The 72089-nt window shown below is 36.8% G+C and overlaps 1 pseudogene; it reads right to left on the reverse strand.

Moving 5' to 3' along the window:
• Positions 1-12343: 12343 nt before the first annotated feature.
• On the reverse strand, positions 12344-36029 carry LOC101407360 (lethal(2) giant larvae protein homolog 1-like; annotated as a pseudogene).
• Positions 36030-72089: the final 36060 nt, after the last annotated feature.

The raw sequence follows: 72089 nt of genomic DNA on the forward strand, positions 1-72089 counted from the left end.
TAGTGGTATGAGTCATCAATGCAGTTTTAGCTTCTATGACAAATAGAGCTCGTTATAGATGACTGTATGTCCAGCTTCAGTTAGAAATTAGCAGTTACTCTTGTTCATCAGGATGTTTGGTCATCATTGTCCCATTTCTATCTTAGAAATGAAGTGGAGTTGGGTACAGTGCAAATCTTTTCAGCCGCATTCTTTTTCCATATTATTTTACCATCCTAGTGAGGGTGTGTATATATATGTATATGTATGTACACATATATTTCTTGTCTCTTTTCTTTAGTTTTTTCAGTCCACTCATTGGGCTTCTTTAAATATATGAAGATAGTATATGCTGATGAAACTTGCCACCTTGAAGCCAAATTTCTTTAGGTGAGACCAGGCCTGATCTTCAGAAATAAAATAATAGGATTGTTACTTTATAGTTTTTAGGTTATAAATGCTTTCATGTTAGATTTATGTAGAATCACGTGTGGTGAGTTACTGTAAAGTTTTAAGATAACCGGAACTCATATTCACATATTTTGCTTGGTTTTTAGTATCATTTTCAACTGGAACATGTATTTGGTCTTTTTGGTTTTGAGCTGACTACTCCTATTCGGAGATAGAACTTTTAAAGAACTATGATTTTATTTTGCTATTTTCAATTTTGTCCTTTTTATCCAAATGTATATTATGCACAGTTAATTTTATAGTGTAGCTATTTGTCAGTGCCGCATAAATACTTCTGTAAACTTGTATCTTTTTTGTGTGAAGATCTTGAAATCAAAATAATCAACAGTAAACACCACAACTACAGCTGCAGTTTTAAATATTTTATAATCCAATCAAATTGTTTGAGTAGTAATGCATTTAAATGTTGTTATGGAATCCCCTCCAGACTTTTTAAAATGGTTACTCTGTTCCTGGGTTTGCTATTTATGAAATTCATAAGGGATGACATTTTTTAATAATAGAGCATCTGACTTAGCAGTGTTTCTTTCCGTGTCTCAATACAATCCGTAATTTTCTGGCTTGACTTTCAGAGGGACACAACTACAAATTACACTTTTATTAATGAACATATATACATCTGTTGTTGCTGCTGTAATTAAAATGACCTTAAATGAGAAGTTTTACCTGAGTCATTTAGTATCTTTTCAGATATTTGGATGAAGAAGCAGTTTTACATAAGGAGATAAGGTACCAGGCCTGAAACCAAGTGTGAGAAATACGTTTATAAAAGACTCAAAGCAGAGATAACTTATAATTAAGTATAATATGACATTTTAGTCCAAGTCTAGGTCCTGATGTAGTTGAAATTATTTTTAAATCATATGGGTTAGAAAAGAGAATTGGGATCGAGTTCCATTATTACCATGACAAATAGAGCTAACATTAACTAAAGCCTTACTATGTGCTATGTCCTGAGCTAAAGCACTTTATACAATTCATGTCACAATTTTATGAGATTATTTCCATTTTTACAGATGAGGAATCTAAGCCAAATAGAGATTAAGTATCCCAAATAGTAAATGTTGGGATCTGGGCTGTGTGACCTCAGAGCCTCATGTTTAGTACATATATATTTAACTAGTACACATGTATTTAATTGTGTACATTTATTTAATGTAGCTAATGGACAGAGGATTTTCATTTTCAGAAGCAAATATTTTTGAACTTTTAAAACACTAATACTCATTAAAATGGATATTTTAATTTTAAAAACCTGGAATTTTTTGTTTTAATGTATTAAATTGATCTAAATATTTAATTAAGCAATTTTGTGTTTGACTTAAGAATGAGAAAAGTAAATTGACATTAACTATTTTTGTTGGCATTTCTACAGGCAAGCTAATAATGTTTTTGTGGTTACATTTTAACATGACTCATTCAACTAATGCTTTATTACATACCCACATATAAATATTATTGGGCACCATTAAAAAGCACTTTCATCTTTAAACTGAAATATGATATAGAAACAATATTTTAAGGGAAAATGTGTAAGAAGAGAAAATAATAAGGATTTGCATACCTGGGTCTTATTAAAGTCAAGATTACATAAAAATGTACTTTATACTTTTATAGTTTGGCATGAAAAAAATTCAGTTTGGTATCCTAAAATTCTATATCTCTCTGAAGTATCAGAAAATTTAAAAAGTATGTAGAACTTGTGACAACATCTTATCCTAATATTCTAATATCAGAATAAACATATACTGACAAATACACTAGGAAGCATAGTAAAGTTTCAGTGCATCTAGAGTTTTAGAAATATTTGTGTGCAATATAATATGATCAAAGGGGACAGCAAAATTTAAAGTCAGGGAGACATCTAGTTAGTCCACCAAACTGCTTTCCTTGTTCAACTTTATTTTCTTGTAATTTAGTGGGCATATACGTTTTCACTGAAAATGAGAACAAGAGATATAGCTATGTTGGCCTAGTTCCATCAAATAAAATAATTTGCTGATATAATCTTTGGACAGTGCAATACTTGGAAAACTACTTTTTAGTGCATATTATGTGGGTGGCAATGAGTTAAGCACCTTCATAGATAAATAATTTAACCTTCACATAATCTCTGCAAAATATCTATTTTCAACCAGTTGAGTTTTTAAAACTCATGAGGCTCCATGACTTACCTAAAGTCACATAACTAGAAATAAATGGTAGGGCCAAGATTGAATCACAGTTCTCCCCACCCAAATCCAGTGTGTTCTGGCCACTTTATGATGATCTTAGAATGTCCCCACACGTAAATGCATCTCCCCCAACCCCTGTTCTAAGCAATTTGTGTAATTTAATTATTTATTATGATTTTTTCAGTATATCAGAAGCTATTTGGCTTATATTACTGTAACAGAAACCACTGCTCTTTAGTAAAATTACTAATATCCAACTGAACCATAAGGAACACTTTATACAAAATTGCTTGTTGTACATCAAATGTGACCTTCTCAGCTCTTCTCTGAGTTCTTCTCTGGTTCTAGATTGGACTTTGCTCCTGAACTTATGGGCTGCTCTTCTCCCCAACAACTGCACTCCTCCTCATTCTGATTTTGGTCTTTCCTATTGAAAAAATCTTCCTCATGGAAATTGTCCTTGCCCTCCCTCTGATGTACTCTAACCCAAATTCCACGCAGTAATGGAGACTTTTTATGCAGGTGTGTTCCCTGGGACACTTCAGGCTCCACGTCAGTCATGTCCTTCACTCAAAGTATGAACCCAGATGTCTGACTTCTTTAGGTAAGTTATGTATTTTGTTCCCTTATAGACCTACACCAAAATTGCAGTGTTTACTTTAATGCAAAAGTTCAACCAACTCTTTTGCTAGCCTCATGCTTAATTCTTCTTTATACAACTAGCAAATTAGAACCTGACGGAACACTTGATTGAAACTATTTGATGTGCATGTAAGTCAGTTAACACTAGACATTAATAAATAATACCTAGTCTTCTCATCATTTCGTAATATAAATCCACGCCTTTTCATAGGGACTAGCAAAACTCTGTCTTAGTTTGTTCATATATTCAGCAAATATTTACCAAGGGCCTACTATGTGCTAGACATTCTTCTAGAAAAGTGGGTATATGTCTTGTAAATCACTGTTATGTGGAGTGAGCAGTATTAGGTCTTATATGTAATAGGTCAATTGACAAGGCTTGCTGCCTGGCTATGTCCTAAGAAGTACAATAGTAACATCCCCTTACCCTCCCTGCAATAATTAGATTCTGGTCTGATTTGGTTTTCAGGTTTTGGTCCAGTTTGCCTGTAATTAAATGTTCATAGAATCCAAGATCATATCCACAAATGTGTGTGATTATCAGTGCAAAATATCCATGTTCAATGATGCATATGAATTATGCTAATGCCTCCATCAAGTTTCTCTTGAATGTGTCACTTTCTCTCTTCCCAGTATTTACCTCTTTCAATGCGACAGGGCAATTTTAAAAGAAGAGAACAAAAGTGCAAGTCCACTTAGTAGTCACAAAGTAGATTCACTTTGTGGGGCCAAGCATCCCCTGACAATGAGTGTGCGTTGGTCAGAGCTGGTTTCTGCAGCCATCAGAATGCATCAGCACCATCTGTGATGTCTATATTGCCCAGCAATTCACATCCTTTGCACCTAGTACAAAATTTTAGCTAATCTAAGGAGGCCAGGGTAATCGATGTTTCCCAAAGTGCTAAACACACATGCCAAAAGATATTATGAAACAGTAAGGGGAGGAGGCTATATATTTAATACTTTGTGAAAGTATTACTCACAGGGGAACATTGAGTTGTGTAGGTTTCTTTACCAAAGAATTTCTCAAGGCTTTTAATATGCCAGTATTAATTGTGACTCTCTGGGAAAGGGATATAAAGTTATTGTTTCTCAAATGTATTTGACCATGGAACTCTTTTATTACTCTTTTTCTCTGAAGATCTCTAAGGAAAAGTGTTCAAGGAAACTTGGGAACTCTGCTTGCAGAACTCTGAAACAGAGGGCCACAAAAAAGTCTACTATATAGGATCAAGAGTATCTCTAAGGATCTTAATCCAAACTACTCTGCTAATATTACCATGACATAATATTAGCATGAAGTAATTGTTGTGAGTTAAGGATATGTCATTGTTTTCATATCTTGCTGATGAGGAGACAGACTTAGAAAATTCAACTAGATTTCTCAAGCTTTCTCTGTTGGGAAATGGTAAAAAACAAGATAAGTACAAAACAAACAAAAAGAACCCGGGCCTGTCTGACTCAATCTGACAGTCATTCATTCCCCCTTGCTGTTCATTTCTCATTGGCTCTCAGTGGGCATTCAGGGCAGAGAAACAGTGCTAGTCTGCACACTCCCTGTTCCTGGGCCATGGCAGACTTAAAACCAAATCTGAGTTTTAAGCTCAACATTGAATTAATCCTTGAGGTGTAAGAGGATGATATCCACTAGGGAATTTTCCAATGAGTTTAATTCACAGCCCCTCACCCCTGCCCATAGGGGAAGATTGGCTTTGGAACCTGCAGAGGGTTTAACTACCACCACCACCACCACAGCTGCCGGTATTTATTGAGTATGTGTTGGGTTCGGTAACAAACATTTAAAATCATATGTGCTTTACCTCATATAATCTTTCGTCCCAATCCTATAAGGTTGATAACGTTATAAAGAAACAGATTCAAAGAAGTTAAACAAATGATCAAAAGTCAAATAATTAGTAAATGGAGGAGCCAGGAATCAAATCCAGATCGGATTGACTGCAAAGCCCACAGGCTTTTCGCTAACTGTTTTGTCTCCAAAATCTACGGAGATAATCCCTGTACAAAGTTCTCCTGGGGGCATGAAGGGACTAGGGTATGAAAGAGCCATAAATTTCCTTTCTCTACAAATTTTCCTATTTCTGAAGCTGAGCATTGTGTTTGATTGTCCTAATCCAGGAGAGAAGAAAATAAGGGAGTCAGCATCCCAGCAAATCTGACAGAATGCACCTGGACTCTCTCCTACTCTAGAGCTGACCTTCCTCTGTGCTGAAAATCAGCATGCAGAAAGGGGTTTATCTGGAGCTATTACAGGTATTTAGGCAACCTGGTATTTAGGCAACCCTGTAGGAATAGCTAGGTATGTGTTTTGTAGTAAATAGACCAATGATGGAACCTCCAGGGGATTCTTTTCTTCTACCTTCATCCAAGGTTTTAAGCACTATGGGCTTATTTTACTTATCAGGCTAATTGTAAATCACTTGACACTATAATCTGGAATAAAACTTTTTATTATTTGTAAATTGACTCTGTGGATGAAACATTTTCCTTCTCATTTCTAGAATACCTGTTATTATGGCCTGTAGGATCAATAATTTTTACATTTCATGAAGCTTCTAAGAAGATCTGAACATAGATGATGGCAAGCAAAGAATAGAGCTTCAAATAAAACTGTTCAAGTCAATAATTTAACACTTTCAGAAAGTGTGTAGTATCAATTCTCACATAGATCTCTAAGATAGATTTCTTCATTAAAAATCTATTAAGAGTTAGAGGGAATTTATTAAACAAATTATTAATATTTCAGGGCACTGCTAAATAGAAAATTAAATAAAGATAAAATAGCACAGGAAAAATATATTTCATGATTAAAAATGAATTTCCACTTGACAGTGAGTTTTACCAAAGACTAATTATTTCTCAAATATTTCAGTTTGGAGTCTTAAACTGTTTTTTTTTTGCATCATGAACTAACTAGTATTTTTTTTTTTATCCAGTACTATTTTGAGTCATGTGTTTCTCTTTTGAAGAAAGAGAAACGCATACACTCATCTGGACTATTTCTATTGGTTATTTTCCTTTACAAATGCAAATCACCACAAATTATAGTAAAAGAGCGCACACTTTTCTTCTTCTTGGCCACCATGTATGAGCCCTGACGACCTACAGTTTACCCTCAGTATTTTGGTTTATAATAATAGGTGTGCATTCTATATTTGTAAATAATAAAATGTTTCCTAAAATGTGGAACAGATGACAGTCTTAAGGCTCATAAGACATTTCCTTTATACCAAATCAAATGAGTTTAGGCAACAAACTCCATCAAGTATGGTTTTATCAAAAACTACTTTGAAAAACTATTCTTTAATCTGGTCAAATATTTGATTCAATTAATTAAAAACCTGTTCAGTGCAGTTTGACAACACTTTGTTGAATTAGTAACAATATGGTAGTGTGAAGTCTTGGAAAAGGTGTGTTAAGAGCCAGTCATTTGAATTCAAACATTTTTTTTTTTTTTTGTGAGGACATCAGCCCTATGCTAACATCTGCCAATCCTCCTCCTTTTTCACTGAGGAAGATTGGCCCTGTGCTAACATCCGTGCTCATCTTCCTCCACTTCATATGGGATGCTGCCACAGCATGACCTGACAAGCGGTGCATTGGTGCGCGCCCGGGAACCAGCAAACCCCCGGCCGCCACAGCGCACACTTAACCGCTTACGCCACCGGGCCGGCCCCTACATTCAAACATTTTTGAAGCATTACTTATATATGCAGAAACAATGGAACTTTTGTTTTTAATGGTTTCATCAATCTATTCTTGCATGCATGTAGGCGTCCATCAAATATTTCTTGATCATATTTTGTATTAAAAAAACTCCAAGTTTCTCAGAGGGACATTAAGATAAAATTGTGACTATTCTCACATATTACTAATTCTCACTAAATTTACAGATTAGTCAAGAGAATAGGCAAAGTCGCAGCTGCTGATTTCTGAATTTTGTCAGACGTAATTATAGCACACCATAGAAAACAATGTGTGGCACAAGTTGTGTCAAATTTTGTGTCTCTTGAAGGATGAGAAAAATATGGATATGTTGAGATAGAGTCAGTGAGGACCATATTCTAGGATGGAGAAAATAGCATATTATCGCCATGAGAACAACGATAGAGGTAGGATCCTGGACGAAAGTTGTGGATTGAAGAGTGCGAATAGCTAGGTTGGGAGGGAGATTAGGATATTCGAAGTGGTCATAGTTGCTTCATTTAGAAATGAGTTGTTTATTTGAGCAGAGGGGAGATTATGACAAAAAGCTTTGGGTAACAATTAATCTGGTACAGAGCAGAGGTTGAGCTGGAGTTGAGAGATAGGAGACTATTATGACAGGCATTGGAGGTGTTCCAACATAGGCTGGTGACAACTTTGCAGGAATGTTAAAGGAGACTGAAGCATCAAACTTTTCAAGTCCCTTCCAGCCAAGACTTACAGAAGTAGGATAGAATACTGGGCTCTCACTCCCACTCTCTAATTTGAATGCTGGTTCCATCACTATTGATTATGACCTTGGACCAATTCTGCAAATCCTCCATGGTTTACTCATCTGTAAAATAGAAATAATTTTAGAATCTATTTCGGAATGTTAATGTGAGGTTTAAACAGGGTAGCACATATGAAGCCCTTAGCGCAGGGCTTCAAACATATATGACCTCAATAAATGTTTGACTGTACTGTTATCCAGTTTCTAGACATTAAGGTTCTGAACTATATTAATAGAAAGGGGAGAAACTGGGTTAGGTAAGGAAAACAGCGCTGAGATAGAATTCATGGAAATTGGAAACTCATTTGATCATTAAATGTAGATCAAACTGGGGCAGAGGACCAGGAGAAATTAACAAAAACTGAACATTTTAAGAAAGCATAGCTATGGGCCTGCCCCGTGGCTTAGCGGTTAAGTGCGCGTGCTCCGCTGCTGGCGGCCCAGGTTCGGATCCTGGGCGTGCACCGACGCACCACTTCTCCGGCCATGCTGAGGCTGCGTCCCACATACAGCAACTAGAAGGATGTGCAGCTATGACATACAACTATCTACTGGGGCTTTGGGGGGAAAAATAAATAAATAAAATTATAAAAAAAATAAATAAATAAGAAAGCATAACTATGAGGATGGGATTGCTTCTATTTAAAATTAGAAAGGGAGATTCCCAAAAAAAAAAAAAAAAAAAAGATTTCTTTGAATTTTCTTTTCTGAATTGATTAAGTTTTTAAAACTTAAATTTATGAATTAAAATATATATTTTTGTGAACAGAATTGTTTTTAAATTGTTTGCTTCTAATTTGAGAAAACAATCAGGCATTTGACTTTTTCCCATCTGAGCTAAAAATCTTAGGCAAAAGTGATCCTTTCAATGTGGCTGTGGACACTGAATGAGCCTTCAGTACCTAGTGCAACAGCATAGACTAGTGGTAGGAAGGAAGATTGTAACTAGGAGGACCAGACACTGTATCATATCCAGGGCCCGTTTCAGTTTTAGGCTACAATTAGAACAAAATTATCTATAGCTATAGGAACAGACTATTAAGAAACTATAGAAACAGACTAATTTAAGGGATTATTTTAATAACTTAACACTTGTTTACTAATGACTAGGATATTTGAAAAATGCTTTCTTTTTTTTTGACTGCTACAATAAGGAGCTTAATAGCGATGATCACATACCCAAATATTTTAAAAAGTATTTCTTTTTCTCCAACTGAAAACTTCATCTATTTTAAGGAAGTCGTTTGTTAAGACCTTTTTTGTTTTTAATTTGTACCATGGGGGCTAATGGTGTCATTTCCCTGCATTGAATTTCCTTACCCAGATAGGTACTATATATCAATCACTGAACATTCGTGTGTACTATAGACACTAGAGAGGGAAAAAAATTTACTGAGACCCAGATCCTGAATTTAGAAGTGTATCACCAAACATGTACACAACTTATACAATATGGACAAAAGAATGAAGTGCTATTTTGACAGTCTAAAGAGCCTCAGAAGCACAGAAGATGAAGAGATTAACTAAACTTCCTCTGGGGGAAAAACAATCTTTGCAGGATTCGGTACTCAGGATATTGCCCAGCACAGAGTGGACATTCAATAAACATTTGTTTAATAAATGAATGATCTACAAATAAATTAATTTCCCCAAACTTTGTGGTTTAAAACAACTGTTATTTTGTTATTTCTCATGGTTTCTGTGGGTTGGAATTTGAAGGGGTTCAGCTAGGTGGTTGTGGCTCAGGGTCTCTCCTGGGGTTGTAGTAAGTTGGTGGTTAGAGCTAGAAAAACCGGAGTCCCAAGCAGTTGGGGCTGCCTAGACATCTCTTTCTCCTCTTGTAGTCTCATGGCATCATGTGGTTTCTCTTTTTGGGTGCATTTAGTCTTCCTCACATTGTGGTGGCCTCTGTGCAGCTGGCCTTTGTACAAGCTTTCAAGAACAAGTATTTCAGTTTACAAAGCAGAAGCTTCATGGCCTTTAATGACCAAGCCACCGAAGTCAATAGCTTCACATCTGCTATACCCTATTAGCTAAAACAGCCATCACAAAGCCAGCCCATTTTTAAGGGAGGGCACATAGACCTCCTCTCTTGATAGGAGTTGTGTCAACGTCACATTGAAGAACACATGGGAGGGAGGGATTGCTGTGCTTCCCTGTGGTAAATAAAATCACCACAGTAAATTCAATGCTAGTTTTTAAGACATGTAATGTAATGTTCTTATACAACATTCCTTTTTGCCTTTTTTTTAAGACTATGTCATGAAATCTGAAAAAGTAATTTAGAAGTGGATTTGGAATCAGAAGTCAGTAGAGATTATTTATGAACCCCTTAATTTCTACTCATTTTTGTATACTATTTCTCCTTAATTTATATCTTTCAACGTGTCAAGTCCCCATTTAGGCTGTGTCTATAAGACTGTGTGCTAAACCTCTGCAAATAAAACAACCTGTCTAATTAAGTCACCACCATGATAAAAAAATAATCTATCAAATCAACTGTTTGGCATCATGTAACAACCAGGAAATAACAAACAAATTGAAACAAAGAAAAACAAACACACACACACACACGAAAGCAATCCCCAAAAGCAAACCAAGACAAAAACTTACCACATGTACAATTTACTTTTCACTTGTCAACAAGTTGCTTTGATATGGCATAGAAGACAAAGTTTTATTTGACAATACATCTCAGATTGGCTTTTAGCAAAGTGTTGCATGAGGGTTACAACTAAATAAGTTTTGTTTTACTTTACATGCAAAGAATCTCTTGATTCCAAGAGCTTTGTGAGATACATAACATATTTCAGGCCAATATACTACCACTTCGTGCACCAGAGCAGCATAATTCACCTCTCCCACTTTGTATGTACCTATACAGAGAAAGTAGAAACATTGAAAGCCAGTAGTGTAGCTGCAATCCCCTATGACAGAAAGCACGATGGGAATTGTCTTCTGACCATGTGACCATGAAAGCCAAAATGTGAAATAATAGATGTTTCAGTAACATCCTCTGATTTCTGGAACTTACACCTCACAAAGGGAAATGTCAAGCACTATATGTATATTATTTTATATTTTTAAATGAGAAAGGTAAAAGAGCATGTTTTCAAAGTGTTCTCCATGATACCCTTTGGATTATAAAAATCTGACTACTAAAAAAACCTAATTTTAATATTTTCTTTTTTAAAATTAAGTACTACACTTAAAACAAAAGTTTTTATACGTTATGATTTGATTAGAATTTTAGGATGGGGAAGCAGTCTGAAAAGAAAATATTTTGCTCCACGTTTACTTTTATTATCATAGATATGGGGAAAGAAGCTTATTAAAGTAAATATTCTGAAAATAGCATCTGAATGCAGACACAAATTTTTATTTAAGTCATTATTAAAATATTTAAACATGTACTAGTGTTTAAGGTATAATATTGCTAGTGGAGTCTGAAGGTTGTTGCTGAGAAACTGGGTGCTGATTTTATTTTTAAGAGTTTTTTTTGTTATTATAAATATCTCATAGCATCACAAGAAATAATAGCTCAGCATCTATCTCTTTGGCTGCAAATACCTTTTCAGTTCATTCATCTCCTTCATGTGTTTTGAGCTGCTAGATTCAGACCTGGGGAAAAATATTTTTCTCTTTTTCTGCAGTATTTCTTGCTTTGTTTTAGTTACCTCAATAACTCTTTCCCTTTGTTCTACTTTGGAAGGCATAGCCATTAAAGAAGTTCACAACTTATATTTTCTGTCTGAGGCCAGAAAAGTTTCTCAGCATTTTCTCAAAGGCACATGGGTAACCTTATCACTTATGAAATTCAGGCATAAATTCCATAATGTTTTAACTAAAAATAAGTATCTGATTCCTTTTCCATGGCTTCAACAACATTCTGGGTAACAATGCTGGGTAGAGAGATTAATGTAAAATTGAATTTTAATTATAATATTTGTTCTGGCTCATTCTATTGGTACTCTTTCTTTTTCTATAAGAGGTATTATACACTTTCATTTTCAATATTAAAATTCAGTATTTCTAATATTAAAACCATGAATTTTAACAAAATGACAGAAAAAAAAACCCCAAGGTAGTCTTACATTCTACAGGGAAACCTGTCTGGAAAACCACCTGACTGGGCCCTAGACAGCTCCTAGTCACATATACATTGGCACAGGTATGCACAGGGTGGGGTGGGGTGGGGGCGGCCCAGGAGTAAGTACCAAAATAGTTTTAGAAATGGCTGTCCAGCCAGCACAGGCCTTAGAAAAATACTCCTTGCAAAGGGAGAGGGGAAGGACAGTGTGTAGAGTGGGAGGGGGCATGGGCTGCTAGCCCCAGCTATCCTCTCCCAGTGGCACCTGGCCTCCAGGGTTATAGTCAACCGCCTGTAGGAGAGGCCAGTCTGAATCTGCCCCAGAGGCTCTGGGCTGGGGCCCTGGCCCACATCCTGGGGCCAGGGTCAGCAGGTCCTGCTGGAGTCCACAGGTTAGCAGGTGTGGGTCATTGTGAAAGGCCAGGCAGGAGCAAGGGGCCCTGGACCCCAGCTTGAGGAGGGCAGGAGGTGGTGGGGTGGTTCTGGCCTTCCTCATTTTATCAGGATGGTGCAGGCTCGAGCCTCGTGTTCTGCCAGGTTCCTCAGATTCTTCTCAGATTCCTCGGAATAGCCCAGGAAATGCTTCACATTCGCCACTGTGACGTACCCCGTAGTGTCCAGTGTGGTGTTGCCACTGCTGGCTGAGTTGATAGACATGGGCTAGAGCACCACCTCAGGCTGCTCTGGGGTGTCAGCACCCTTGCTGCGGACAGGATCAGGGCTTCTACTGTGGCTTCATGGGGCCAGGACGATGCCCAGGGTCCACTAGCCTGGCTCAGCTTGGGCGACTCGAGCCTATAGCTGGCATGGGTGGCATTGCAGGGCCAGCTAACGTCCAGAGAGCCGAGTGGCTCTGTGATGTTCCGGGCACTTAGGGAGAAGTGTTCAAACTCTTATGGGGAAATCAGGTAAAAACCCTGGCTGTGGCGTGTTAAAGACACAGGCGGCGATGTAGCTGATGTTTGCCTTCCGGATATGTGAGAAGTGCACCTGGGGTCGCAGGCCAGACACCAAGAAGATGTGGATGTCGCCCGGGTAGGTGAGGCAGGGCAGACAGGTCTTGGCATAGTTCTCACAGGCCTCACTGGCAAATGTGACCAGTGCCACCTTGCACACGCAACGGCCCTCGTGGGCCTTCAGCTTGAACTTAGTTTTGGCGCTCACCTTGGGTAGTGTGAACACCTTGAACCGCTCCTCAGCAGCGATGAGCGCGGCATGGCCATCCTGCAAGTCGGCCGCCTGTGCCAGGTCCTGCTAGGCCTTGTAGAGCTCAGGCAGCGGGCGGATGCGCGCGTCCAACACGGGGATGGCCACCACCGGCGCGCGGTGCGTCAGCTGCACGTCCTTGCCCAGCCTGGCCTCCCCGCCCCTGCAGCTCTGGCTGCTTCTCGCCGTCCGCGCCTGTAGAGTGTAGGCAAATATGGAGCCCAAGTTGGTGCTGCATGGCGGGCCCGTGGTGGGCTGCATCTCCAAGGAACGTGTTGGCGAAGTAGAGGCAGCGCGCGACGCTCGAGAGGGAATCGTCAGCCAAGCGGGCGTCATCTCCACAGCGTGGGGGCAGGCCTGCTCCGCCAGTTGCATGTTGGCCTCGTGCCACTTGCTGTTGGCCTTAGGAGCCCACTTCTTGCCTGAGGCTGGGCGCTTCTAGATGCGCGGGAAAGACTGGTGCAGCGACTTCATCTGGGAGAGCGGTCACTCCATGGCCCCGGAGTCGCGGGTGTGAAGGGTGCACCTGGCAAACACAGGGCTCTTGCGCTGGTAGTGGAAGAGGCCAAAGCCGCGACTGGTGGCTCCGTTCGGCGTGGAGCGTGACGGCGCTGATGGCAGGCTCTGAACCAGCACATGCGGCAGGAAGCCGGAGTGGGAGGGCAGTGGCCCGGTGCGTGGGCTCAGCTGCTCGTGGCCCTTCCACGTGAAGCCCTCGCCGTCCTGGAGGAGGTCCACACTGGCCATGCTGGCCGCCTGTTCAGACCGCACTTCTCTTAGCTCCTGCACTGCACCTAGCCTGCAGTGCCGGCCACCACCGTCTGGGTTGTGTATTTGAAGAGCGCCACCTTCTGCACACCGAGCCAGGAATCATTGCTGTAGGGGTTGAAGCAACCCGCCATGTCGAAAGGAGGCCAGTTGTCTGCTTTCCAAGAAAGCTTCCATTGAATTACAAATATTACACTATAATTTCTAAGTTAGTACAATAATCCATAAACATTAGCATTGCTCCCAAACCATGCTGAGTATGCAAAATAAGTCTCGAGTCACAAAATATTTCCTCCAAAGCCAAGCCCATCCTTCGCGCGAACAATTTTCAAAAATGAATCAGACAGACTTACGAGCAACACTGTTGCTAACTTTTAGAACTTCTCCTGCCGGTTTGAGACTATTCTTCAGCATTAAGTTTAGGTCTTAGAGTGAACCGAACACAAAGCTTAAAGATAAACAAATGCAATTTAACATAAGTGATTGTATTTTCAGTTAATATATTGGAAGAGTATACCGAAGGGAATTTCACATTACTTAATTTTCTGAGCTCGAATTTTTGCTTTCTCATGTCTACAAGTGCATACACATACAAACACAGACCCACATACACCCACCGGTACACACATGCCTTGCCTTCACTAAAAAATGGGCTGACATTCTGGATTTAGTGATTTTCAGTGGCATAGCCTAACTGAAACTTTATCACTCAGAAATTTTAAAAGGATATCTTTTAGGATCTCTATTCATTTCTTTCACATTTCCTTCTGCATAGGTTCCCTTTTGATGGTTAGGATCCACATTAAGAAACATATTGACTATCAGGTAGATGTCAACATCAGTTTTAGTTTTAGTTTTTAGCAGCAAAACAGCCCAGATTTTCTTTGTAATTTATTTTTGGTATCAGTATCATTGCATTTTCTCCATGCTCCCCTTTTGAAGTGCATTTAAATCTTCCTTAAAATATAGTGAGCACTCTTCTAGAGAAGGCTTAACTTTCCTTTAGTTCCTTTGATTTGAAATGCATAGCTTTAGCAATACATCTCAACATGTTATTTGTTTTCATCACTGAAGCTCTATGTTATGAAGAGATCTCAGAAGTTTGCTTTTTAGGGTAACTTCCTAGATTATCAGGTTTCTATTTAAAATTCATTGCCTTCTGACTGGCATAACTTACATACAATTTAAATTTTCTTCATTTTGTTATATTAGGGAATGGCATGAGATGCACCTAGGTTCCAAAACTTCTATATACTTAATGCATTAAGAAAAAAAGTGCAACGTCAAACTAGAGGCTCAGTGTGAAATAGAGGACAGGGCAGTGAAAGAATCAATGTGTGGTGTTCGCGGTGATAGTTGGGGCATGGATAGGCAATGTTGCCAAAGGACATCTCATATCTAAAAGCAAGCCCACTGATAATTTTAGAGAGAATGTTATATGGATGCTGCTCTAAATCCTTCTCTATTCTTGCCCAATTAAATTCATCTCAAGTCCAGTAGGAGAGTAGACATTGATTTTCTTGGGGAGCCAATCCATCATTGTTCAGAGAGTGCCAGAACAGCTGCCAGGTAATGGTGGAATTTGGATTCTACTACTGCAAAGATGACATCACTTGGTTACTTCCTTCCCAGTAATCCAATATATAGCGTGTCTTACAAATCTCTCATAAATAGAGATAGTTTTAAGGAAAACAAGAAAAAAAAATTGTAGGAGTAAATGTGTTATCCTAATTGACACGTGTTTTGACCACTAAACCACTTTTAAATTCTTAAAATAATATATTTATATGTGTGAGTGTTGTACACCAGTCCTCAATGCTGTGCTGCCTGCTAATTTAGTTCACTCTACAATTTTGGAAATGATTTCTTTCGTTTCAAGATCCAAGTCATTACTGTGAAGAATTAACAGAGTTCTACCCTTCTGGTAACTTCTTTCCAACTTGAAGTAATCCCCTTTACTGGCACTGTTGTGGTCATGCCTGACCCTTCACTCAATTTTCAGGCTCGTCTGCCAGCTCTCTGCCTATTGTGGGTTTGCATTTGCACAAACTCACATTCCTGGTTGAAATATTTCCTGACAATGTAAGTGTAATATTAAATGTGCATGCAGTTCCTCACCATGTTTGTCCTTTGTGCCAATTATGTATCTTGATTTAGTCTTTTGTGTCTATTTTTTCCTAACTTACGCAGACTCTTTTCTCCAGCAAAACTGAATATGTGCAGCAACAGCTAGTGTCCTGCCCTGGATGTTCTCTCTCCTGTCTATCAAGGTATAAGCTTAGTGCTAGACTTTTCCTTTTTCATCCTGCTTAGAAATTCTATGTCATCCATTGTATGTGTTATTGCTAGAAAATGCCCAGTAAATATTTGCTAAATTGAAATATGTATTTCTTTCATTAAAATATAAGCTCCTTGGGGACAGGGACTGTGACTTAGTGGAACTTGCAATGTACATATGGTATTAGATATTTTAAAAACCTTTTTTGATTCACAGATTGGTTTGATAAACTATTTTGCTCCAGTTTTTCTCTTTTAGAAAAGTTGGATTTCTGATTTGTCCCAACTCTTGCAAGTCATTTATTGCAGATAGTGGTTCCTCCAAGGGACTCAGCCATTTCCTTGCTATGTCACTATCTAATTTCTGGTCCCCATAGGTTTTGCTGTATGTATCTTAGGGGAAAAAAAACGTTTGTCCAGTCTGCTTCTTTGTAGGAATAACTGAAAGGGCAATAATGCGGCATTAGTTAGTTTTTAAAAAATGGAAGGAAGGGGAGGCTTTTAATTGTATGGGAAATTTAATTAGATTTAGACTAATTAAATTCATTTTTTATATTAACATGTTCACAAATATTATTGCATCTCGTTAGATTTCATTCTTCTAGCCTTACTGAACAATATTCAGTAGTAGTTTCAGATTACAATAAGTTCATTATGAAGATAAGGTGGAATTAGTGTAGGAAGCTCAGCTGGTTGAAGGGGTCTGTACTTTAATTACTGCAGAGGGTGTGCATATTAATTACAACACAAGTGATATTTACTGTACCTCAGGAACATATGACAGGGTAAAGATACTGACAGCACCAGCTAATAAACTCAGTATGATAATGAGGAGAAAAGACCATAAAAATAGAAGGAAATAAAATTATTCATAAAGTATATTGATCCCAAAGTAAAGACATTAAGCTCTGATGAAGGGCAACAAAAGGGAAGCTCCTCACTTTATCAAACAAATAACCAAAGTAGAGAAATGTTAGCAGGGAGACAGATTGTCATTATATTGGTCACATGATCACACTCCAGAGAGTACACAGGAGCCATAAAATGGGAGATTTTTAATAAATCAGCAGAAAGCCATACTGTCACCTGCAGGAACCGAGGTCGCGGTGGCTAAGGAGGGCGCCTTAGAGTGGAGAAGTTGGATTTACTGTTATGTAAACGTGCATACAAAATTTGGTTCAAGAGCCACTATCCCCTCTGGAAAAGGGAGGGGAAACCTAAGAATACTGTGAGAATTGTTCTCAGTAGCAACCCAGAGGCAATCACCCACTTTTCCCTGTGGTTTGAAATCACCAGCTATGATTTTGAGATGGTGAAGAACAAGTAGGTGTTAGTTGGGTATTTTTTCCCAGGAAATGCTCAATTATGCCATGAGCTTGTCTCAATCTATACAACTTGAAGGAAAGTTCAAATTTTGGCCTCGAGTAATTAAATTTGAGGTTTTGTTTGTTTTATTTCGTTTTTACATGAGACTTCCAAAGGAACGATCATTTTTTAAACAATTATTTAATCAACTACTAACATTTACAAATAAGCTCATTTTAGGAAATAAAAATGGCTACAATGCTAAGTCTTAATTTACAACAAATAATTACTATAATCAAGTTTTTGCTAAGTATTTGTTATTTTGGAGTTTATTAGCCAAAATCTGCCACAAATTGTGCTTATAGTTGACTTATCATGGATAGAAAGTATATTAGTTACTATTTACTTTAACGTGGAATGATGATGTTGATCAAACTCTTAGAATTGCTTTAAGTTAATTTTATGAGGAATACATTTTTGTGGGTGTATTATTAATAGTGATTTTAATGTATATTGGGAACATGAGATATATATTTGTATATATGAACTTGAATCTATATATAATAGAATATACAGTTCTGGTTAAAAACACTTCAAAAGAATAATAGTGAACCTAGAGAAAATGGAGAGAAGGGCATACCTAGGACAGTGCATAATCTGGGCCTGTATCTTGGTAACACTAGGAGTTGTTTGGAGACAGAAAACAAAAGTGGAGATCCTTCATTTTGGTTAAAATCTTTAAAATCATGAATTAAAAGGATCAGATATCAAATTACAGAATGAAATTATGGAAAATCTCACTTTGCAATTTGGGCAACACAAAGAAAAAGAATAACCAATTCACTCAAATCTGAAGCGTTTTAATTTATGCGTCGTGGAGCAGAAGTGAAGATAGCCCTGGACACCATCATGAAGTAGAGGGTGTCATCCCCGTTTCCTCTTTCTCCCTCTGCCCTTTTCAGGGCCGTCCTCTCTCTATCCCTACTATTCCAGTGTTTTCATGCTAGCATTTCTTTCCTTTGGTGGTGGGGTTGAGAGGTTATTTCACTCACATTAAGGTGAAATATATCCAGGAATATTTTTATTTTAAGAGAGCAATGCTTCATGTAAGCTCATGTTACATCTTGACTATTAATGAAGTAGTGACGTATGAGCAGAAGGATCCACCTGAAATTACTCAAATATATCAAGTAGTTATGAACATGACCGCGTGAAAGTCCAGGAGTAATCAGAACCATGGGAAAAGAGGTGGTAATTCCAGTTTCATAATTGTAATTGTTGCAACTGGGTTATTTTCACCAATATAAGTGTGATATTACGATGTGAAGACATCAAGGCTATAGGACTGTATAGTACCTCGAACATGGTGGGTAGGTGTTTGATAAATATTTATTGAATGAAAGAATAAATAAATGATCGAACGATTGAATGAATCCACCTCACGTGGTGTTTCATCAGTCCTCGAAAATCACTGGTGGTGTTTCCGTCGTACCTAGTGAACTGGGTACTGTCTATAACACCAGTATTTGGCTTTTTGTGCTAGCAGTCCCTAATGACAGTATCTTTGTCATCACCTGAGATGTAAATGCTGGCCAGAGTGGATCACCACTGTCCAGTGGCCAGGTCCTTGCACTGTGTTTGGATATAGGTGATAATTGGAGATTGATGCACTTGTGTTGAAATCTGGAACATGAAGTTGTCTGCAGTTCACTCCTTGGGAGGATAAATATAAATAACTTTAGCAGACTTTAAATCATCAAGATGTTGAAGTATGTTTTTTGTCAAAAATATCCTGACACTTGGAAACAAAAGAATGGTTTAGGTACATATCAATTATGTGTACAAGCTCCTTGGGAAATGATGGGAAATTCCAAGCCTATGACCTCTATCAACTAGGATTTAGGCTGGGCTATTTACTAATACTGAAGAATCAGAACAAAATAGAGGGAAAATTTATTTAAAATTTAGCCAAGTATAATTCTGATTTTCTATTAGTGTTTTATGGGTTTCTGATATGTTTACTTCTCTTTGGCAAGGTTTTAAATTTTTCTTCTTAGTTTTATTTTTCTTGGTCCCTCTCACAAGGTTCCTGCAGCCCTCATGCCATCTCATTTGCCCTTAGCTTCTTCCCTTTCCTCATATATGTTGCTTCAATGATCTATAGTTCATTATTCACCATTATTTTTCATCCTCCTCCCATCTAATTTGGTTCTGATACTTATTTCTGCAAATGATTCTTTCTTTTTTCCTTGTTACCACTTTAATGGCTAGTTTTAACTTGACATTCTGGAACTGATCTTCTCTTTTGCAGCAGAGGAAGAGTTGAATGGGTTGAGAAACTAGTTTGGGGATATCTATCAATGTCAATTTAAGAAAGAAGGGCAGTCCTTAGCATTCTTTATTTATTTCTTCTTTGAATAATGAGGAGATAAAGAATATTTGATGCAGATATTAAAAAGACATGGATTCTGATGTTTAGTATGTTGTAGAAAGCAGAGAATTTAGGAATTAAAATATCAGTGAGATAACATGGGTTGCATTGCTAAAGATTGGGGTAACTAGCCTACATCATCGCATTAAGGAAATCATTATTTTTATATTTGGAATAGGCATATAGGCAATCTTGCCACATTATATTGGTTGAAATTAAATATATGAGTTTAGGGGCCAGCCCAGTGGTGCAAGTGGTTAAGTGCGTGTGCTCCGCTGCAGCGGCCCAGGGTTTGCCTGTTCGGATCTCGGGTGCACACCAAATCACTGCTTGTCAAGCCATGCTGTGGCGGCATCCCATATCAAGTAGAGGAAGATGGGCATGGATGTTAGCTCAGGGCCAGTCTTCCTCAGAAAAAAGAGGAGGATTGGCATTGGATGTTAGCTCAGGGCTGATATTCCTCACACACACACACACACACAAATCTAAAAAAAAAAAAATCTAAATATGTAAGTTTAAACAAAATAACTGACCTTTAAAAATATGATATTACATTTGACCCAATATGCTTTTTCATCTCTACAGTTACTGCAGGGAGCCACAAAATTCTTGTGTTTCAACTACACAGAAAATCTTATTGATCTACATTGCAGTGAAGCAAAACTTAACAGAACATCCCCAAAGCATTGGAACCTTAATGTAGAGTTTAATTCCTTTAAGCATCTCAAGCTCCCAGTAATTTCATAGGCTAAGTTTTAGAAGGTTAAGTTTCGGTTATAAATAAATTTATATTTGTGTACGTTGATAATTAGAAAAAAGTATCATGAAGATCTGAGGAAGTAAGATTAAATAGATAATTAAAAATTGCAACATTCTAATCAATAAAAGAGATGGATATGATTGTTCTTACCATTCTATTTCTTGGACCTTGTAAATCTTCATAAATCCCTTTCCTTTTTTTTTTTTCTTTAAATCATGTTGTATACTCATTACCACAACATGAGAGTCATAGTTAAGGTTTCCTGTATGTCTTAGGTTATACTCCAAAGAGTGTGTTAAAATAATAATTCATTGAGAAACCTCAAAAGTGCCTCATAGAATAGTATTAATAGAAATAAAGGTACAGAAAAGGCAACCTGTGATGGAAAATACACAAATCTCTTAGAAGTTGTCAAATTGATCAGCATCACCAGGAAATATTGAGAGGAGCGAAGGTGCTATGCTTGTTATTTAGCAATAACAAATTTACCAAAACAATAATGTTTGATTTCATTTGGGAAAGATTATTTTTTCAGTTACCTTTTCTGAAACAATCTCCAGCCTCTGTTCCCTCATTCCTGTTACAATTAGTCATTACCTACTGTTGCTTGTGATTTGTTGGCAGTCTCTAACTGCAATCTGTTGCTCTGTGACAGATCGATTCTTTTAGTCCACAGACTTATTCCTGAATTCAGCCAAAATGAAAAAAAAAAGAAAAAAAATATATATGTAAAAGACTAAGTCATATTGCTCTGGCTAACGTAGCAGATCATTCTTTTCAAAGGGTGCGCTTAAGGGAGACCATTAATGAACACTGTATCTATATAAGGGGAGTGAACAACATTAAGTGAACCCCACCACGCAGAACGCGTTTAAAATCCACGTGTGTAGACTGTGGAATTTGAAGTATGTTCATTTACTATCGTCACTCTTAAATGAGACAATTTCAGAGCAATATTTTAGTTACCGAGGAGTTGCTTTTGAGCCTACTGAAGGGAATTTCTAGAAATCCGGTTGTTTATACCCACATACATATAGATGTGTACACACACCACTGAGTTTAAATAATCCCAGTAAGATTCATATTGCTCGGGTTTTTCAGCAAAAGAAATTATAGTTTTTCTGCAATCAATTTAACAGTCAGAGCTTTGGTGTAGCAAAATATATGCTTCGTATCCCTTCAAAATTTACGCAGTTTGTACATATAGATATGTGCTGTATATATTTTGAAGTGATACGTATGTTGAAATTTTTCCTCACTTAAAACCATGCTGCATAATTGATTGGAAGAGTTACTCTCGTCACAGTCTATTTTTGCAGCAAAGCAGAGGCTATTTGAAATGCCTGTCGGTTTTTTTTTTTTTTAAATGCTTTACTGTATTGCAAGAAAGGAAAACCTAGTCATTATATAGCAAGATACTATTTATTGTTGGTTTGTTCTGAACAATGCTGAATTAAGTAACACTACCGCATGGGAAGATAAATATGTAAAAAAAGCATTTTCTCCATTAGCTTTTGGTGTCACTGTTGTCTGACTTGGTGAGACCCTCTTTGGTGAAACACACACACACAGACACACACACACTCCTATACCCATTGACATTTAAAAATACGTAGTCTCGGGGCCAGCCCAGTGGCGCAAGCGGTTAAGTGCGCGCTCTCTGCTGCCGCGGCCTGGGGTTCGCCAGTTGGGATCCTGGGCGTGCACCAACGCACCACTTGTTAAGCAATGCTGTGGCGGCGTCCCATGTAAAGTGGAGGAAGATGGGCACGGATGTTAGCCCAGGGCCAGTCTTCCTCAGCAAAAAATAGAGGAGGATTGGTAGATGTTAGCACAGGGCTGATCTTCCTCACACACAAAAAATAAATAAATAAAAAATAAAAATACACAGTCTCTTGAGTTTGCTACCTTATAAACCCAAGGAGCAGCTTGCTTCTCAACATTTCTGTATAATAAGGTCTCCTCAATCAGAAGGCCAGGGCCACAAGAGCAGCCAAATTTAGAAAATTGAGGAAAATACTGTTGAACCAAAAGGCAGATGTTTTACTGTATGTTATACATTGGTGGAACACCCTCAATCTGTTAGCATGCATTTTCTCAAAGTATAAACTAGCCACTGTCTTGGTTCCTGTTTCCATTTCAAGTTTTTAAAGGAGCCCGCTTGTTTGGATCCTGGAAAACCACCAGCTTTCCTCTCTAAAAATAAGACAAGGTAGTCATTCATGAGAAATTACTCTAACCACTGAGAAATACTTAAAAAATTTTTTTCAAGCTCAATTTGGAAGGAGGCTGTAGGTATTATGGTCATCATGCAACTTTACAAATAAATCCATGACAGCTGAAGCAGAATTTAAACAGTGTATTGATATATCCAAGTCATAGGGGCTGGTAAATAGCATAGGCAAGATTAGGTTGCAAAATGCCTGCGTTTTTAGTCTAATTACTCTTTTCACCAAATCATTTTGTGAAGAAAAAGAAAAGTCCTTAAACAGAAATGTGGAAATTGAGGACTGAAATTGATGTTACTCCAAGTAACCAAGGGATATAGAAAGGAGCAGCTCTGTTATACTTTGTCTTGCATTATTACTGCCTTTGGAATCATTTAGCATAACTTTTCCCCAAAATTATAAAAAAATTTAATTGTAGAAAAATCCTTATAATTTTATAATTTTTGCATACTGAAAACTAGAAAAATTACTTGTGAATACACTAATTCATTGAAATATTACTTAAGGTTAAAGTTTACTTTTAACATATCATTGTACATAGATTCTAAAGATTTTTATCGAATTATTTGGATTTTACTAGGTCTAAATAAAGAGCAGAAAACACACAGAAACTAATTCAAACACACTCCTTTGTTCTAGTAAATTACTACATATGCCTCTAGTTCTTTAGTATCTGAGGTTCTATAAAACGAGATTTTTTTTTTGCCCTCCCAGTGTGTTTTATCCACCATTTAAAAACACATTTGAAATATATTGCAATTGCGTGAGAAGTGACATAAATACATTTGGTGATTAATATTTATTTGATCAACTGTGAGTGCAACAATATGACTCCTAATTTGAAACCACACAAGCTTCCTTTTCAGCAATCCTGCCTTTCATTTGCTATATCACAGGCTGATCTTGGAAAGAGAATCCGTTAGATGTACTTTTCCCTACTCTTTTTCCAACTTGAACTGCTGAAACAGAGTGGGCGTTTAGCCCTCTTTCCAGGTGTGCCATATTGAAACTTGTAAAATGTGTGAGAGGATGGAGAAACTATTAAACTCTAGGCCTCTGGGTGATTCCTGAGAGGCTGGCCTATTGAAACATGTTCCAGGGCGTGTGGATTTGAAGGCCTAAAACATACACATTATCTGCAATATATAAACTTGCTCACACACACGTTCTGTAAAAATGGCAGAGTAGATGTCAAGAAGACATCTCCCAATGCTAAATCAAGATCCCGTTCTTTTTCACATTATTATTCCTATTGTTTTATTTCTATCTCCTGTGCTCATGGTGTCTTTTGTGGTACTTCAGCTGTGATGAGATGGGCGGGTGTGCAGCTTCCTCCAGAATTGATGCCAACTGGTTTGGAAGACTGGCAAACCCTCAACTCTCCTTCTATCCACCACGTTAGAGATTGACTTTATTATCTGCTGTAGCTCCATGCCATGCCCGGTCTCCAATGGCCCAGAATGCAGGCACGTAACACAGCCGTGTTCACCACTGCACTTATTTTGATTTAGTCATAACTTCAAGAATTGACTTTAACAAGAACTACAAAAAAAGTGAGGGTCATCCACTTCTAATGCTGGAAACCCTGTGATAATCTGTTCCATGCATTCAAATGAAAATATGACTTCTTGGCAGAGAATAGCATTATAATGTAAAATCCCATATGCTGTTATACAGTATGTTGCAATCTGTTTTACGGCTGCCTCTATTCTAACGAGTGAATACTGCCAATAAAGCAATTGAAGATAACACTAATTGCTTATTTCTGTGATCCATAATTTTTATGGCTGCCTTATAGCTCTTTAGTCAAATAGATGCTTTTTGGCCTTTAAGATCTAGAACTCATGTACTGTAGCAATTGAAACTGGAAATGCACATGCTGGCCTGAGAGGCTTTTCTGTACTTGATGAATAGGGTGCAGCATAAAAATAATGGAAAGAAGTGAAAGAAGTCTTAAGTTGGCTCTAACAGGTAAACACTAGATTTTATCAATATTTAGGTAACTTTAAATAAATATATAAATATATGGTTGTGTAATGAAACTAAATTAGGCTGTTAGGTCTTCTTTGGCTTCATGCATTTGGGGCCTGTTAACACAAAGGTAGCCCTGGAAGACATGGTGATGCGTGAGCACGGCTAGTTGGAGATGAGGCTCTGCATTTGACCCTGGGTTTTGCCACATATTGACAATATGACTCTGATCTTGGGCCAGTGATTCAACTTTTCTGAGTTTAGGTTCCTCTCAGAAATACTGTGACGACTAAATGGATGTGAACACACTTTGATAACTGTAAAGTGCGATACCCATGTTAGTGATTGTCTGTGCTTGATCCCTGTTTGGGGCCATCATGACATGCTTTCCTCATGACATGCTTTCTCATGAGTAATCTTATGGAAACCTCAGATTATACAGCATTTGTCCAAGGATTTATCCAGTACTTTGCTACTCAAAGTGTAGTCTGTGGACCAGCAGCACCGGCATCACCTGCAGGCTTGGTAGAAATGCCGAATCTCTGGCCCCACCCCAGACCTGCTGGTCAGACTCTTCCTTTTATCAAAATCTCTAGGTGATTAGTCTGCACACTAAATATTGAGAAGTTGTCTAACTTACTTCATAGATAAGAAAGTTGAGATTCAACACGGTGAAGTGATTTATAAGAGGTCACATGGTATGTTCAGAGCTAAGCCAGGATGAGATCCCAGTTCTTCTGACCCTAAGTCTAATCCATGCTGTCTCCACCTTAAAATATGGAAGGTATAATTTTATCATGTGACAGATTTCAGATGAACTACATAGGCTCAAAAGTGGGCAATGTATTTATAGCTTAAAATAGTGTAAGTCAGAAAAGCTATCTGTTTCTGCTTTATTTGGTCAGATAGTGAAAATAAAAATCAAAGCAAACAATCAATAGCTTGTATTACTGAGCTTAAATTATATATAATAAGTGTCGAGAATACTCATAGATTTCTATTCATGAAGTTCGGTAGATATGGTCTCAAATTGAAGAATTTAAGATATATGCCCTTAAATTCCGACAAAGTGAATGTGCAAAGATCACAGGGACTTAGTATTCCGTTTTTCTATTTGTATCCAGCCTTCTACCCATTATGATCTTTTTGGTAGGAAAAAGAGAGGATGCTTATGTATAAATAAGTATTTATTTCTCCTATTCTGACAGAAATATACAATGTGCTATGCCCAAATAGAGGTGCAAAAGGATTTTACAAACAATAGTTTAAAAATCCTCACAATTCCCTGATGAGATATATATACTATGTAAGCAGCTCTGAGAAATAACACTAATTAGTGGAATCATTATATATATAGTATATACTATTACTATGTTATCGGACACACGGGCAATATCTCTTACATTTATTAAGAGATGAGCACTGTGAATCACATATAAATCATTATCTCATTTAATCTTCACCAAAACTCTATGAGGTACTATTATTATCTTCTTTGTATAAACGAAATGATGAACCTCAGGTTAAGAGAAGTCAAGAAAAGAACTTGTCCAAGGACACACAGCCAGCAAGATCAAACAGACTGAGAAACTCAGGTATGAAGAGTTTAAATGTACCTTCCAAATTAATGTTGGAAGTATGTGACTTGGGAGTAAGACTTTTGAATGCTAATTCCTTAAATTCTGACTTAATTAGGTCTGTTCTCTGGATGTGAACCTCGACTATAATTTCGTGCAGTGAGGTGGGGGTGACGCTGACGCTTTCTCCCTTGGGCACCAAGCACTCCGACGGGTGAAAGAGCTGATGCCCCGGTTCTAAGGGATCTGGGTCTAGAATTGTCTGTAGCCAGGGAAGAAAGGAGCCTTAAACTTCCCTGCTCTTCTCCCCTCCACAGTCAGACACTGCTTTCCCAAAGATGCTGAGTCCTGGTTCTTGGGTCAATGGCTCTTATTCTCTAGTGCTGAGACCGACAACAAATAAGGATTGTAATAAAAATGCCAACATACTTGCAAATATTCTTAATGAAATCAGCTGCACAGGCTTTCACAGAGAAATGAATATTGAAGAAAGAAGGAGACAGCTACTCAAAATGGTTCTAGATACAGCTGTGGGAGCTTTATGACCGAAGGTGCAGAGCTGAAAAGAAATGCTTGAGAGAAAAAGAAGAACGGATACTAGTAATTGCAGAGACAGTCTAAGTAAAATAGTGATTAATAAGCAAATGGCCAAATGATTGATCTGGAAAAAGAAAGAAAACACACACACACAAGCAAACTTATGGTGTTCACCCCCATTTTATATGACACATTCGGCTCCATGCTAATAGTCCATGTGTGGAATCTCTAAAGCTGTACCTTGCCAAATGTTAGCTGTTACTATATGTCGAAACCTCATTATGAAAGGAATATGATCAGAAAATAAAGAATATTGCAACCAGCTGTAACCTATAGCATTCAAGCAACTATCTCGCTATAAGAGACACAAACACTGATTACTTAATTTCAAGACTTTGTAACACTTCATAGGAAAAAAGACAGCAGTTTTCCTTGGACTTGTTATTTTCCTTTATATTAGATGACTAGATTCTACATTATGTTGGAGTTCCAGGTTTGACTACCTGATTTTTAAAAATACTGGAGAAAAGATCGGTTTAAATATCTCCAGCCTCCCAACATATCATTTGGATATTTTGCAGTATTTACAATACTTACCCTATGTTATTAATGAGATTTTTCAAAGGAAGAGTAGCAGACCATCTCTTGGATACAAAAAGAAAAAGGACCCTATTACAGAATTCTGATTTCTTACAAGAAACCTCATGCAATGTGCAACCTATCAAGATGATAGAAACAGAATGATCCCCCCTTTCTTCTCTAAATCCTTGTTAATTTTTGAAACCTTTTTGCTTTACTTTAGAAATAGGACTGTAACATCGCCTTCTTGTTGGGCTCTGATCAGCTTGATTTCTCAGCTACACCCAGCGGCTTTTATTTCACCTCCTGTGAAATTGGCTAGTTTCCTAAAGTTATTCTTCTATTATAATTTAACACATTAAGAAGAGAGTAGGAAAAAAAGAGAGCTCTAATGTGGTATTATTACTCCATAAAAATCCATTGTCAGAATGGAAAATACAGGAAAGGCTCTACACACAGATGGCTAAAAAGTTAAAGCCGAGTAAATGATCAAAGAGAGAGAGGAAAACAGAATCGTATTACAGTCTATATTCCTTGGTATTATTTTGTATGCCTATCATTGAATTTGAAATTCAAATAAGGCTTTTAGATATATATATACGTAATTGAAAACAATTTTTTGATAAACAAGCAGAGCAGATATCCAAACAAGAAGACGCTGCTCTGTCCTCTCTTTCCATTTAGTTACAGACGCCCTTGTCTTACTTTATGTTATAGGAATGGAATTATACGGATTAATATGAACAAACTTAACCCTTTTTAACTTACCATCACGTAACGTTTTCAGCTTACACACCACGAGGCTTCTGGGCAGGGTGGGCTGGTGGGAAATTGAAGGGGTGCAGTGGGAAGGAGGATGTAAGGGGAGAGGAATAATAGAAACCTTTTTAATATATTGTTGTGAAATGAAAAGTAATTCAGAAATGCAATTTAGTGATGACCTCTCCTCTGGGTAGTTATGAAAAACAGCCTTGTTTTCTTTTATAAAGAAATGCTGGCATGCTTGACTTTAGTGAATCAAGAGAATTGTTTGGCAAATAACAGTGATGGTGTGTGTCCTTGTCAGAACACCTGCTGTATTCTCCCAGCAAACACTGGGGCCACGGCGTCTCTCCTCTAATGACACCTCATCAATCCGCTCCTATCAATATCCCAGCCATGGAGGTGACTTCGAGTGCTCAGAAGCCTTAGAAAATGTCAACGTTTTGGGAGAAAAGGTCAGTCACAGCTTCCCCCTCACCTCCCCTGCCAAGCCACCGTGGGCCTGGCGTTCATTATCCTAATTAAATCCAGCAGCTGAACATCTTCTTATCTGTAGGGGAGGAGAGCAGGGGCATGATGCAATAGGATTGATTTGCATATCCAAAGTTAATTAGTGCGGAGGAGCAGGTGTACAGTAATAATAATTATCACACATGACAATCACCTGTGACCACTTCCCCGTGCCCCTTCCGGGATTCAGCACAGCGATTGCTGGCTGGTTTTTTCCTTGCTTGATACCCATCCTGAGCTGTTTATGTCCTTGTGCCTCTCTTCACAAACCTGCTGTGAGTAGCTCGTCTGTTCCTTAACAGGCGCTGTATTTTTCTCTAAAGGTATATTTTCCCCTGTTTCATTTGGAGGGAGAGACTATTGTAAGGCAGCTATTTTCAATTTTGTTTGCTGAAGTTGTCACATCCTGGTGGAGCCTGGGTATTTATTTTTAGATTACATGTAAGTGGATAGGGGAAAAAAAAGCGCTCAGGATCATAATTTGAAAATCCCTCTTTGCAACATTTGAACATTTTATCTTGAGCATATGCTGGCAAATCAGTCTGATCCAAAATAAACATATTAGGCAACAGATACATGAAACCAAGTGACAGTTTGATGTTTGCCACGAGACTGTCCATGCCATTTTGAAAAGGGCAGTGGGGGCTGAATCCACAGCCCTGAGACCTCCCAGGCTGTGGACAGTGCAATAGAACACAGGCTGTTGATGCTCATTGGACACCAACTGGAAGATACTGAAAAAGATCTCGGTGGGTTGTTTAGGGTCTGGCAGAATCTAGGGTAAACAAACAGACATTAGAATGATATACCAGTAGGAAGACTTCACATTGTAGCCTCAGAGCAAATTCAGTGCAGCTCACAGGATGGCTCTCATGATGACTTCATCACAGAGAGCTTAGATAGATTACACTCTTTGGATTTCGCTTGCACATGAATGTGTAGGTTATGCATGTTTAAAAGTGTTTTCTCTGTCAAACGAGGGTAATTTTTTCAAATTAAGCCAAAAAGCACACCCTGGAAATGGGATGTGCTTTTATAGAAATGAATTATTGCTGTATGTTATACAGGAATTTAACACTCACAATGGTAGGCTAATAAGTAGGTAAGAACAGAATATTAAATACAAAGAAATTTTTGTGGGTAAAGGGGAGGCATTAATGTTAAATTAGCTATGAAACTGTGAGTGTTTTTAATTTTTTTTTTCATTTTGACTTTTGTCTGTTTCACTTTTATTTCTCAGGGTATACTTTTGCCAATCAAGTCAAGTATAACAGGTAGGCCTCCCTTTCACACAGCTTTAATGATAAGTGACAGAGATGGCAAAAGGCACTCAACCGCCTGCAGAATGCATTAAAAATTCAAAACTTTACTTATCAGTCTTTTATTAAAACTTTCTGTAATTGTGCAAAATTATTTCCCCACTGGGTTAGCTTTCAATACGGAGTACAATTATATTTCTGACACAAAAATAATTACAGTTAACAAAACAGAAAAAAGAAGTATTTATTTTTTAAAGCAAAATCCATTCATTTTACATCCACGAAGAGGCATTGCAATGAAAAGTTAAGCAATTACTGAACTAAACCTCCAGTTTTGAACATTTAACTTTCAGTCCTAGACAGCTGGATGGAAATCTGGCTTGTAGAAATTTAAAGGAATTATGGCTTGTGGTTAAAGACTTGCAAGTCCTTGTCTGTTTACCAAGGAAATACTTTGGTGTATTGTATCTTTAATCTATCAGTATTAGTGTAGCTAAAATGGTGGACTGAAATTCTTTCCAACAGGATAAATATTAACTATTAGTAGCTGTGTTTGGTGAAATTAGCTGTGGTTTTTCTATATGACTGATGTCTTCTTGGATTAAGATTTTTAATGCAAGAGCTGATAGCTCTGGACAGTGGGCTCTGCTTGTATAGAGCAACATTCGAATAATTCCCAAACTTCCACTTTGGTCATCTTCATCTTTTAATCTAAAATCCTATCAATCAAGTTTCTAGAAAAAGAATTCCCGTGTGTAGATTCCCCTAAGATGTAGAGATCAACCATATTCACTTGGGCATCTTTTATGTATAAGTCACTATAGTTGGAACTCTGGGAAATAGGGAGGCATGAATTTAAATTTCAACTAGGGACTTTTGGAATCAGCTCAAATTTCCACACTACTACCCTTTCTTACATCTACCCTAATGGCAGATTTGTATTGAATACAAAAAATACCCATTGTATATTTCTTAAGTGCTCATATGATGTCAGGCAATTCCACTTAAGTCCAAAGATTTACAAGTCTTGGTTAAGTCTCTGTTCTTGTCCTCAACTAGTTGACAATCTAGAATGAGAAGCAGACATGTGAAAATCAAACTACAATTCTATGTGAAAAATACCAGGCATCTCCTAAGTGGGGAGTGCAAGATGATCCATTGATGGTGAGAAAATACTGGAACTTCTATGTATATATATTTTTCAAGCTCATTATTTTTAATTTCTCTTTTTGTACTTAATATACATAGCATAAATACATAAACTAGGACACTAAAATTTTAAATTCAAAATTTAAATTGTCTTTAACACGAAAGAATATGTTTATATCTTTATCTCAAATTAGATGTGTTCATAATTCATCTGGGAACTAGCATCATATAGCAGTGGTCATACTGTACAGGAGGGGTTTGGAAACTTTAATTATAGTCTTAGTTATATCACTAATTAGTGTGTCCTTAAGTCAGCAATTTAATCTTTAAACTATATAAGACTCTGTGTCTTATCTCTTCCTCCCTAATTCCTCCTCCTCCTAAATAATAAGCATCTTTTGAAAGATTACTATGGGCCAGGAAGTTTTCTAAGCAATGTATTAATCCATTAGATACTTATCACAACATTATGAGGGAGATACTATAATCCCCATTTTACAAGTGAAGAGACTAAAGCAAAGACATTAAGTAACTTGCCCAAAGTATCAAAGCTAAGAAGTGGCAGGACAGGAGTCTAAAGTTTGGGTTAGAGAATTTTTCAAATAATTTTTAATTCCAAATTCATTGAGTTTCTTATGGTGGTGCCAAAGGCTCATTTAATAATGCATTGATGATTTATTGGGCATCTGCTATGTTGCAGACATTGTGCTGTATGTGGATTATATCAGAATGAAAGAAGGCTCAGAGTCTTTTGGGAAGATATGCATGTAATCCTATAACTATGGGAACTCAGAGGAGAAAGCATGAACTGGCCAGGAAATGTCAGAAGAAGTGATATTAACATGAGTCCTAAAGTAAGAGAGAGAGTGACAGGTAAACAGCACAGGCTAAGGGATCAGAGAGGACAGCATGCTAGGGAGCAAAGGTGAAAGAGAATGGTGGGTTTGCGACTGAAGTGTCTCACCATAGTTAATCCATGTTGTACATGGCGAGAGTGATAGAAAGCTAGAAATGAGGCAGGGGACAGATCCTGAGTAGCCTTATTTGTTGGGTGTGGATTTTAGCTTATAGTGGATAAAAAGTTACTGAGAGACTTTAAGGGATGGAATGATATGCTCCATTAGAAGTTGTTTTCTGGCCTTGATGTGGAGATTAGAGAGGAGGGTTATGAGGCTGGGGGCTGGGAGTCTGGCTTTAAGAGTATTGAAATTGTCTGTTAGTTCACTCACTCACTCTTCATTTCTGAAATTCTATTAGTTTATTCATTCATTTGTTTAACCTATATTTTGTGTGTGTTTACTATGTACCAGAAACTGTTCTCAGTGCTTGAATGACATTAGTGCAGAAAATGGGCAAAAATCTTTGCCCTCGAGATTAAAGTCTAGCATAGGTCATATATAATTGCAAGGGAGGACTTGTTTAAGGGGGCAGTGGGTTAGAGATTAGGAGATAGATTTGTGAGATATTTAGGAGGCAGAACTGACAGGACCAGTGATTAGGACTGAATCATGGATTTTTAAAGCAAGATCTGAAAACCCATAGAGAATCAATCCTTGAGTAACAGAAAATGATCCTAACAACTAAAAAGGGAATTTGCTCTTCAAGGAAGCTGGGAGAAGGTAGTCAAACTGATTTCATGGGCACTGAGTATAGACTGGAGAGGAGTCAGTGGCTCCTGGGAACATTCTTTGGGCCATCAAGATGATTCATCAAACTGATGATTGTCAATTGCCTGCTGCTAACCTTCTGACCTTTGACTCCAGAAGTTTCCAAAGCAAAACTTCCTCTTGAAAGTTTTGATTTGACATTTGGTGGAGGAATGAATATAATGTCACCGATAGCTATGTTCCTAGAAGGGACTTCCTGAAAGCAGAACAATTGGACATAGAGATTTTATGCAGTGAGTTTAGACTTTCAGGCCTTACATAAAGCTCAAGTCCTGTGATTGTCTTGCCCAATCAGGGTAAGAGTCAGGCCCATTTATTGCAAACTTTAGAGAATAATGTGTCAACTTTGTAAATGAAAAGAAACAGCAAGTTTACACAGAGTTTAAATCACACCAAACACTTTGCAAAAAGTCTCTACAGGTAACAATACTAGTTTGCCACCTGTGGTCACCTTGACCTGCCAAGGTAGATAAAGCTTTGTAGAAATAATAACCAACGAAGAGAGGCTGGGAAAGTGTGTGGTTGAAACATCACTCTTCAGGGCTCTTGAGGGCTCTTTCTAGACTTGGTGTTGACTCATTTGAGGCAGACATTGGGTCAGGTTCTTGACTCTTGTGTGCCTGTTTGACCATTGCGAGAAGGGGAGAAGGGTAGTACTCGGCACCCAGACAAGGTTCATGAAGTGCTTTAAAAGCTTGAATTGAAAGGCTGTAACATCAAACAGAAGTGGATAGCGTTCTATTTTTACTGACGGCATGAATAAGAAGCATAGGTGATTTGACTGAAAACGTCTCTGAATAAGAGTCTTTCAGAAATCAGGAATGATTGGCAGAGGCCTGGAAGGCAGGGATGTCATACATCTTGGCCCCAGCCATTGTCACTTGGCATCTAAGGGAGAGCATTGCGCTGGCCTCAGATCCTCTTGGGCTTGGAGGTGTAGGAGGAGAGCAAGCAGAGAGCTCCTTCTCCACTGTTGGGGCCCTGTGACATGCTGCTGAAATAACTTTGACACCTTGGGGCTGTTAATATGAATTTAGAGAATGCACCGGTCTTGGGGAGATGAGTGATAAAATGCAAACAACAGGGAAAGAAAAGGTCTTTGTTTACTTTCCCTTTTCCTGGTATATGGCTAAACAGGTTAAACACCTGTGAGAAGAGGGTGCTTCAGGGACACCCTCGTACTCAAATTGTTCCTGGGTGTCTTGGAGATTGCACTCCTCTCCTTGTGCAGTGATTAGTTGCCTCTTCATCACTGGCAAGGCTGGCAGTGAGAAGCTGGGCCTTCACCTGCAGGTGTTGCCATGGCAAAGGACACTTGGAATAGATTCAGGCAACATTAAAAGGCAAAAGTGAAAATGAGAGTAGAGAGAAAATAGAAGCTTGATTCAAAGAGACATTTGAGTAGATCAAATTGCCCTCCTCACAATAGCCATTGCCAAGCTTGAGATCAACCCCACCTTTTTCCTCCTGACTCCTGAGGTTCTCTGAATCTTGGTAATCTGGTGCATAAGCTGATTTTTTTTTTAATTATTTTTTTTTAAATACAGCAAGATTTATTGTTAACACACTGTAGAAATTATTCTGCTCCTAAGAGACATGGTTTGGTCTCTTAATCCAAACAGAATTAGGAAATTATGAAATGAGAATTGGTTTGTGGACTCTAGAAAACAATTTCTTTTTCCCTATTCAAAAATCAGTAGCAAAGTAGCTTGTTTTATATGTTATTCTGGATTTTTCTCTCATTACCACCTTCTTTACCGTCCATGTGGCTTCTCAAGGAAGCCAAGCCACATTTCTCCTGTGTCACTCAGAGACTTTGCCTTAACTTTCACTTGGCTTGCACATTGAATTCAATTTTCTCTTTCTTCCCACTACTACATTTTTGCCTATTATTCAGAATAATCTGGTTTATTCACTAAGCTTCCCCAGAACTTGAAGATATTTACGGTCAGGTTTCCTACAAGTCATTATCCTCTAAGTCACAGAACTATCTATATATCTTTCTGTATATTTTAGGAATTTCCAGTTAAAGCTAGTGACAGATTCACTTTTTTCACTCTGATTGGTTAATTTACTTTACGTAGTGATGTTAATAATAATGATGATAATGACAAATATGTGTTGACTACATAACCAGTTGCATCAGTATCCTTGGGGGCAAAGCCCAGGGTGTGGGTGCTATCTCAAAGCCTCCCAGTGTTGAGGAGTCATGTGGTAAAGCTTCATGGGATGATTGGAAGGCAATGCCTATTCCATGGGAGATATTCACTATGCATTGGTTTCCTAAATTTCTTATGTGCCATGTGCCATGCCACTAGCTGCCCTTTTTCTCTAGCAGGGCAGAGTGAAATGTGGGGATCATCTAGGCCTTGGGAATGCTGTGGAGGGGCTCGGGACTGGGAGCAACATCAGTGGAACTCTTCCTTATGTACTCTTCTGAATTGGTTGAGAAAGATCAACTCACTCTTAGGTGCTATTTCTAGTAGGAACCAGGTTTGAAAATAGAGTGATGTTCCTTGAAAATGGAAGGGCTTGCAGATAACTCAGATATATATAGTGAGACCACAGTATCGGTGAGCACTTGGGTCAGGCAGAACCATCTTCTGAGTGTTGGAGTTACCTGCGTGCTCTCTGGGCCTTTGATGTCATCTCATTTCTGTGTTCCCTGTCAAACTGAGGAGAAAGTTTTTTAACAATGAATCTTGTCTTATGTAACCTGGGGTATGATTAACCTCCCTTGGCCTTCTTCTTAAAAGTCAGTTCGAGTAAACAAAGGACCTTTCTCAGGAAAGGTCAGAGGGAGGTTGCCCTGTGACGTCTGTTCTGAACTAGAACCTAGAAAGGATTTATAGGCCCCATGACGAGAAACTGTCATTTAAATGGACGGGGAGAGGAAATGGCAGAGAGAGAGAGATAAAGAGGGCCTGGCACTGAAATCTAGTTCTCCTACATCCAGAGGTTAACATAGTTCGTAAGTTTGCTAGGTGCAAAGAAAATAGCCTCCAGAGTGAGTACTAACGCTAACGTTATTTGACGTTTGAAGGTCAGCGTAGTAAAATTTGCCTAGCCATTTTTCAGGTAGACAAGATATATTGTCTACCTGGGAAAAGTTATGTACAAAGATTGTTACAGATTTTCTGAATATTCTGAGCAAATTTTACCTGGTTGTACACTCTAACCTACTGTCGACATGTCAACACGTTATAAGTGAAGCTGAGACACAAGAGTGATTTACTCTCCACTGAGCAGCTTTATTCCTCACTCATACTGTCTTATAGTAAGGCCCAGAAGTTCTTTGATGGGACAAGAAGAATTAATGCCAAAGTTGAATGAGTTACAGCCGCTACCACCTAATTAAAATGATTTTGTGCCAGTTGCTTTTGTTGGGCTGAATCCATACATAATATAATTTTAATCCTGTCTATATACACTCTTGGGATAGATTTTAGATCAGCGTTGCCATTTAAGTGAGGTTAATCAAGCATACTGTATGCAGCTTTTGTTTCTCCATTGTATGTGAAAGGTGACCACTGCTGATGGGTCACCCAACTGGCCGCTTACTCTATTAACAAGAAAGAGGTGGTTTTCAGTGTCTGAGCATTAACCCAGTCTCAGCCCCAGCGACTCTTGCTGCCTAGTCCTTGGAGTGGTGCAGCTGTTGTCAGTCACAGAGGAGAACTCTAGTTAGGAACCGCTTTGCTCTGGCTGTGGCTACGTGCCTCCACACGAGGGGAGGGGGAAGGAGAAAAGAGAAAAAAAATACAACTGCCCTAAAAAGCAAACACCATTTTTTGTATGCCTGGCTCTGTTTATGTATATAAAATGGACATTATGGTGGAGTGAAAAAGACCCTCGTAAAAATCCTTCTTGAAAACTATTGTTGCTGACAGCCGTGACCTCTGTGAGTTTGCATGTTTACCCATAATTCATAATTAACAAAGACATTAGAACTGCCACAGGAGAATTCTGGGCTTTATTTCTTTCTAACTGGGCAGTACTAATGCTGGAAGTGCTCCCAAATCAGTGATTTAACATTTCAGGAAATCTTGGAGAGGCAGCAGAAGCCTCCTTATATAGCTCATACGCTGGGACTTTGGTGATACAGATACGGCCGAGATAATTATTCAGCTCTCGTTATTGCTGGAGCTCTGCACCTGATCCCCGAGCCATTAGAGCACTCTGCAGGTTATTACAACTATCAAACATCAAGGTCTCTTTTCTAGTCTCTTGACTATGTGGTTATCATTTTACTTCTTTTAAATCCCCCATCTGCATAGAAAGCCTCTGTGTTTTTTACTGAGATCTGCTCACAGCCTTTCCCCCACCCCCTTCTTTATTGCTCCCCAAATGGAGCCCTTTTCTTACCAGCACATTAGCATAAAAATATAAACCTCATGCTTCTCCACTTGTATTGTTTTTATACCCTCTCTCTTGTTTGATTTCCTCTCTGAGGCTGTGCACACCTTCACTTTAATTTGGGCAGCAAATGAGTCAGTGGAAGAGAATTCTCTAGAGCTCAAGGAAACCATGATAATATAATTTCAGATGATGGGAGTTGTCAGTGCCCATGTTTAACCTTCCGCTTAGTTGAGGGCCCCCTTGACTTTATTGTATGTTTCTGCCTATTGCTGCTGTGTCTTAGATGGTACCAAAAAAATAGCAGATTCCAGGAGACTATAATGACAACTTGCAAAAAGGGGTTTTGTATTGTGAATGTATTTAACGATTCATTACTTTTTAATCTCCTCACCAGAAATTGTGCCCTTTCTTGGAATTTAACATGAAGCAGTCTTTTTGATGAAATGTATTTTCAGTTTTGGTCAGAATCTAGTGGTGTAATAAGTTTGCTTCTAATACTTTTCTAGCAAACTATAACATCATCAAAACCAAACAGTTCTGAATATTTTGGGCACTGTGTCAGCTATCTAGGGGCAGGCGGTCACTTATGATATATAAAGATAATACTATAAATTAAGAGTCTGAAGCAGACCTCTGTGGATTGCATCTTAAGTGAAAACAAGTTGCTATTTCTGGATGTTTTACACAGCCTCACTCCCCTTAGAAATCTTTATTTTGCATGTGATCTCCACCAAACACATGTAGAAAAGGCGTTCCATCCGCTGCAGGCCTATCTGATGAAAAAGCTAATCCACCAGGGGTGAGGGCCACTCACAGACAGTATGGTGGCGCTAAGAAACATATGGCTTCCACACTTAATATTGCTGCACTGTCGTCCCACACCATATTCCCTTAAATGGGCATTAGCTCTGTAGCCAAATTAGCGGACTGTAAAACAAATGAAAATAGAGGCATTTTTTGGTGTCATGAAAAAAAACCCACCCCAAAACTATGAAACAAGACTTAATGTCTATCCTGTGTGTGTGTAGTGTGTTGCATATAAAAAATGAAATACTTTCCGTATTTCAAAGATAGGTAGTGTTTTTATCATAAGCAGTGAAGTTTAAGTAATTATATGCTTTAATCTGTACTTGACTTTATCAACCTATACGGAGAAACCATCAGATTTTTCTGACTTATCGAAGAGACTGGTTCCTTTTAGGATCTCCACCTGCCCCTTCCTGCTGAAGCAAGGAGGTTTTAAATATTTAAAAATAATTTCTCCTCTTTGGTTAACTTACTGGTGCGTGTATATTTTCTTCCTTAGGAGCTAAGGAGCATAGACTCAACACTAAATGTATGTCTATTAATATAAATTTATGTCGATCAACTATAAAAGTAAATTAGTATGTAGCATTTGTTGTGAATTAAGTTTGCCCATAATCAATGACAGCGATAAGAATGCTTCCCTCTGGGAACTTTGTATTACTGTTGAATCATTTGAATACTGTCAGGGGTTCCCCGTTTTGTATGTAGTTTCATTTTTGCTACTATATGTAATTCTTTTTCCTTCATATACAGTGATCTTTAATATTAGAATTTTTAAGTTAAAATCTTTCCAATTATCTAGTCTGGCCCTCTTATTTAATGAGAAAACAGACCCAGAGAAGCCAAATAATTTGCTCAAAGTCACACAGTCAGCTAGTTCATGGCAGACTTGGGTTCTAGTCTCTTGACCCTCATCCTTTTTCTGTAAGACATTGGTGCTTCCAATAATTATATAATTATTGGTATCGTCAAAGCAAGGAAAAGTACGTGTGAGTGTTCCTTCCAGAAGAAATGATAATTTGTCCTTAGCCATCCATTCTCTAGTAGGTGGAAAAAATGCATAAATTTGCAAGATGGCGGACTAGCAATATGGCAAAAGCCTTTTCTTTATATGACAACCAACTGACCCCTAAATGAATTGAACCTATGACCCCCTTGCTCATTAGCTCCAAAAAAAGCTAACTAGCCCAGAAACAATTGTTACAAGCAAGCTACAACACAAATCCGCCATGTTATTCCTGTGGGATTAATTAGAGAGCTAAAACAATGCTTTATCTTTGAAAGACATACAAAATCATACTGTTATGTTCTTCTGGCTTGTGAACCTCTTGAAATTTTATGCAAAATTTTATGTAAGAGCAAATATACATTGCTCTGGGGAGATGGTTCCAAGTTTTCGTAAGATTTTCATAATATGTGTGTGTGCGTGTGTGTGATCCAAAACAGGTTAAAAACAATTGTTTTATTTCATGCTCCAGTGATTTGTGCTGATGTCATTCCTGGTGTTGGTATGCTACCAAAAACACAAGAATTGCATTAGGCTTTGCTAAACTGGAGGAATATATTATTTCTATTTTTTTCTTGAGGAGAAAAGAAGAGATAGAAAGTAAATATACACACGTGGCCCTTATAATTAGCACTAAATCAATAAAGCCTAATTTGGGATATTATGACAATTTAGTTAATGCTAGTTTGAGTAGAGATGGATGTCACCCAAATCTTGAGTGCTGACTTTTGTACACAATGAGAAAAATAATGCTGTAGCCTTGAGTGTTGGGAACATGATGGTATCCAGGATAAGAAGAGTAGAACAGGCAAAGAATAAACTGCTCGAATATTTGATAGCATCTTCAACTTACTTAGATGCTGTATAAGAAATAAATTGTCAGTAGGACCTTTGTAGTTCTCAGAGGGTTAAAGCACTATAAAGAAGCTTGCATATGTACTTTGTTATCCAAGAGACAGATAGAGAGATGTCGTTCTACTGATATATTACATAAATCATGGTGCCAGCCCAGAAAAACAACAGATGACCAATTTGTACAAAGCATTTTTTCCTTATGTTACATTTATTTAAAATACATTAAATCGTTGTGCTAAAATTGAGGCAGCTGGCAGTCCAGGCAACCTTATAAGATTTGTGTTTTCTGGAGCCAGTCCCGTTCATTTGGAAAGGTGGCTTTGTTGGGCTAGTATATTTGCTTAGTCATATGTCAAGCTCTTGGGGAGCACAGGTAGTCCAGAATTTACCATGTGTTCATTTTTTGTTTTTATCAGAAATCTGACACATGGAAGTCAGATGGTTGATACCCATTTACTCCCAAGTGAAATCTCTAATTAATGGTAACAAGGCTCAACCCAAAGAAAAAACTCATATGGGATGGAATCTGAAAAATCTGGCCATTTTCCAGGGGCCTCTTGTCTCCTATTTCATGTTCATTGACATGATGCCTACTTGACCTTAGGAATAAAAGTCAAGCCTGAGTTGAGGGGGTTTATATTAAACTGATTCAAGCATGGGCCAAATTTGTTTGTGGAATTTCAGTGTTTGCTGCTATATTTTTTTTAGCCCGTAGCTTTCATCGAATTCTTAATGGGACTGATAACCCTCTCATAAGGGTAAGAATCACTGGTAAGGGTTTTATATATACTCAATTAAACCAGCTTCTAGTGTCTTTAGTCAACCGCATTTCATAACTAATACTGGATAAACCAGGGCCAGAACAGAGAAGCCCATCTCAAGTGGGCCAGTCTCATATTTTTGCAGCTTCCTTAATGACAGCTTAACCTCTAGGGATGCAATGGTCTTAGAGGGTTGTGGTAGTGTGAATACCTACATAAATTAGTCATTCGAATGTGAAGTTGTTGGTTTCAGCAAATTTTTCTTCCCTGTTGGCCAATAATCAGATGGAAGAGATTTTTTCAAGAAGTTGAATCTTGAAACTTGGAGTCACCCAAGTGATAGGATTCTATTTAAATTCGACAATTATTTTTGTGTCACTACAGTGTTCACAACATACCAGGAACATATCTGGTAAATTTTTAAGGACTTAAATATACTTTTTTTTCTCAGGATACTGAATCAGAGCATAAGAAAGAAATGCAAAACAAAGTCTGTTTTCTTAGTTTATGATCGTCATGGAGAGATATGTATTTTGGGGAGACATGTAAACAATTAAAGAACAGTTCCAGACCTTGAATTGTACCCAGCTGAATGTCAAAATATGTGATTTAGACAGAGATGGACATTACTGTCTAGAAAAAGTGGAACTTATGGAAGATCATTTACCTTGAGAGGTCATTATGGAAAGTCTCTATAAAGGAGACTAATGGAAGAGGTAGGAATTGAAATTTAAGTTCTAAACTGTAGAGAAGATTTAGATGTGTAGGATTGGGGGAACATTTGATGTTGTTGGCTGGCAATAAGACCATCCTGATAGGTTCATAGCACCACCAGTAGAGTGAATATAAGTCAAGTTTTATTTGTGAGTACTTAAAAAAATAGGTTAGTGGCTTCCCACACCGGAGAAGGACAGAAAAAAAAAAAAAATGAAGCAGTGAGAAAGGAATTGAAATTTTTTCTTTTAAAACTAAAGATGTGCTGCAAAGTAATGGGGCCAACCTTGAGGAATTGAACATATTTCCACCAAGAGTAAGCCCTGGTAAGGGCAGAAGTGAAAAGCTCTTGAGAATTGTATTAGAGCATATCCAGAGGTGCTAGAATCCACGTCAGTGGAACATATTCATGGCAGAGTATCCAGGATTAGGAACCCAGAACAAGAAGATGCCTTCAATAAGTAGCTTTGGTTGACTTTTAAAAGATTGAGACAACCCTGGGATTTCTTATTTTCATCTCAACTAACAAATATGTTATTTGTATACAGTTGATTAGATCTATTACAATGTACATATGGAAAGATTAAAGTGTGGTAGGATAAAGTAGAACATGTATGCTCATAGAATACCCCAAATTAGTAACTAATAACCTTGTGGAAAATTAAACTATTTATTAGAGTCTGAATTTTTAATTGATTTGAAATCATGTCCAACCATTATTTTTTTTCCATTTGAATGTGTGACACATTTTGAAAATTATCAATGTTTTAATGACAAAAAGAAAGGAAGTAGGTAGATCTCAGTCTTCTACAAAATGATCAAAATCAAAACTGTGGCTAAGTTTAAAAGTCTCAGTTTATGGGCCGGCCCCGTGGCGTAGCGGTTAAGTGCGCACACTCCGCTGCTGGCGGCCCGGGTTCGGATCCCCGGCGCTCACTGATGCTGCTGGCGGCCCAGGGTTCGGATCCCCGGCTCTCACTGATGTACCGTTTGTCAAGCCATGCTGTGGCGGCATCCCACATAAAGTGGAGAAAGATGGGCACAGTTGTTAGCTCAGGGCCAGTCTTCCTCTGGAAAAGGAGGAGGATTGGCATGGATGTTAGCTCAGGGCTGATCTTCCTTGCAAAAAAAAAAAAGTCTCAGTTTACTATAGCATTGATTTCTTTTCTTCCCTCTTTCCCCCTCCCCTCCCTCCTCTCATTCTTCCGCTCTAATTATGAGTTAGAGTTTGAATTCAATTATCAGGAGTCATTTCCTCATGCAAGGGGAACTGTATCTTTCTGTATTTTAACAAGATGTAACATTTCAAGCAATTGATAATAAAATCAGTGATCTCCATCCTATCTGAATACACCAAGCGTGGTCAAGGATAACAGTAGAATATAGAGATTCAGTGATCAGGCTTTGGGCTCAGAAGGACATGAATTTGAATCCTGGTTACTTTCCTTACATGCTAAAGTCAAGTTACTGAAACTCTTTGAGTTCCAGTTTCCTCATCTGTTAAATCGGTATAATATATCATACTTCATAGACTTGTTGCAAGAATTAAATAAGATAATATATGCAAAGCACTTCACACAATACCTGGAACACAAAAAGCTTACAGTAAATTATGCCTTATGATATGGTATTCACATCTAACATTAGGTTTGGCTCTTCAGTTGTAGCTATTATATTAGCCTGGCCTATGGAACATCTGAGAGACATTTTACCATAACTTTCACATAAAAAAATTATATGCTAGACTCTAGGAAATAGATCCTGTCTGATTATTGACTGCATCCTTGAGAAATAATTATTTAAAATGTAGACTTAGTGTTGCTCTGCATCTGGTCACATTAGAATCCCCCTCCCATGCCTCCTCTCCAGCAGGGAGCAACTCAGTCTTGCTGAACTCGCTGTGATACTACAGAACTCCTGGATGACAAATCCTTCCAATTGGTTAGTGTACACATTTGGTAGCTATTTTTTTACCTGACAATCTTAATATATGTTTTTATTATATGCAATCCATGTCCTACATGCTAATTAGCTAAGCTGGAGATCAAATAATTCTCTTGGGTATAGAATATGCTTTTTTTTTTTTTTTTTAGAAGCGCTCAAATAAAGATTTACAAAATAGGCTAAAACAGCTTCTCTCAAGTGGATAGAATACCTACTTTACAAATTGGCCAGAATAGATATTTGCCTGATTGACTGTAACTGTCCTCAGAGATAAATGATAGATCTAACCTCTTTAAGTGGTATATAGGGACTGAACCATCAGAGTCAATGAGAGTTGAGTAGCTAAAATTTCATGTCATGCTTTAAAGGTAAAAAAAGCTTGACCAAAAAAAAAAAAAAAATCCCTGACTCTGTATTTAGTCAAAACACTGTGGAAAATCAGCTCCTTAGATAGATAACGTACATTGACATAAAAGCTAAATACAGATTACAGCTATTGAGAACTTGCTGATATTTAGGCGAGATAATGCAGTACTGAGCTTTAAAAACAGTAGTCTACATGTATGTTTATTTGACAATCTGAAATGTTTCCAAGAGGCCATTAGAATCTTTCAGGTAGATAATGCACAGAATGAAATTTGCAGTTATGTCCAAACATACCTTTAGAGGACATGACATTCTCCAATGACTCTACCGCTATAGTCTAATATGTCAACTCTTGTTCACGCCCTAGATTTTTTTTTCATTCATTACATCTCCATTTCATTTTTGGTGTTTTCTATTCATACTCTCCAAAGCAGAACTATTTGCTTTTCAAATGCATCCTACAAAAAAGCAGGCATCTTTATAGCTGTGCTTAGGTGGTGACACTGGCTGAAAAAAGCAAAGGATTTTGAAATGGGAGCCAAAATATTCTGGCACTTCGACTGTGTATCAGGGACTAGAATCCTAGACCTGTCCTTAGTGTGCCTCATTGTGATTAGTTATTGTGGCCAAAATGTTGTGTAAACTCATTCCGTGTTTGAGGAACCTGGGAACGTGGTTCAGAACTTAGGCTCCATTGCTCGTTGTGAGTATGTTTGCATATCATCTTGGGAAAGTGGTCTTAAAAACAGAAGGAGTCAGTCTTTAGGGCACTGCTTTTCTTTGGTCACTTTGATGGAGGGGAGTTTTAGAAAAGGGGCTGAATGCTGGAGGCATACAGCTGGTTTATCCTTCCTTGAGCCTTTTTCACTGCCTGTCTTTAGCATCTTCGCTTCATTGCCCACGTGTCACCTGTGTTTAGCCATGAGGTGATATATCCTCTTCCATTCCAAAAACATTGATCTAAGTCTCCCTTCTTCCATTTTTTAATAAATCTTAGTGAAGCAATATAACATTCCAGGTCAGTCCTGTAGTGCTGTTCTGGCCTCGCCGGAGCGGCTGCTGCAGAGCATGGAAACTTGCTGGCACAATATTGCAAAGTGACTCTGTGGGGGCTGGACGCCTTCCAGCCAGCAATGAACCACAGCCAAGAAACGCCAATATGGATAATGCAAACAAGAGAGATTTGGGGCACATTTCGATTTAACCATCTGATTTAATTGACAGAATAAATGCACCTGTCAACGGGTAATATTCTTGTGATTAGTTTTGGCTGTGATGATGAGATGATGTTAAAAGAATGTCAGAACAACCTGTCCTGGGACTCTTACAGGCAGTTTTGAGCAAGGGAAGGTCAGTTTTTAGCTTGTTCAAAGAAGCGGGATTATCCTCTTGAAATGTGAGGGTATTTTATGGAGACAGTGAACGTTTTATTTGACGTTTTCCCTCTGTGCTTAGCCTTCACCACAAATCAGACCAAGTAGGGGATAGAGGCACACAGAAGTAATTGGCTTTTCAATCAGTCACTATGGCTACTGGGGATAGTCCTCATTTGGAAATGGAAAACTAGGTATTAAGCCTAAGGCTGCACCTGAGTGGTCTTGCTTTCCCCCAAATTGTGGTTCTTTTGCTATTGGAATAAGCGATGTAAATAGAATTTCAGTGGGGTGAAAATTCAAAGAGGCCTTCAATTGAACTCCTGTTTTCCTCAGAGAAAATGTTGTAATTTATGAACTTAGAACAAGTATTTTAATTAATACTCACTGTTTCCTTCATTAACCCTTTGCAACCTAATCCCAATATCTTCTTGGAGAATTGTGCTTCTGATGTTGCTGATGACCAAATAAGCAACTCTAATACCCTTCTCTTGGCTCTCCATATCTGATCTCTGTGCTATTTAACACTGTTGACCTTTTTGAAACTTTCACTTCCCTTGGCTTTCCTGACTGAGCTCAGGTCTCTTCTTGGTCTCCTCCACTGGCCACTTATTCTTTACCCACTCTGTGTAGCCATTATCCAAACTCTTAGGTCTGGCCTCTATTTTCTCCCCTCACTTTTCCTTTTAAAGATTTCCTCCCATTCCTATGTTGTTCCCCTTCCTCCTTCCACAGATGCCTCCTAAATTAACCTTCTAGAACAAACTCTACCTAATTCCTGTTCGCATAATCAATTGCCAGCAGGAAGTATTCCAGACTGTATGAGTTGTTTTAATATTTCCATTTCTATTGCTAACCATTATCCCTGTTACACGTACATACTCTAGATCATGAAACTAAACTTTTTTGGAATAGAAATCCCTTTGAATATCTGATGAAGGCTATGGATTTTCTTCTCAGCAAACCTTCAAACAAACCTATATTCAAGGGTGGTTCCTAAACTGAATTCTATCCATTACCATGTTGAGGATTCACCAACTTTGTATTAATAACACCTGCTCTGAACATCTTTGAATCTTCCCTTATATTTTTCCCCTACATCCAGCCAGTGACCAAGGCCTGTAGGATAGTATTTCTCAAAATCTAGTCTATAAACCAAGAATCGAATGGATTGTCTCGATCTTCCCTTTCTGAACCAGAGTCTCTTTGGACCAGACAAGGAAACGTGCTATTCAAAACAGGCGCAGCATGGTTTGAGATTCACTGCTGTAGAGTGTGCTTTTGCTGCCCACCTTCCTTCCACTTTTTCCTGTATGTCCACATTGCCAACACCCTAGGGCAGCTTTCATTACCATTTACCTGGGATGTTGTAATAATTGCTACAACTAATGATTGCCTACTTGATGCCAAGTGCTTTTCATGCATTATCTTGTTTAATGTTCACAAGTCCCTAGGAAGTAGGGAATATTAACTCATCTTATAGTTGTAGAAACTCAACCTAGGAAAGGTCAAGAAAATTGTTCACGGTTACACAGCTAGTAAGTGGTTGCGTTAGAATGAAAATCTAGAGTTATTGAGTTCCAAACTTCGGATGCCTCTCTAGGGCAGCCCACTGCTTCTCGTTGCTGTAGCCTCTGCTTTTTATCTCTCTCTCCATAATTCTTTAATTGTTTTCAGATTAATCTCACTAAAGGCAATTTCTGCCAACCCCTATAATAAATCATATCACCTTACATTGTATTTATTTTTTTGGTCCCTCTGTTAGACTACAAAATCCTTAAGTTCATGAGCTGTGTCTGCCCTGACATAGAGAAAGAATGCAATAAATATTTTGAATAAATAATATCTTTACCTTATGAGAAATCTTTAGTGATTTCCTATTGGCCACTGAGTAATTTCTAAACTCCTTAGGAAGTCATTCAAGTTTCTATATTAAATTTGATCCCTCTTTTCCTTATCTTACATTTCCTATGTTATAGTCAAGTATACCTTCCCACATATGCTCTTTGCTTATTCAACTTTCCTCGTCTTTTCTTGTTATTCTCTCAGTCTAAGATTTGTTTATGCTCCATTCTATTATTAAATATTTCTGATCTTTCTGGCCTTAGCACAGATGTCACATTTCTGTGAAGGATTTCCTATTCTTCACCTATCCAGAATCTGATTTATTACAGCACTTTGTATCATCTTTAAGCTACTTTTTTTATTGTTTCTATTGTATATAGTTGTATACATATATAATTTTGCCTATTACATTGTAAATCTATTAACAACGTCTTACTCACTTTGGGAATCCCTGCATATCTACAAGAGGTCCTTGTATGTAGAAGATACATAACAACTTGTTGAATATATCACTTGTCAGAAATTCAATGTGAGAAAATTTGGTAATAATATGTGTGTAAAATATTAGGTTTAAAAGAGTTAGAGATAAATATATATTTCCAACCAAGTATCCTCATGACTCTTAACATTATGCTCAATTCTTGGATAAAGGTCAACTAAAAAAGTTTTCGAGAAGACATTTCTGCCATGCTAAGTGTGAGATGGATATCTAAAATGTCTTAAAACATAGTACTTTTGATACCTCAAGTGAATTAGTGGCAGAGCCTGCAATTCCTAATAACCAGCAGCAACTACAGATCTGTGAACTTCTCCAGGTTAGCATGTTTAAACTTTTGCATGGTGTCCAGTATCCCACTATCCTAGGCTTTAAGGAAACTTTGATTTCATGCCTCTCCAACAGGCTTAAAGGCAAATCAATGTTGGTAATGTGAGTGGACTTTGAGTCCCATACATCTCTGTGTTTTCTTTAATCTGGACTGACTCTGTTAACTGACTGTCGGGGGTAGTACTTGGTCAATAGTGACATGAATTGGGTTTGAATCTTGGACCCCAGAGTAAAAGATACAATTACTTTAAGATATGCTTTAGCATAAGAAAAGGGAAAATAAGCTAGCAATTTAAGAAGCATGTGTAATATCTTAGGTTCTCTTGAATTCAAATGGCCACTCTCAGTAAAAGAACTGAACACTGGAACACTTTCTCACCAATCTGTAGAGATTATATATGTGGGATTAACCTGCTATTGGATGACATTTCTACCTCACCAACTTGCAGCTGAAAGTGAATTTATCTAGTTTTAAATACAGTTACAAAGAATTGGAGTAGTTTGATGACAGATTCAGAGGCTTAACATACCACTAAACAAAGGATTTGGAAAGGCTAAGGCTGATTGCAGATGCTCTTAGTAGCAAGTGGCTTTAAGCCTCATGCTTAAGTCATTGAAGCCAGATATTCCAATAGAGGACATTGGAGCAGAGGGCAGAGAGTGACTGAGTCCAAGCATGTCCTGCAGTTGCCAAATTCTCCAGCACCATCCTGGTGAATGGTGGAGACTTAGTAGGGAGCTCTAGAACTAAGCATGCACAAATTCACAGATCAACAAACTTACATGGGAGAGCAAGAGTGGGGGTAATAGTATGGAAAAGTCTTGAGATCATAGCTTACATATGTATTATGTAAACATATAACATTAAATGGATATATTACATTCATAGTTAATAGCCCAGAGGCTTGTTTTTCTTCTGGATTGTTGGGTGAAGGTAATAATCTAGGTTTGGGTCAGAAAACATTTTCTGTAAAGGACATTATTCTGTAAATATTTTAGGTTTTTTGGGCCACATACAGTCTCTGCCTCCTTTTTCCTTCCCTTCCTCCTCCTGCTCATCTTTCTCCTCCTTCAACTTTTTCTTCTTCCCCTTTAAGAATGTAAAAACCATTCTCAGCTCATAGGCCTTACCAAACAGGCCACAGGCTGGATTTAGCCCATGAGCCATAGTTTCCTGACCCCTGTTCTAGGTAATCAAATACTGTGGTAAGTGAACAGTTTCCACTCCAACTATGGATGGATTTATAATATTCACAGAATTGAAATACAATAAAATATTCCTGAACTTATGTCAGTAAACATTTATTTTTATTCTTGATTATTATTTATAATCTAAAAATACTTTATAATAAGTAATATGAGAATCAAATACCATGTATTAAAATTTAATTATAGAAAATAATTTAATTTGAGTTAAATATTTTAACTCAAGTAAATATTAGACGCTGTAAATATCAAAAAGTTACTTTTTTTAATAGGAGAAGGGGATCCAAAATGAAGTTTACTTTAATTTAAAGATGTAGAGACATACTTTGAGTATTTGGTCTACTAATTCATCACTGCCATGAAAATAATCCCACACAAAACTGCCCTGTGGCTGCCCAGCTTAGTTTTTATGTGTTTTTAAGATCAAAGTTATAGATTTCCTTTCCATGTTTATATACTTGGCCACCTGCAGCATCTCTACTTCTAGCTCCTTTAGGTTAACCATAAAATTCTCTGTTAAAATTATTTTGCATGACACAAATGCATAAAGCATGAATGCGGAAGTGGAGAGTTGGTGTTTGATTCCTGAGGTTATTGAGACAATAGCTTAAGTAAATATATACTGGTTGGTTTTCTTTCATACTTTAATTGAGAATATCTGAATATTGAGTATAGAGAGCAAAGAATAGGTTAAAAATATTTCTTCAAATGGTTAATATGCATTGGCTTTGTTGTTAGTAGAGTTTGAAAAATGAAGAATGAAGAGCTAATAGCTAAAATAAGAGGTTGAATGCATTACAAAAAATAATGGGAGAATGTGGAAATATGATTTGATAGTTTCCCCTATAAGATTGTTACAATCTCCAAAATAGTTTTCCACTGTCAATATTCTTACTGCAACAATACATAAGAGAAGACATCGCCAGCCTATCAGATAACATACTTTTAGAAATGTACTTTAGGTATGATGGGAATAGTCATTCTGAAATAAAGTGGAGAAATGGTTTCTTATATTTGAATGTGGTTACCCCAAGATCCATGCAAATCTTCTTTCCTCATTTATTAGTAGTGAAGATACAGTGTAAATGGAATGAACCATACATTCAGCTATGTTCTGAACTGTAAGTGGATAATACTACCCCAGTCCTGAATTTATTTCACCATACTTTGTATTGAGAAGTGCGCTACTATTTGTGATGTTCATTCCTAAGAATATTGTTTTTATGCTAGACATTCTTTTCCACACAGCATAAAAAAATGAACCTTTTATAGACAAATATGGACTCTTAAGCAGTAAGATAGGGCTGTCTCTAATTATTCTTATGGAGCAGTCATGTGGGTTAGACAGTCAGAATGAGGGTGGGGCATGGAAAAGTCCAATTTTGAAAGTTCTTTCCTTACTTCTGGATCAGTGTACTTGGGACCAGCTTTTTACTGGGATTTCTGTTAACATGATTTTAGGTCCATGTAAAGGAGAGAAAAAAATAATTAGACCTTATTTTCCGGTTTATATAGGTACCAAGTTATCCAGCCTCTTAGTTCTCTTGTTCTTGACATAACACACGATGCTTCTTCTATATCCTATTTCTGCGATGTTCTGGTATGGTATCTGGAAGTTAGCTGACAAGGGCATTAAATTTGATAGTCCAGTGATATTTTTGCATTTCCATAGAGGCTTCTTAAAAACCAAGAACCTTTCAGGATCAATAAAATGGAAACATAAGAGCAAAATGTACAAGTTGGTAGTTTTGAACATATATGTACAAAAACATGCAACCTGCAGACCACAGTACTGCAGAGACTCTCTTCTCTCTCTTTGCTTTTCCCACACATGAGGCGTATGGGTTCACCATTTTATAGTACTATGAAAAATTTGGAAGATTCATATTTTTCAAATTTGGTAGTTCCTAGAATAATAGTATATATCAGAGAAGAGAAAAGTTATCCTTAAAAGAAGCACATACTTTAATTATCCTTGCAGATCATGTCTCCAGTGTTTGGGCCACTATCATGGCCTAACTTCATCTCCAGAGCTCTCTGGGGCTCCTGGACGGTGGCTTCTGTTTGAAGATAAGAGCAATTGGAGGAGATATGGACTCAAGGCAACTCTTCTAGATTCTCACTGAGCCAAGTTCAAGCTGCTCTTGCACTCAACAGGAATGAAAGAACAGAGTATGTCCAAATTGATTCCTAGCTTGAAGCTTTCAACTAGGATATGAATCTGCCCTGTTCACCTTCCAAAAAGCTAATCCCAAATCAGTTTATGGGATTAGTGCAGTAAATCACTTAATGATATTTGAGGCATTTTCATGAGAACTAGCTTGTGTTGGATGTTTTCTCCGATTTTATTCCACACAGTAAGGTTTTACTTGAACATCCTGTAAGCCATAAAGAAAGGGGGCTCACTGCCCTAAATGTTAAAGGGGACCTTAGATCTCTAACTCTGGTCTTACACATTTTTTAAGTCAAAACCTGGTCAAACTATACATGATCTTTTAACAGACACCTATTGGTCTTTGAGAAAAGGTGTACATTCTGCTCTAAGTTGTTATTTGAAGGAAAGATTAATTTTTTCACAAGTGCTTAAAAATTCACTCTGAACTGAGTGAATCATCAGTTTACCAGCGCTTGATGTTTTGGCTTGATTTCCAGTTCTTAAAAGCAGGCTTAGAGAGGCAGCCTAAGTAGTGGAAGTACTCTAGCCTAATAGTGGACGTGGTAAACTTATCCAGTGGAAGGCAGTTTCCCATCTCCAGGATGGCTTTTTCAGTTGTTTTCTTATGATCTCACCTTTACTCATTCAGTAAACATTAATCGGGTACCTGGTGTGTGCCATATGCTACAGTGTGCACTGGGGATGAATGACCCATGGTCCCTGCCCTTGAGGAACTCCCAGTGACATAACTATTTCTTCCATTGGTCTCAGTTACAATGCTTCATAGACTATATAGATTCTTTTAAATTTTGGTATAACGCTATTAGCTTTGAAATATATGGCATTTTTTCCATTGATCTTTTTCATAAAATTGGAGACATATTTCTGAATTAAAAATTATTCTATGGATGATTTCCATATGTGTCTGTCTATAGGATTCTAGTAGTTTTTATATTAATGTAACATCTTTTGGGAACTTAAGTCCTTTTTAAATGAATGTATGTGTGTGTGTGTATACCACTTATTTAAGGTGTACATATTGTCTCTTTTCACAATTCCACCCCTGGAACAACAAGATCAGCTTTAATTTCTTCGAATTTCTTCTCTTCTTTCCCTTCTCAATGTTTATTAAAGCTGGACACAAATACCACTCTCTGTCATTTAAATATTTCTGTTTTAACGTGATGGAGTTTACTCAGGTGATTTTCTTTATATTTTTGAGGTTCTGCACTGTATAAAATTAATTAGCTTCCCTATAGTAATTTCTGGAAATTTATAATGCTGTTTATCAAGTTTATGAGCAACCTAATTGCTTTAAATCTATTTTGAAATTCATATAATTACATCAGAGTTGTATTGAAGATTTCTGAATTAAGGACTTTATCAGTTTTTATGCCATCTTAAAATTTGTTCATTATTTCAAGTGAGAAACTTACATGTCATTTATACTACTGTTTGCATAGAATTGAATAAATGAGGAGAAGCCCAATTTGATGAATTAAAGTTGTATGCTAGATCCCTACAACACATCTTGGGGTGGAGTGACAGTCTTTTATTCAAGTAAGTGTCCTACATTAAATTAATATCATAAGTAATATTTAGGACATTTGTGGGGAAGAAAAAAATTCTTAATCATGAAACAACTTTAGAACAAATGGAAAAATATATGATGCTTTTGGATGGGAAATATTAATATTCTAAAAACACAATCACTCTAGAGTTTATGAATCATTGTTATAGGCCTTTGTACTTAAGTAGAACTCATAATGTGTATGTGCTAAAATGCACAAATTTTAAGTGCACAGCTCAAAGGATTTTTATAAATTGAACATATTCAGGCAACCATCAGCAGTATTTGAGTGTTCCAGTTGTTTAGCACTCTTGTCATTACTTGATATTGCTAATCCTTTAGATTTTAGCTGTTTTCATAGGGGTATTATTGTATAACATTGTGGCTTTAATTGGCATTTCTTTGATAAATAATCATTTTGAATGCCTTTTCATTTTCTTATTAATCATTTGGAGAAACTCTTTTGTGCAGTACCTCTTCAAGTCTTTTGCCCATTTCTTTATTTTCTGTAATTTTCTTATTGATTGTAGAAGATCTTTATATATTCTGGATAGGAATCCTTTGTCAAATATATGTATTGCAAATATCTTTTCCTATTCTGTGTTTTGCCTCTTGATATTTGGTGTTTTTTGATTAAAATGTTCTTAATTTAAGGATGCTTGATTAAATTCATCTTTTCCTTCATGATTACTGCTTTTTGTATCCTACTTAAGAAATTTTGCCGATGCTAAGGTCAGAAGATATTCTTATATGTTTTATTATAGTAGGTTTTTTTTTTTACCTTTTCTGTTTAGACTTTCCTATTAAGTTAAAATGTTAATAAGTATATTAATAAAAATATTTCCTATTAATCTTTCCTATTAGAAATTCCTAATTCCCACTAGAATTGATCTTTGTTTATGCTGTAAGTTAGGGGTCAAAGTTCATCTTTTTTCCAGTGGATATTCAGTTGGTGAAACTTTTCCCCCACTGCATTGCAATGATATTTTTGTTGGAAACCAATGTCTATACACCTACGACAATATTTCTGGGCTCTCTATTCAGTTTCATTGGTCTATTTATTGTCCAAGAACCATGATAACAAGTTTGCTTCCACCATCTATGACCTGACTCTTTGTAATTGGTCATAAACGTTGCAGTTATGAGTCAGTAATTTATATTTTAGGGAATTGAGCATGTCATTTCCTTTAGGTAGATTTATTTGCCTCTTGGCAAACATTTTTCTATTTGAAAATTTTTTGTGTAACATCATGGTTACACAATGGTTTTTATAGACTCAACTTGCTCTAATTGAGTGTACGTACATCTTTTTTATTCAAATACTAAGCCTATCAAAAATTAGAAATGAGAATTCCCTTAAGATGGCTTGTTTGTTCTTTTTAACACCAATAGCAAATATATTTGATAGCTTCCTTAATATATTGAAATACACTTTTCTAGGCATATCTTGAATTCTCATACCCATTCATGTAATTAGTTACTCTCCAATTTTATTCTATTGAAATTAATATAAGACATCAAAATAGGGACACTAGTGTAGACATTATATTATTTAACATGAAGATAAAGTAAGGATGACTTGCCAATTTAATAGCGAAGTAGGAATATTATTATTTTTATTAACTGCAGAGTTTTTCCTTTCGTTCTAACTTTGCTTTCATTTCCTTTCTTGCTCTAATATAAATATTCTAAAATCTATTTTCCTCCTATTTGAGCTACTGATTTTACCTTTGTATCAGGCAGAACATGTTTTTATTAGCTTTAATATACCATACCATGCTTTATATTACACACTAAACCATTTGTTTAAGTTAAAATATTGTTGAAAGATTTTTTTGAAGCAACTTAAAACTTACAGAAAAGTTGCAAGAATAATACAAAATACTCCAATATTATATTTCACCCAGAGACCCCATTTATGTTTTGTCCGTTGTCTCAATAATTTCCTATTAGCAGAAGGATCCATTGTAGGATCATGTATCACATCCAGTTGTCATGTTTTGCCTCGTCTCCTTCAGTCTGGAACAGTTCTTCAGTCTTTTCTTGACTTTCTGTTTTTGATATTTCTGAAGAGTACAGGTCAGGTATTTTGTAAACTGTTCCTCAATTTGAGTTGGTCCAAACTGATTATACCCAGGTTATACATTCTAAGCTTGCATACCACAGAAGTTATGCTAAGGTCTCCTCATTACAGTGTATCTGGTGGCACACAATATCAATTTGTCCCATTATTGGTGAGTTTTACTTTGATCATTTAGTTAAAGTAGAGTCTGGTTATTAACTACATTCATGTAGATTGCAAAAATAAGACAATATTTTGAGGATATGAGGGCCAAAGTTTCTCACTGCCAGAAAAACAAGGTTTAAATATTGAAAGAAAGAAAGCTAGAAAGAACTCTTGGATGTTGAATTAGATTTAGAGGTATTGCTGTAAACTCTTAGTTTTCAGTTAGATAATTATGACTATAAGTTAAGATGTAAATATATGTGTACATATGTATATGTGGGTGTATCTATACACAGCATAAGTGTATTTTTAGGTCTGTCCACTGAGAGGTCCGGGGAACAGTGACACCTCAAACAGTGAGCATAATTTAGTTTCTAAATACCATTGCCCACTGAAAGGAACCAAGACTCGTAGGAAAAATGGCTGATTCCAGAGTCAGAGCAGGGGAAGAAGATGATGAGCCTGAAATATCTTGTTCAACCAGAAAGTATGGAGATTCTCAAAACATGATGGAGATGTTTCAAAAAGTCAAAGAGGAAGCTTGAAGAAGCTCCTATTGGTCAAATCTGGGATATTTGGGGTATGAAAATAAATAATTATAGCAAGAGATTATAACCTATTGAATGAAATAAGAATCTTTGAGTCCACACTGGTAACTTTAATACATGAATAAATAAAGAAAGAGAAGAGAAAGATATTCTTGCAGTAGACTGTCAACTAATACATGTAGAAGATGTGGTAGAATTAGAAAGTCACCATCTGGCAACAATCATAGCTGTAATTAGTTCAGGTAAGAAATATCAATAGATGCTAAAACCATTAGTGGCAAGTAGAATGAGGAATGGGATTTCACAGAGTCTCAAAATACCTATCCACAAAATACTTCTTAATTACATAGGGGAAAAGTTTTTTTAAAATAGAGAAACCTGGCTCTCATAATCATCAAAATATTTTCTTATTGCTCAGTTCACATGAATATGGCCAATCTTTTGATCCAGCCAAGCTACTAACCATTTATATGCCCTCCTTCCAAGAGCCTGGACCCCCACTGGGGCCACCTTTCCATCCCACTCAGATACTTTCCTTATGTGGACTTTGGCCACCGTTGGACTGTCTTATCTCTCTTTGATGCCTTCTTTGTATAATTGTAAATATATTAAAAACTACCCTTTATTAAAGTGAGTGTGGTTCCCTACTTCTTTGTGCTTTGTTGGGATCATAGCCTCAAGCCAAGGAATTAAAGTGACACAGAAAGGGAAAAATATTTCCCAGCACCTTCCATATTTAAAGGTCATTGTTCTACCCATATTGTTTGAACATATCAGTTAGCTCTGGGTCAGCAAAGCCATCTAAAATAAACCATACCTGAAAAACAAAATTTAGTCATTTAAAACACAATCATATTTATAATATGTCAGTTTAACTGCTTTGCTACCATTTTGATTTATAATACATAGGAACTTCGAATCATTCTTAAAATTATAAAAATACGTAGCATTTAAATTATTTGAAACCTTGAACCTAAAGAGTCAAACACCATACTTGCCAGGTCTTACACAATCATTTATTTTTCAAATAGAAGTTTCAAAAATGATGGAGTTTATTTTTGTGTCATTATCAAATATATGGATAAACAAGCTGTGGCACATTCATACAATAGAATATTATTCACTGATAAGAAATGAGCTTACAAGCCAAAAGACATGTAAGTACCTTAAATGCGTATTGTTAAGTAAAGGCATCCAGTGTGAAAAGGCTACATATTGTATAATTCCAACTATATGACAATCTGGAAAAGGCAAAACTATAGAAACAGTAAACTGATCAGTGATTTACAGGGAATTGAGGGAATGGAAAGGAATGAATAGATGAAGCACAGGGCATTTTTAAGGCAGTGAAATTATTCTATATGGCCTGGAATGGTAGATGTAAGACATTATGCATTATGCATTTGTCAAAACCCATAGAACTATACAGAACAAAGAGTGAACCTTAATGTATGCAAATTTTTTAAAAATTAGGAGGTTGGCAGATCCTAGTATGGAATGTAGAATGTGTCAAAAGAATCTGACTATATTACAAATGTATAAAACAACATCACTAAAAGGGATTGGGGGGAAGGTGCTGACCTAAGTATCTTTGGAAATAAGTGGATTCTGTAAGACTAAAAGCAAAAGACAACTTAAGCACTATACTCTAGTTGATACAATTGTTTCCCATGGGAGTATGGGTTAACAATTCTGATACTGCTCTGCATGTATACTGGAATGGAACAATTAAGTAAATGAATGGCAGATGGTGTGAGCCAGGTTTCTTACTGTTGGAGTGGGAGTTTACAGATGAGCAAAAGGAGGAAGCTGGAATAACCCATGTGATAATGGATTAGAGTTGGAGATATCAGTATGAACTCATATTTAGCTTAATATAGATATAGATGGTTAGATATTGAAATATTTATAGATATTTGTATATATACAGGTTAATATAGACACCTATTTTGTTTGCTCTGTCATTTGAGAAAGCTTATAAGGAACACTACCCTGTACAGTGAATATATCTAGTGCCCAGATCTTGGTTTCTAATACCATTCTCCATTAAAAGGAACTAAGGCTCCTTGGAGAAACGTCTGTTTCTAGGACCAGGGTAGGAAATATACCTGAGGTGATAAGCCTGGAGCATCTTGTGGTGTCAGAAAGTAAGGAAGTGCTCAATGATGAAAACACAAGACAAAGGAGCACAGGAGTCAACTCAAAGAACTCCCAACGGCCAAAGCTGGAACAATATAAACAACAGAACAGAGTAGTATCAGATTATAACCCAAGTATAAAATATCTATGAGTCCATACTGATAAAATAAATGATTGAATAAATTAACAAATGGGAATCAAGAGACAAATTTCCCATGCAGAAGAATTTCTAATAATTTATGAAGGTATTCTTGCCCTCAAGGAGGGGGACTGTCACTCCCTTTAAGTGTGGGTTGTGCATAGTGAATTCTTTCCAAAGTGTACAATATGGAAAGGGGAAAAAAACGAGTAAGGTCACGGTAGAGAAACCTGACAAATACTACCTCAGCCAGGTGATCAAGGCCAGCATCAACAGTTATAAATCATGCTGATAGTATGTATGCTTGATATGATGTGATGAAAATGAAACACCACTTTACCTCTGTGGTGTTCCTCTCAATGCTCATAATCCCAGTGTTACGAGAAAAACATCAGACAAATTTCAATTGTCAGTCTTCTGTGATGGTTAATTACATGTGTCAACCTGGCTGGGCCTATTCTGGAAGTTTCTGTGAGGGCGGTTTTGGATGAGATTTACATTTAAATCAGTGGATTTTGAGAAAAGCAGATTATGCTCCATCACGTGAATGGGCCTCATCCAATCAGCTGAAGGTCTGAATAGAACAAAAGGCTGACCTCCCAAGCAAGAGGAAATTCTCCAGCTGACTACCTTCGAACTTCATCTGCAACACTAGCTCTTCAGACTTGAGCTGCAGTGTTGGCTCCTTTCCTGGGTCTCCAGCCTGCAGATGTTGGACTTGCCAGCCTCCATAACCATGAAAAACAATTCCTTTAAAAAAAAAACCTCTTTCTATGTATGTACATCCAATTGGTTCTGTTTCTCTGAAGAATCCAGACTAATATAGCATCCTAAAAAAATACCTGACCAGTATACCTCAAAATTGTTAAGGTCATCAAAAACAAAGTCTGAGAAACTACCACAGAAAAAGGAGCCTAAGAGACATGACAACTAAATGTAATGTGTATCCTGGATGGGATCCTGGAAGAGAAAAAGGATATTAGATAAAAACTAAGGAAACCTAAATAAACTATAGACTTTTGTTAATGATAATGTATCAATATTGGTTCATTAATTGTAACAGTATATCATACTAAGTAAGATGTTAATAGGGGAAACTGGGTACAGGGTATATGGACATTCTCTGTACTATCTTCTCAATATTTCTATAAATCTGAAATTGTTCTAAAAATTTAAAGAACAGTATGTAAAAGAAAAAATAAATATTAAATAAAAAATATGCAAAGCAGTCTGTCAACATTATTTATTTGGATGTTGTAGAGAAGAAAGGGAAATAATCAGTTAAAAAAAGAATGTAGGAAAATAACAGGACATATGCTAAAACTGCATATATAATACATCATATTGATATAAGATTATGTGCGTGTATGTGTGTGCTTATATATAAAGGTGGATGTCTGACAGAAAAATCACCAGAACTTCAGACGTGGTTATCTTTGAGCTTTGAAATTATAGATCCATCCTTCCTCCCTCCCTCCCTTCCTCCCTCCCTCTTCCCTATATTATTAAAATTCTTGAAAAAACAAAATGTTTGTTATATAATGAGAGAAGAATATAGTTACAAGTAAAAGTGATTCCAGGTTAGATGCTCTAGGTTTCACTTTGAGATTTCAGACTTACCACTTCCATATCTGGGTCTCTAAATCTTTTGGATTCACCTTCAAAAAGCAGTAAAGAACTACAACATTGTAGGTCTTCACTGGAGAATAAAATATGGGATTACTGGTACTCCAACCCAGATTGTGATGAGATAAATAACATTTACAGAAGACCAAATGAGAGATTTGTACACCATCCATTGCTGTAGTTAGAGATGACAAATATATGACACTTGCGCTACTATTTTCCCCTTCCTGTGATTGTGGCAGACATGACTAATTGAGTATAGTTTTTTTTCTAGGCTGACGAAGTGTCAGAGTTGGCCCTGGAAATGAAACCTCATTACTATTCCTCTTCTAGGAATTCCAAATTATTTCCTTGGGTCATGCCAGACCATCAGAAAGCTGTATAAGTAGTTACCTCCTTAGTCTCTTGAGAATCACATGTTAATTTCTTTTCTAATGATGAGCCTTAAGCTTTTTATTAAAGTCCAATATAAGATTCATCTGACATTATTGCATCTGTATTAAAGACATTGTTAAAAATATTTTCTACTTAGTGGCCCTGTATATGAATAAGTAAATAATATTTTTCTTGTTGTTGTTGTTACTATATCTTTTAGAATACACTTCTAGGAAAAGCTTTGATTTCCATTAGGCTAGATTCTGCCTTTCTGCCAACAAGGATTATAATTGGTAATGTTTCTCTTTTAACCTCGAATTCCAGTAAGCTCCAAGACAAATTTGAACTTCAACTGTTGCAGTTGTATTCTCTTTATTTGTTTGTTTAGTTTTATCTCTTATTGTTCGATAAAATATTTGAAGACAACAATGGTTTGAATTTCATGTTGTTATTTTCTCTGGTTTTATACTTACATTTTCCCTGATCTTGATTTTTCTAATTTTATAGCTATTTTATTATATTTGTGAAATCTAGTAGCCTATGAATAGTTTCCTAGAGTAAAACATCTGAATAGTAGATTATAGAGTATTTTAAAATTGCTTTTTAAAGATTTCAAATGTATATCATAACTTGGTTTTGATTTTTAAATGTGATATCTTGTTAAGATGATATCCTTTGGGTATGGCTTTAATGAACTGATATGAATGATGTAAGTGGAAGAGTGTTGGACTAGGATTTGGAAGACCTAAATTCTACTTTTTGTTGTTATGCTTAACCTGGGATTAATGATTTAATGTCTCTAGGACTCATTCTTCTCAGAGTAAATGAAAATATATAACCCCTCTGCTATAAAAATTAATTGGTTTTGCATATTGGTTTTTATTTTTTAGCAAAAAGCTTTTAATTTAGTGAATTTTGGAACACAAGCAAAATTAAGAATCAATGGGAGAAAAATACAATCATCTCCATGTTCAAAATACATTTTATAATTTGCTGGGAAAGAAAGTTCTTAGAGAAAGTTTTATCAGAAAAACACCAAATTCCATTTGGGCATTTGGCTAACATTTTATTTTAATACTTTTTGAGGGATACATCTTAACAGTTAAAATTCCCATGACCTCATATTCTAATAATTGTCATTAAAGTTGTTGAAAGCCTAAATCCATGAATGTTTCCAATGGAACCTTTTTTACAATAAGTGTAAACAGACAGAGACTTTACATTGGAGGACAATAACGTATATAATAACACTCTTAGAGGACTCTGCTCTGGGAATTTCTCTTTCCTCTTCCCCATTTGGAGCTCCCAGTGACCTCCAAGTGAAGACTGAGTGTACAAGATTAGAACAATACAAGCAGATTAGATTCCAGTTTGCTGAAGTGTTTATGCTGAGTGGATGATAACAGTCTACTCCAAAATTTTCAATGTGGTTATGGAAGAAACAAAGTGTTATATGCTGGTAAATTTTACTGCTTATTTATTGCCACATAATAAATCACAAATGACTTTGCTATTCCAGACATTCTTTAACGTCTGTGAATAATCAAAAACATGACAATAAAAACGAGAATTCTTGAACATTTTAAGATTTCACTGCTCACACATTCAAATAACTACTGGACCACACAAATAAAACAACTGGTAATACCGACTAGGAAAGACAGGTCTATATATGGGAGTTATGGTGGTTGAAAATTAAGGTCTCTATTGTGTTAAGTTGTAGGAGTTTGTTGTGTTTTTTTTGTGAGGAAGATTGGCCCTGGGCTAACATCCGTGCCTATTTTCCTCTACTTTATATGGGATGCCGCTACAACATGGCTTGACAAGCAGTGCATATGTCCACACCGGGGATCTGAACTGGCGAACCCCGGGTTGCCAAAGCGAGTGCACATACCTAACCACTACACCACCGGACTGGCCCCTGTAAGAGTTTTTTTAAATCATAATTTTGATTCCAAATTTTTGGTTCTTTGCAAATGCCTTGGTTTCAGTGAGTTTGCATATAACATTCATTGTTTAAATGAACACGTCATGAAGATAGTCATTAATATTGTTTTCTTGCTTATTCCTTACAGTAAGTTCCCCACAATAAATATTTTCAAGAGTTGGTTTCTCTTCTACATTAAACACACTAAATCATTTTTGGGGGGGCTGATTATTACATAATATTTCATGAGATACTCTGAATACTGGGAAGAAATATTGTTTTTTTTTAATGTAAAATTTTACTCTAGGCATCTGCAGAACAGAGGGCATTTTGGCTGATAATTGGTGAAATTAAAATTCCAAATTGAGCTTTAAAGTTTTTGATTTTTTTGACGGGCTCATCTTTGACTAGATGTAGCCAGTTTCCTGTTTGTGTCCATGTGGAATATAAACTCACGTGTTTATTTGGACTAGAAACGTCTCCTTATCTTTCAAAGTATAGGTCTTTCAAAGTAACACTTGAACACTTCCATGCAAATAAATTGCAACTATAAGCAGCATATTTCTAGATCACTCTCTACACGTGGGTAGACACACAAATATACATATATTTTAATCTAAAATATCTGTGTGAAATGCGTTTCCGTCCATTGGAATGGCAAGGATAAAAATTCTTGCAAAGAAAACTTGCTTTAAATTTTACTTAAAATGTATTGATGAAATGCAGAAAATATTTATAATACACTTTTTTTAAAATTTTATTTTTAAACCATCATAGAGTCATGGGAGATTGGAAAAAAATGTGCAGGGAGGTCCCCTGCACCCTTCACTCAGCCATCCCTGATGGTAACATCTTTTATAACTATAGTACAATATCACAACCAAGTAATTGACCTTGCTACAATGCACTCTAATATATTTGTTGAAGGATAAATAATTCACCATGAATTTCAAGCATTAGTTCTATTAATCTTAAAAAAAATCCTCAATCGTTTAGGTTTGAAGATATACACATAAACACATGCATAGTTGAAACATATGAAATTACTTGATATTTACCAGTTTGGATCTACCAAATGACAGTTTTGATTACATATCTATATCTATAGATATAGGTGAATAAATATATTCAGTTGAATCATATGAAATTGCTGATATTCAAACTTTTTGAACTATAAACTGGCCATTTCTTATGAGTTAACATATCATCTCTTATTTCTATCAAAGTGTATTTAAATCATTTTAGCATGCTAGCGGTTTAAACCATTCAGGATACTGGGAAAGTGTTGCAAGTGTAGGTAAGGAAGGATTCAGGGAAGATGTTGAGAATGGTTTTAGAACAATCTGGAAGAGTGGATTATTAGAGAGTTCTAACAATCCATGTAAATTCTGACAGACCTTCTCTAGGAGCTCCAAATTATTTCCTTGAGTCAAAGCCAGACTATCAGAAAGCTGTGTGTGAAATTCCAGGTATTATTTTTCCAAGGGAACATTCCTATGTGAGGCTCTATTTTTTAAATTTCTAGAGTTGTTCCTCAATCAGAAGCTATTAATATGCTCATGTACCCTAAAAGGGTACTCATTCCTTCTTTTGCTCTCCTAAGGTTTAAAGAGTATAGTTACAAAGCTAAAAGTTTCAACAAACACTTTAAAGAATATTTTATTGTTATTGATTAGTGTAGATTAACAAAAACAAATAATGAGATAATTTCTTAGCAGTATCTTAGAGATGACAAAGAATGTAAAATATTCAGCATAACGATAGAGTCCTCAGCCTTAGTGGGTCTCCTGTGATCTCTAGCTGCTGAGCCAGTTATGCTCTGAAGGGTCATATCTGGTTACAGGAAGAAGAGTCTATATTTCAGCATATCAGGGTCTCATCAGAGTTTTATCACATGGGACATAGGCACAGTTTCTTCCAGTCAAAGGAGAGATGTTCTTTCTTTAGAATTGAAATTCAGAAAAGGATATTCCAACTTGGCGGCATCCTAGACTGAATGAATTATTAAGATTAAACAAACTAATCACATCCAGAAAAATAATGAACAGGCATTGGGAGTGCTGAAAGCGATGGAGATTTTGAGGAGTATGTATGTGTCATAGAGCAGGAGACCACAGAAATTCTATTTAAATTCATCAAATGTTTCCCATTTAATTTACTTTGGAGATTTTTTCCCCCTGGAAATCAGATAGGCTTGGGCGGGAGATGTGGACAATTCAGAGTTTTAGGTCTAACTAACCCAAAGAATAACTTTAACCGAAGGCTGGGGAGTATGAGAACTCGGGCTTCCATCTGCTCTAATGACAATTCAGTGGGCTTGTCCATGGAACACTGATTTCGGTATCTCTGGGGAAGGCTGACAAACACAATTCCCTATTTAGAGTTATGTCCATAGCTGGTCATCTGGCGTGGCAGAGCCATCCGGCTGCCTGTCCTTTGGGACACTGCACAGCACTGATCTACTCTCACCCATAGTTTATATTGCTCACCTGCTCAGCTGGTGCCAACCCAAGCAAGACCTAGTCTTTCTCAGTGACCTTGCTAGCCCAAACTGAACAGTCATACCTGGCAGCTAAATTTGCTCTATACTTCTGCTAATACAAGAGTTATTTATCTTTTCACTTGACTTGAGATTTCCAATGATAACCTAGGAAAACTTAAGCTGCAAGGGACTAGGGGGAAGGAGGGGAAGCAATAGGTGATCTGTGAGTGAAGACACTGATAAAAGAAAATATTCACTGCCCAGCTAGAGATTTTTTTCTGGTATCTCCTTCTTTTCTACCAAAGACTATTAAGAATACTCAGAAATTTGAGATAGACCATTTATAAGAGACACTTCTTTCCCCTCATTCTTTTTCTAGGAAGTCATTAAGAAGGAGAATAACATAATAAATTTGGTATTTAATTTTCACAGGGGCACTCAATGGGATAATGATCATAATGTTAGAGATGTCCTAATAAGGACATGGCTGATGATTTTGGAGTTGACTGTTAAGGATGAGTTTAGAAAATGGACTAGTAGTGGTTGACCACAAAGAGCAATTATGGCTCTTGTGGCATGACTCTGTGCTAGCCATGAGTCACACAGCATCTCAGTTCTAGGTAAAGCAAATGATTGTCTTAATGCTCACCTTGGAGGATCTCCTTCTCCACCATGTGATGAAGCTTACTACCCCTTTGCAAAACTCTTGCTACTCTCCTGGTTTGTCTCTTCTCTCTTACATCTCCTTCTTATTATCCAGCGGTCCCTTCATTCTCTGGCCCTGGACCCTCCGGTATAGAAATGTATTCAGGCTCAGTTTTGGGCACTGATCTCATTCTGCTTTTGGCAGTTTCATCCAGACATTTCAGATTCAGCTCATTTTCATAATTAATATTAATCTTGACAAATCTCTCTAGCTCTAATCTACATATCTAGAATTTCGTTGTCTTTTTCTTTCTTTTCTTTCCTGGTGACTTAGCCCAGACCTTATTAATTTCTATTTAGATTCTCAGACTAATCCCTGTATAAAGCTTTCTTATAATTCTCTTTATGGTTGTTTCCTCTTGGAGATAAGGAAATGAGAGCAGATACCAAACTCTGAATGAGAAGTTTTTATGAAGAATGTTGTTGATTATTTCTCCCTTTCAGGAGATGACAAGTTAAAATCTCAATGGTGTGACTTAGAATCAAATAAGAACTAGCTCTGTGATTTCTTAAACTTTGTCTCCCAGGGTTGGATAAAGCAGTTTAGCCAATAATGAATAAGTAACCAACTTTTCCAAATGAATCTTGAAGAAAAGGAGACACTCAGAGACTCCTTTCTGATATTAGCTGCCTTGGGGGAGATGAATAGATGATGAACGTGCCTCAAAGAAAGGATCACTAACATTGCATTGATTGTCAGTGTGCACATCCTGAGGATGAGAAAGATGACTGAGAGTTCTTCCCAGGGAACTGAAGTGAAAGAACAGAGTACTGGTAGTTGGTGTCTCTTAAAAGTATATCCAATGACTGTAAATTCTAATATATTTCTATATACTGATCTGCTACTTTGCTGAAATACTAGGTCATTCTCCTCAAAAACCTTTTGCCTTCCTCAGTATATAAATAATAGAAATGATTTAATGAGTACTTCCCACAATTGTCTTTTCCTGAATTTCTATCATCACTTTCTAGGCCACTTTCTCCCTCCACACCCCAGCCATATACCCTAAATAGCAGCTATTTTGGTCTCTTTGTTGTTTCTTGGCTACTCCACATATTCATCAATCTTTGGGCTTTTGCTCTGGTTTTATCTTCCCTTCGAATGTCCTTCTTTTCCACTTCAGAAACAGCTCAAGATTTACCTCTTCTGAGAAATCTTGAATCAAAAATTGTCATTCCTTTCTCTATATTTCCATAGCATGTTGTTTTAATCTTTGTTACGCCATAAATCATCTTAGCTCTTATGTTAACTTTTTTGTTTCAGAATCTTATACTAATAGTCTCTGTCATGTAGCCACTCAATAAGTATTTCTAAACAGAATTGAACTTATTTAAGTTATATTAATGTAGAGCTCACCATTAGGTCTTGGTGAATGGGTCAACACCAAAATTGCAATCTTTCTTTTAACTGCTATAGGACCAAAGCCCAAGATTTTAAAATGGAATATCAAGACCAATTTTCTTGTGTGACTTCTATCATGAATTATTTCATTTATTCATTTTATTAAAACAGGAATGTGCTAGGGATGCCAGCACTGTGCTAGTTGCATAAGAAATGGTCTGTACCCTCAAGGAGCTCAGAATCTATAAAAGGAAATAGATACTTAAGTAAGTCATTAAAATAAAAGATGATATGGAGAATATGGGTGGTGTCAAAGGACATGAGATCGACCAGCTGTGCTTGGGGGATATAAGGAAAGAGTTCACAGAGGTCTTGAAAGATAAGTAGGAGCTGTCCAATTTGAGACAGATTGCAGGGTATTCATGATGATCTCAAATTTCAATTTAACCTTTGTCTAATTATGGAACTAGTGTGCTGGTAATCATTCTAGGAATTTATTTGAATTGGGTTATATATAAGATTGTGTGTGTGTGTGTTAAACTCAAAAGGAAGGTGAGGAATCTTCAGCACTGTGAGGAGGTGCTGAGTATAGAGATGAGAGAGAATGAAGACTTTCCCATCTTAAGCCTCTGCACTGATTTAAGGTCTGGAAGGAGAGGAGTCTAGAATCACAACCAGAAGAAGAACCAGAATATAAAGGCATAGTGTTCAGGAGGGAAGTTTTGAGATTCTAGGAATAAATCCACTAATTCAGAGATGAGATTACAAAGTATGACATAAAGTGGAAAAAAATTATTTTCCCCCAGCCCCCAACCATCTAACTCCTTTGCACACCAAAACGTATTTCTGGTGTCATGGCAAGACTGATTGACCAGTAACTGAGGTGGAGGATGACTGTGCCTAGCAGAACGGCATTCTGATATAGATCATAGACAATACAACATAGGCAGGAGTGGGGCACCAATTTACGTCTGAGCACTTGTGAGTCTGGGAACACCGAGAAAGGTTTAGGTTAATCTTTGAGGAAACTGGAAAGTGCAATGAGCCAGTGATATTTAAGCATTTCTGTAAATGTGGCATCATTTGTACTCCAGACTTGGGGAGGCCTGAGGAAATTTAGATGATCAGAAAAGGTGTTTGACAGATGGAAAAGAGTGAAAGGAACATCTTATAGTAATTTCCATCTGATGTAATTTTTTACTTCCTCAGAGTGTGGATGCTGAAGTCAAGCTTTGCCATGGGATATATGGCAGTTCATCAGTATTAGAAATGTCTTAGTAGGGACCTAGGATACCTTTTCCATGAGTTCTCAAGAATGGTAGGGCTTTTGGGAAACTAATCATGTGAAAGAAGAAGCATAATGACTGGGAAGCCAGACAATCACTAGTTGTATGATTTTGGGCAAATCACTTAAATTCTGAGTCTCATTTTCTTCGTTTGCAAAATGGAGATAATACTGAACTTGCCTACGTTACTGTGAAGGTTAGGGAATCTAAAGAACCGGACAGATTAATCACCGAATGTATTACTGATATGTAGTATTCACTCAATAGATAATTGTGCTATTACCATTAATATATTATTTTTTCATCTTACATTTTCACGATCTCCTTTGTCATTCAACTCAGTTGATGCTACAGTTATATTCTATGGGATAGATTTAAGCTATAGAAGATTTTATCTTTTTAATAAATGTGGATTGAAATAAGTTCTTTTTTTGTTGATGGTATATAGCTCATTACTGACATTTTAATAACATTATGCTTTACACGTGCCACATTTAACTTAATGTGGCATAATAAATATTTGATAAAGCATGTTTTACCTGGTGTGCTGACTGCAAAACACACCTTGCTGAGAAATTCTAGGCATTTCTTGTAATTCCTGCTCTCTGTACTTTTTGTGTCTCAGGTGAACTTCTTCATATAAGGGATCTGAATGCAATTTGACCATTGCTGCTGTAAAGTTATTAGAGTATCAGAGCTCCCTTGCTACTAGTGAATTCTGATTTATGTCTAACTCAGAGCACGCCAGTAAAAGAATGAAGCCTCTATTTCCAAAACGAAAGGAGGCAAGCGAGGTTGTCTGCTTGCAAGTGTCTATGTGCAACTGTTGATTCAAAATGGAAAAACTTGTAAAATGCTTATAAAATTCAGAAGACATAGCTGTTCTGGACATCCTGATAAACTCAATACATCACTTATTTTTCTTCAGAAACCTATGAATAGATGATAGAGATCTTAAACTCTTAATTATGTTCATCCAAAAAATCCTGCTAGTTGGTAACGGTAGAGATATTCTTTGGTTTCTATCTATTGATAAGACTAAAATTGATGAAATTGTCAAAAAGATATATGTTTTACAGGGACCATCAAATTAATTTCATGTGGAGTTTGAGTCAAGGGGGGAAAAATACACTTATGATGCAAGTATAAAACTTGGTTAAAAAAATAAGTAAAAAAGTCTTGCCCTTAAAACTTTTGTGAAAAACACACACTTTCAAATAATAGATGGAGCTGTTGAGGTCACATGTCTTTTGTGTGTCTCCTCCAGTGTTCTATTTTACAGAGCCCACAACTGTTATCTTTACTGAACTTTAGAAAATCATACTTAAAAGATCAAGTATGAGAAAGAACTGACTTGACAAAATATAGCAACTGTGTTGTTCCCCATACCTTGGCAATGAGATAAGCTCTGAAATGACTGTGTGTGAGAATGTATTGATTAAAAAAAATAAAAAAACATGCAGTCTTATCATATTCAGGGATGTTGGTAGCATTAACTTTTATTTTTAAAAACTCATTGCCGAGAGTATCCAACCATTTGGATGAATGATTTTTTTTTAATCCTTGAATAGTTGATATTTTCTTCATTTTAAATCCAGGTAAATGAACACATTGATTGGGTTTGATTCAGATCTATAATTTATTCTCGTCCTTCCTATCCAAAAGAGCAAATAGAATAAATTAATACTGTCCCCATGCCCAAACAGCATTAGGACACCGATATGTAAATGTCAGAGTGAGATCTTAGCTTTTGCAAGAAATACCCAAATAAAATTGCCAAAGACCTTTAGTGTCAGGTAGGACTAGAACAAGACAATATTATCCTTTAAAATTCATTTCTACTTAGTGTTATGTCGTATATCAAAATGATTCTTCAATAGTTGAAAATGATGTTCAGCTATTCTGGATTGATGGCATGATTCAGAAGGAGTTAATTCACTTTCTGATTACTCAAAATAATTTTCAAATTCTCTTGAAATAATTTTAGATTTATAGAAAAATTGCAAAAATAGTACAGAATTTCTGTATACCTCTGACTCAGCTTTCCTTAATGTTAATGTCACACATAATCATAGTACAGTGATCAAAATGAAGAAATTAACATTGGGTAATACTGTTGACTAAACTACAGACTATTCAGATTTCATTAGTTTTTTATTACAATTCTTTTTCTGGATCCAATTTCTTTTCCAGGATCCAATGCAGGATACCACACATTGGGTAGTTGTAATGTCTTAGTCTCCTCCAACATATGACAGTTCCTTTGCCTTTCATTGTCTTGGTGACCTTGACATTTCTGAAGAGTACTGGTCAGTTATTTTGTAGAATACCCCTCAATTTGTGATAGATGTTTTCTCATAATTATATTGAGGTTATGCATTTTTGGCAAGGATACTGCAGAAGTGATATGCCCTTCTTATTGTATCATATCAGGAGATATACAATGTTATGTTTCTTATTCCAGTGATCTTAAAGATAGTGTCTTTGGGTTTCCCACTATAAAGTTACATTTTTCCATTTGTAATTAATAAATATCTTGGGGGATTTTTCTTGAGGCTATGCAAATATCCTGTTTCACTCACTAAGCTTAGCATCCATTGGTGGATCTTGCTTGCAACAATTATTATTGTGATTTCCTAATGATGACTTTTCTATTTCCTGCATTCCTTCTCTGCTTATAAATTGCAATTATTTTGTAAGGAAGAGCCATCCCTTCTTCCCCATTTATTTTTTGTTTCCACCTATTTTTGTTTCCACTTATCAGTGTGGACTCACAGATACTCATTTTATTCTATAGGTGTTAATCCAATGCTGTCATTATTTATTTTGTCACTCAAATTGTCCCAACTTGGCCATGTAGAGTCTTTCATGCTGGTGCTTGTATCCTTTCAACGTGTTCACATCTTTTTTGAGCACTTTCCTACTTTGTGGTACCACAAGATGCTCTAGACTCATCTTTAATTTTCTCCACCCCAGACCAGGAATAAACCAGTTCACCAAGAAGTCATGGTTTCTTTTGTTGAAATATAGTGTTTAGAAACTAAGATCTAGGTATTAGGTATGCTCATTGCTACTAGGGTGCCATTGCTTCTAGTGCTTCTTAGCAGACAGAGCTAGAAATTAGAATGTATGTACAATAACACATGCATATACATACATATATTTTTATTACTATATTTATCTGTATCTATATTTTAAAAAATGAGTTCACACTGATACTTCCTATTCCAATCCAACACCATAAGGTTCCCTCTTCCATATTTGTAACTTTTTTCTCTCACAGTGACAAATCTGGCTCTTACTATCTATAGTATGTTTACCTGTTGGATCAACCTTAGTATACACATCAGGTAGTTCCAGATTGGCTGATCCATTCCACTGTGAGAAACACATTTGCTAATTAGAATATAGTGTTTGTGTAGAGTATCTTTTGACTTTAGTTTTATAACATCAGCCAAAATACTGTTTTACAAAGTAATTTAGGTTAATTCTTTCCTTTTCCTCCACATTCCTTGTGGTTATGTTATTCATTTCTAATATAGTTCATTCATTTGTTATAGTTTTTATTTCACTTTGAGTTCCCCCCACATCCTGGTTGATTTTTAAAAATTTATGTACTCATCTTTCGTGGTATGCACAAGTCTATGGGTTTTGAAAAATGTATAAAGCCATTTATCCACCACTACGGTCATGATATGGAACAATTTCATCACCCTCAACACACCTTCAGGCTGCCTCCTTGTAAAATGCTCCTCCCACTGCCTTGTATCCTTGACACTAATTTTTTTTATCCCTATAATTTTGCCCTTCATCATGTCATAGAAATGAAATAATATAATTCGTACACTTTTGGGTATGGCTTCTTTCACTTAGCAAAATGTATTTAAGATTTATCCATGTTGTGTGAATCAATAGTTTATTCCTCTTTATTGCTGAGTAGTATTCTATTGTATGAATGTACCATGGTTGGATTATCCATTCACTGGTTGAAGAACATGTTTCTGGGATTTGGCAATTATGAATAAAGTTGCTGTAAACATTCACATACAGGTTTTTGTGAATATAAGTTTTCATTTTGGGGAGATAAATACCTAGAGTGGCATTGCTAGGTCATATGGTAAGTGTATGTTTAACTTTATAAGAAACTGCCAAACTTTTCCAGAAGGGCTAAATCATTTTGCATCCCCACCAGCAATGTGTGCGAGTTCCAGCTGCTCTGAATTCTCACTAGCATTTAGTATTATCATCATCCTCATTACAGACAAGGAAATGGAGATTAAGAGATGTTTAAAAACTTGTCCAAGGTCACAAGCATAGTGTCAGGACTGAAATTTCAACCCAAGCCCAATGGGTTCCAAATTTGGTTATTTTTTCCACTGTACCTTTTCGTAAGAACAATTCTTGTTTGTTCACATTTACTCATATACATGGGTCTTTAAGTTACTTTTTCAAAGAAGATTTACTTCTGTTATCTCAACCAATCATTATGAATGACTCTTAGGAAGTAGATAGTTATTAATAATTGTTTTTCCATATGAGGAAGATGAATTCTGAAGTAGTCAAGAAATATGCAATGTGTTTTAGTGACTAAGCCAGAACAAGTAGTGGCCATTTTCTTCTAGAGCACTGTGATATTGTGATTTATAATAAGAAATATATAATTGATCTT

The sequence above is a fragment of the Ceratotherium simum genome, chromosome 11 (assembly GCF_057802395.1).
Source record: "Ceratotherium simum simum isolate JZ-2026a chromosome 11, ASM5780239v1, whole genome shotgun sequence".
Lineage (NCBI taxonomy): Eukaryota > Metazoa > Chordata > Mammalia > Perissodactyla > Rhinocerotidae > Ceratotherium > Ceratotherium simum.